We start from the raw sequence: 52,467 nt of genomic DNA, 5'->3' as shown, positions 1-52,467 counted from the left end.
GACCCAGGTGCAGGACCTTTAAAGTGGTTTGATTCTAAACAGTTTGTCAAAGGATTTGCTTACCACTGCCCTTTGGGTTTTCTTTACTTTTGCTTATTTTGGGGGCATTTAGACAATATTGCCACAACTGAGTACATCTTGGAGGTTGAGTAACACTCTATTCAGTTTCAAATTCCTTCTGACTTTTTTCTCATCTCTAATTCAGAATTCTTGTAAAAATAATACATCATCAAGACAGGGATTGTATTTTACAGAGAACCTCTTCCACTGGTCTTAGGAGTAAACCAGAGTATACTTACATTGCTCCTAACAGCAAGAATAAAGGATGTCTATGGCCAATTCTGGATTTGAGGGAGCTGTGTGTTTTCAATATTTTATTAGCTATGTTTGATAGCACTGAATTAGTAATCCTCTGAATTAATAATGTAAGAACACCTGCTCTCTCTCACAGCCCTTCGTCGTGCTCACAAGAGAGAGCTCTTGTTACAGAGGGGTGTTAGCACCAATACAGAATTCTGCCATAACCGCCACCAACTCTCCCCAGGCTTTTGGTGAGGATTTGGCAGTATGGCAAAGAACACAAAGTCCAACTTGTCAAAAGATGAGACACTATTTAGTTCTGTGTCGGGACTTGAAAAGATCAATATCTGTTAACTGGAGGACTAAAATCTACTAAGAGGTTGAAATGTCTGTGCTGAAGAGCATTTCTACTAGAGAATACAAGGGTTAGCTGTAAATAAGCTCACGTGTGTGAAACTTGTGTAATGTGCTGCTTTCCTTGCGTTGTTTTTAAAAGTAGCTTTGACTATTAAGGTTCTCATAATTAGAAAATGGTACCCTTCCTGGAAATCGGGGGTAAGGCAAGAAGAAAGATGCCTGTCAGTCTCCTAATTGTACACTACTTTAGCATATGGACCAGAAGTCTCTGCTGGGCCACTTCACCATCACAAGCGTTGCCCATTTTGTCCTGTGGCTGTATGTTGCTTTTTTTTCATCCTCTGTTTCTTGTGTCTTCACCAGGTTCGTCTGTAAGATCCAAAAATAATGTGTCTAAGCTCCAAGGCTCATCTCGCAACAATTTACAGAGCTGTGGCAAAGTATGAGAGACTTCAGATGGTTTAAGATGATGTAAATTGCTGCTGCTGTGGAAAGGTGTGATCTACAGTTCCCCTCCAGCACGGGTACAGCAGTAGCCTTTGCATGGTAATACAGCAAGTGCGAGTCGTTCCTTGGGCTGAGAACTAACGGGGACAAAAATAAAACTTTGCTGCTGGCTCTCAGGTCACAGATGTACCGGTGCAGGCAGCAGGGAGAGAGGTTGGAAACTCAGGCCAAGAGATGGATCAGGGCTGGCCCTTTTGGTGACAGAATTGTTTTGAATGAGGTAGTAGTGAGTCCGCAGCATTAAAAAGAAAATACCTTTGTTCCTTGTTAAGACAGTGGACAAACTGTGTGGAGGCTTGGAGAAATCAGATCTCTCCATCTTTCATTTACTGAGTTTGTGGCAAAACTATTAATGTGTTGATATGTTAATTTAAAGTAATTGTATGACAGAGAATATTAAAGAGAATCTTTAATTATAATTTTGCAGTGCCACAGATAGGATAGGTAAGAATTTTTTTAGTTCTTCATGTCAGAGTCAATTTCTGTAAAAGTTATTTTCCACATTTTGTCTCCTGTGCAAGTTCAGTATTTGACTGCAAGCTTTTACTAGATGAAAAATAAATTAAGCTTTTCTTTTCACTGTACTGTATTGTTCATTTCTGTGTGCTGCTGAGTTGGTGCAACACAGCTATAGCAGTAATAATTAGTATTCAGTATTCTTGTTGGAACATGCTAATTCTGCAGGCTGAAACACTAGGAGTTTTAGAAAAACATAAAGTAGTCGCAGGCTCTGTTGGTAAATACAGCTAAAATTGAGAAGGTCATAATTGTACTTTATTATGGGAAAGATTATAGACCTGGCTTTTCTGATGGGAAAATTATATTGATGTGGTCTGCTTTCTTTTGGGAAAATAGTGTAGAAAATGCTAGAGACAGTGATTGCAGAATGGAAAATGTTACTGCTGTCTCAAAAGGCTGACATAAGGAGAACATATATTCTCCATAAAATTGGTTTAAACTGCTCAAAATAAGCTTTCTTGTGCGTAGCTCTTCAAACTAGACACTTGGTGAAGTAAAACTTTAAAATTAGGTTGTCGTTTATTGTGTCCTCAAAAATATCTGCACAGTAGACCTATATGGAGGCAGACAAAAGATTTTGCAAATCAAACTGCTTTCAAAATACTGGGGATTTTTTGTAATTGCAAGCAATTCTTCTTATTCCGGTAGCTAAGAAAATAGTGCATTTTTGAGTTGCAGGATATTCCAGGTGGGAAGGGACATCAGGAGGTCTCTAGTCCAAAACCCCACTCAAAGCAGGATCAGCTCTGAGAGCAGAGTAGAATTTCAGGATTTTACTTAGTTTACTCTTAATTTTTTTGCAAAATATCATCATATGCACCATATTTCTGGTATGTCAAATTGTCATGAAGCAGTAAGATCTTCCTCTGAAATAACTCTGCAAAAAGTATATCTGTCTTACCCAAAAGTGTGTCTCTTGTACCAAATACTTCTCTAATTTGCCTTTAAGACGTTAAACTTTTTTTTTTTTTTAAGGTACTAGTACTACTTTCTGGCACTGTGTGTGTAAACAATGCAGTCTTTTGTTGCTAGTATTTTATTTAAAAGAAGAAAACATCTGATAAAATACACTGACTGTCTTGAAAAGAGGGCTCTTTAAATAGTGATTGTGCTGCAGCTCACTGCATGCAGAAGTGGATTAAGAGAGTGCTCCTGCAAGGATGCTGACTTTTATTAGATCTTTTAAGGAGACAATGCTTTTCAACATAAGCTTCAGTCTCATGTGTTATATGTACATGACTGTCATCTTTTGTCTTAATTGAACTAACAATGCAGCGTGCTGCTGGGTGATTAAGAATGGTCTACAGCGCCTAAGTATTTCCATAGTCTTCCACACATTGATCAGGGTTTAATATACTGCTGTGCACACTTGCAAGGCCTGCTGTTCTTGCCCTAGTCAAAAGAGATCTCGCTTTCCAATTGTAAGAGCAGAATGAGCTTCAACATGAGTTAACATTTTTATTTGCATAGTTGCTTGGGAAAGTTTAGAGATCACTGGGGTAGGAGATAGTTCCTAAGAGTTCCAGCAAAGTTAGAGAGTGAAAACCAACTAGCTATATATAGAGATTTCTACATATGTAAGTACTTTCATTAGCATTCTGACTTTCTGTATGCTTACCCAGCACCATTCCTGCATACTAAATAAATAAATAAACCTGTTACACCATGTAAAAAATCCTTTATACTGGCACCATTTTTCTTATCTTAATACAGGAATACGTGTGTTGGTATTAATCATCTTTATAACTTCGTCTGCAATGAGGAGGCTGTACAACCTGAGTACATTGTATATTTGAAACAAAGCAAATTTAGTACATAGTAACCTTACACTAAAGGATTTGTCTGTCTTTGTTCATATAAGAAGTAGGTATTACAGTGTTTTTAATACAGCTTTTGTTGGGAAAATTAAGTGTTTATGGTGCTTCATCATCTGTGTATGTTCCTTTTAAGTACTGCCTAGTAAATATTTGTAAATCAATACCCAAACAAACAAGGCGTACATCCCAATACTTTATACTACATTCATGTAGTAGTGTTTGTTAAATCCTACAAAACTCTTCTTATGATATGAAGATTTGGACTTCTTACGCCGTAACCACAGTATTGATAACAAACCCGCATCTTTTTTTAAACGTGTGTATTTTTCTGCCTCCCTAGTAGTGCTTCCTATTAATTACAAAATTGAACTTTAAGCGCTCCTGGTAATACTGAAAAATCCGTATGCGTTCAGGAGTTGTTAGACTGTCCTCCCCTTGATTTGCATTAACAAAACTGGCTCTGTTCCAGTTTTTAAGATGTTAATTATGTCCCTGCTGATGTCATGGTCAGTAAGTGTATTTTTCCCCTTTCTTTCTTTTCTCACAGCAAGTTTATTATTTTGCTCTTTGGGAAAGCAGAGGAGGAAAAATAGGAAGTCTCTGTGTGAGTTCTTTGAGTAAAAAGATACAGAAGTTTACAAATCAAAAATAAATTATTACTTTTAGAGTATAATCAAACTTTAAATTCTGCAGGGATGTCACCTTCAGACAACTATGAACATACTTTATTTATGTGCAATATGTTTTCCCCAATATATTTTTACTTTTGAGGCTACAGATGTTAAGCGTCTTCTTTCCTTTCTTTGACAGGAAATTCTGGTGATTAAAGATCATGGCAACCATAGAGGAACTGGCCCATCAAATTATTGAACAGCAAATGGGAGAGGTACATAAATTTTGAGTCTTATTTAAGAGACATTTGAGTAATACAATTGTATAGACTAATACGTAAAAACCAAAATCACAAGAGAAAATAATTTTTAGTACACCGAAAGCTTCCGGAGACTCTCCCATGGAAGACTAGAAGAACTTATGATGTCTGTTTTAAAGTTATACTGCAAAGTCTTTTTTGCCAAAGTTTGCCCCACAGAAATGAAACTAAGGAAAATCTTAACATGTTTCCAGTAAGTGAGGAGCTGTTCAGCTTTGCTTTTTGGGCCTGTAGTGGTCTTCAGAGAGCCTTCAGAGGTTGTATAATGGCCTTGCTCACTTTCAGTTACAAAATTTACAATCAAGAGAATTGTCAGTACGTAGCTTTTACTTTTCAATTAAGCAATTGCTTCAGTTGACATTTTTGATTTTGCTAGGAAAGGTTTGCCATGCTCTTCACTGTAAAATATTTGTTGGTGTTTGGTGTAAATCAAAAGGAAGATTGAACTCTTGTTTCTGCTAACTTCTGGTTTTCATTTGCTGTAACCTGTGTGCAGAATCTGTGTACTGCAGCCAGAGAACTTCCAGAGACGCACAGATAGTTTGGGAGTGTGGATAAGAGCATACATACTTATCTAGAAGGTTTTATTATACCATAGTCTATTTAAAATTAGCACTGCTTTAAATTAGATAGCAATAACTTATTAATCTTAAATAAATGGTATATTTTAGCTTGAAATACCCACTCTTGGTTTCTTGTCTAGACATAGACTTACTTTTCGAGTAATTTTAGTTCCTCTCAGTCTTGATTTCAAATAGAAAGGGGGGGGGGGGGCCATGATGGTTAACTCTATGCTGTATAAATTCTTACAGCTTTTGTTGCAGCATCTGAGTGTTGCTAAGGCTATCTCAAAGGATATAAGTGATTTATGTGATGCACGGTGTTTTCTTTCTCTCACTTGTCTTTATAGGTGAAAATGTCATGTCTAGTGTAGTTTTGGTTTGGTAATAGAATTCCTTTGTGGAGGTCTAAATAGGGCTATATTTCCTTAATTTTTTTTTTTTTTTTTGAAAGTACAGGCTAATCAAAGCTAGCTCGAGTGCACATTCCACTCAGAAAAGAGGATGGTGTGATGATGGTGTTTGAGCGTTGTTTCACAATTTCATAATGTGATTCCATGAGACGCTGAGCTGACTTAATATCTCAGTGCCATGGGAGAGGGAAGGTCCTTTTTCTATTTCTCACCTCATTTAATTTCCACACTAACGGCAAGCTAACCCAGCCAAAACAAGTGGAAGGTTTTCTCCTGGATTAGTGCGTTGAGTAGGGTCTGAGAAGGCTCTAATGAGTACCAGAGGTAGCGTAAAGGAGGTGGCTGGTAGCCAGAGGAAGACAGCGGAGAAGACAGAGGGAGTGGAGGTGTGACACTGCAGACAGCTGTTGGCTGTTTCTGTTCAGGGTGAAACAGCAGCCTTACAGTTTTCATGGATATCATTCCGTCAGCAGTGTAGATTAGGGTTTGTCCTTGAGCGAGGTTTTACTGAGCCTGAGACCGTCACATCTTATTCGGCAGCAGTGCGGCTTAAGCATTCGCCAGTCCTCACCTAGCCGCTTACTCTCACGCTATGCTGGTCTTGCTCATGTAAGCTCTGTGTGTCAGTGTGTGGTTGACAAAACCGGAAAAAAAAATTACAGGATAGTGGAGGAAGGTCTTGTCTCTCCTAGTTGGGTTCAAAGCAAGGTCCAGCCCAACCTGGCACGTGGTTAGGACTGCAGAGCATCGCCCAGGACAGTGCAAGGTGGGCCTTCGTAAACCAAAATTACTGTCAAAGGTGTCTGAAAGTTGGAGTCAGCAAGGAATGTGGTCTTACAGGAGCCATCATGTAGTATATTACATTCCTACCTACGTGTGACCTACTGGCTGTCATTGCCTGGTGGTGTTCCTTTTCAATGTAAGCATGGAAAAGCATAGTTTAAGGTCTATGGGACTTCAGCAGTATTTTGGCTAGCATTTATAATTCTCTTGAATGTTGAAATAGTTTTAATTGAATTTACAAGAAAAATTTACATGAGAAGAACGTGAAAGGAAAAAGACAAGTATGCCCATTCTGAAGAGAATGGAAAGTGTTCCTGTGGCTCATGAAAATAATGGTCAAAAGTGTTCTGTGACGTAGGTTTTGATTTCTTTATCATTAATTCTTGTTCATGAAGGATTTTAAAACACAAAATTGTCCCAAAGAATTTTATGATTATATTTACAAAAGTGTTTTTGTTAAGTTAGGGCTTTTTTGCATAAAAGCAAACCTTATTAAAATAAAGAATTTATAGCCTTGCTTACGTGGATCATTGCACAATGTTTATCTCTTCTCAGATTCTGCCCCCTGCTAATCATTTTTTGCTGAGAGTGAGATAATTCATATTTCTACATCAAGATCACATTCCTTAATTCATGCAGGGAAGTTGTCTGCCAAGAGGCCTCAGCAATCTTCTTTCTCTAATCTGTGGTTGGGTGTGCTAAGTATATGGTGGTTTGCTTCCACAGGCCTGCCAGGTAACAGTACCAGAGGAAAACCGTGTATTTGTTGAAACAGAGTCTGTCATACACATACAAAATATAATTTTAAACAAATATTGAGGTTATTCTTACCAGTATTTTTTTTTAACTGCAATAAAAAAAACTTTCTGTATAGAAGTAAAACTGTCAAGCTGATGTTTTGTGGGGTTGAAGAGCAGTTTTATCTTACATGACATGTAGATGATGACATTTTAGGGAGCAAATGTAAACCAGTCATGGAATATGTAGATTATTTTGTAAAGCAAAGATAAATTCACATAAAACTCTGGTTGCCTGAAAATCACCACATGTACGTGTCATTTGAAAGGCTGATGCCGAATTTGAGTTCTTGAAAGTAACTCTTTCAAACTGTAAATGTTGCTGTATAATGAACACTTCTTTGTCCTTTATTTAAACAAAGAATTTGATGAATTGTTTGAATAGAGAAAGTATTCATACTCATGAAAAATCAGGTATTTTTAGAAAGCAGTGTTCAAAACTGGCTTGGGCAGTAGTTTGACAAGCATTTCTTTTGATGGTGCTGGCAGCTGAAGCGATCCCCCCAGCACCTAATCCCACTCTCTCATTTGCTCTGATGCGTCTGCTTCTGAGCATTGTGGCGATCTGGATTGAAGGTTTGATCTACGCTAAGAATCGCCTTCGTCTGTCTGTTCATCGGGCTGCTTTTGAACCTGCCTCCGTGTCCTCTTCCAGATCAGTGAATGACTAACCAACCAGTTTTACCTACCAAGCCGAAGGGATAGGAGCAAGTATGTTACAAGAGCTGAGACTGGTACTAAAAGTAAAACCTTTTTGGGAAGAATTTCAAAATCAGTTTAGGCTAATGGGAGCTGGTATTTCTGCTGTAAGGGCAAGTCTTGCCCACCGCTCCTTCCCCTTCTCGTACTCCCCTCCAGCTGCGTCTTCTTGCCTACTTGGTTCTGCTGGCACCAGCATTTACGTGGTGGTATGGTTGCAAAATTAGGAAGCTGATCCAGGAGGAACAAAAAAGCTCTCAACCTGTTATGAAACAATACCTTTACTGCAATATAGATATAGTCTATATTAATTCTTGAGGGGTAAGGGGGGACGATGCAGTTGAAGAGGAGCTTTTTTACAATGGTGTCACTTCTGGGAATTATTATTAATACAGAATTGCAAGATGTGGTTTTGAACTGCAGAAAGTTTGGGGCGTTGTACGGGAATTTAAGACAAAAATTTCAGTTTGAAGCTATCTGTAAACTCTGTGAAGACAAACTTCCTTTGTACTACAAAAGGTCTGGCCTTTCTGATCAAGCCTCTGCCAATAGCAGCTGTACTTCTTAATTTTATTGACAAGTAATGTAATGAATAATACCTTCCCGCATATACTTTTGACTATAGCATGTGAAGAATTTTTAAAATATTGATAATCATTAAAACACTTCCACAAATTGAGTCTGAGAGCATTCACTCAGAGATTTGCATTTAAGATACACTGTTTGCCAACTTCATGGATTTCATTAATTTTCTCTAACTTTCTTGATAGTTCCCCAGTATAGAATTCTGTTGTTTTGGTTTTGCTGCTTTAACAGAAAAAGAGAACAGAAAAGGCCAGTTGCTGTGTTTTCATGCCAAAAATTCCTTTGTCACTTTAAGTAAGCCATTAAGGTAAAAGTATATTAGTGTAGGTGAGGCACAGCTAGGATGAAAGGTATGGTGTCTCATGAACATCAACGGTAATAAATATTTGGTCCAGTTGACTTACACGGATGTGTCAACAATGCGTTGTTTTACTTAACGTGCTTCTAAATTTCAGATTGGAAGGTATTTCAAAATGGGTTTAAAACAATGAAACAAACAGAATATTCTAACTAGCAAAATTAGGCTATTAAATTAGATGACAAGTATTTGCTTTCCTTATTCAGTAAGCATGGCAGACTTTCCATAACCTCATGCAGAGAAATCGGAAGTTGGTTTCGTTCATTAAGGTCATGTATCCATCCTTAAGGTAGTATATCCACTGTCAATCCATTACATTTGTTTCTTCTTTCTAGATTACCCATTCCCAGGGAGCTGTTACAGAAACACTAATGGATGGGACAGCACAACGAATACAGATTGTCCCTGCAGATTCAGGCCTCTCTTTACCACAACGTATACAGGTATGCTTCGTCTGATATGTTTTAAAAGCAGAGATGAACTAGTTATTTCTGCCAGTTTGCACATATGGTTCTTTTTTATTTGCATCGTATTATTTGCTTGAATGTAAATGTTCAGCCCTGGATGGCAGAGACCATTTCTATACAAGCTAGAAAACGTCGTTGCAATGCTTCCCTTTCTTTTTTTTCTCCTAAGAATTTTAAGATTACAAACAATCATAACCACTCAGCAGAAAAAGATTTTTGCCAATATTGTAATGATACTGCTCTTTAAAAGCTAAGTAATTTTTAGATTTGGTAATTCAACTGAGTTGTTGGAACATTTCTACATTGTAGAGCGGGGAGGGAGGGAAATACTGCAAGTCATTGATACAAGTCATGAAAAAGTGCAAGGCAGCCTAACGTCTGAGAAGGATACTGGTTTTTGGTTGTCCCAACCGATGTTCTGTGTCTCAGTATGCTAATTCCTAGCCTGGCCAGGTAATAATCTCCAATTCAAGTGAGGTATGAAGTTTTGGCAATGTGGGTAGTTAAATCAACATAGATACACGTGTATGGAGATTAGGAGGATTTGGGGAATGGAATTTTATATTTTATCCCTTAAAAGTCAATGCAAGTCCTTACAAACATTTTATTTTTAAATTTCATCACAGAGAAAAATATCAACTGCAGAATAAATTTTAAATTTTAAAAATCTTCTCAGATATATGTTGTTGCATACAAAAACACTCATTTAAGTGAGCCATCTGCTAGTATAATCTTGGCTGCTTTTTCTTTTGCTAGCTTCACTCTTCAATATTTTCCACTCTTTTTTCCTGTTTCGGTGCATTTTGTTCAAGCTTTCAGCCTTCCGAGAGTCTTCGCAGCTGCCCGCCATACCTGATCTTTTGTTCTATTGCTCCCTACCTGTGCTCTAGTCATGGTACCAGTCTTATCTATCCAGTAGATCTTTATTCTTTCAGCTGCCTCTGCTCCTTTTCTACGCTTTGTGTACAGCTGTACCTTCCATTAACTAATTTATGTTAATCAATTTATGTTAATCAATTAACCACCATCTCTTTATCCTCTTGTTTTCATTGTCAATACCTGTATGCTCTAGTGTCCCTGTAGCGTGAAGCCATTTAATGTCATTTCAGCATCAGGGTCTGGATGTGGGAGGACGACGTAGAAACCCATGAGTCTTTATTGTTGAAGAGCAGGACAGTTCTGTTGGTTCAAAGCCAGTGGCAGACTTGTAACCCTTCTGTGTCAGCTTTTTTGTGGAGGGAGAGCTACTTTTCCTTAAGACACTGTAATTACTGCAACTACGATGAACATAGAAGAATTGTATTTCTAGGGACAGGGACCTTTATATAGTTTTTCATTGTCTCAGGTAGCTGGAAGATCACTTGTTTCTAACACAGCTACTTTGTCCCTTGTCTTTTTTCACCACACTCATTGATTCTTGCTTCAAAATGGACAGTAAGCACTTTTGGGGTGGTGGTTGTCTCCTGATACGTGTGGAACAACACCCTGTCGAGTGGCATCCTTCCTGCAACAGGCATCTACAAACACATCACCAGTATCAATAATAATAAATGAGATATGAGAGAGAACTTAGTCATGACAGATATCCTCAAAGCAGAATTTATGTGAGAGTAAAGTAGTTTGTAGGAACAAATACATCTCAGTGAAATGTTCAAAATAAATGTTAAATTGATTCATTTTGAGTTTGTGTCTTTGATCTATTTTTTCCTTTATTTTATTATTATTAAATGCACACAAATAATTACCTGAAATCTTGAAATACGAAATCCTCAGTAAAATGTTCTTTAAAACATGTTTCATTAGTCACTCCTTTTAGGGAATGCTTACATTTCTCTAGGATAAAAGTTGAACATCACATCTGTTGTTAAACAGATGGTTTGTTCAAAACCAGCTCTGTTATAAACAGGTGGATTAGTCCTCTGTCTTCAGAGACTTTTTTTTTTCCCCTAAAATAGGAACACAGAATTATTGAGGTATTTAATTTATTGAAATGATGTTCAAATTGAATTCAAAACTTATTAACGGACAAGGCTTAAAAGCAATAAAGGAAAATACTATCCTCCATTATCATCAGGGTGCTTAAATGAAATACATGGGGGGAAGTGTATCTTAAGAAGATAATTCTGAATTAATATTTTCCTGGTTTATAACATTATCCCTGTAGTGATACTGAGTTTCACATTATTAAGAAACATAATGTGTTGTCACTGAGCCCTGATGGATTCCGTTGAGAAGACAAGTGGTTTTCTTTTTCCCTCTGATTGTTTTTTTTCCTCTTATCTCAACATTTAGGTACTGCAAGTTGTTATACTTTGGTGATCTGCCCCACTTTTCAGAGTCTCGTTGCCATTTAGGTGGAGGTTTTGCAGGTATATGGCCGTAAGAGGTCAGCTGCAGACAGACTGGGCTAAATTGTTTAAACTGCTTTCTTTTATGCCTCTGTCAGTGGGCCAGTGCTTGACAGCTGCAGAACCCATTTGTGCAGATTGAATAGCTTTGTATGGATGTTAACGTAACACTATACCGACTGTATCATGTAGTGAAAACTACCTGGGCATCCTCCTAGAATTGCGGGAAGCCATTTGAAGAATTGGGACACTATTTGTTATATAGGAGGTGAACTGAATTGTGTGAAGTAGCAATGGTTCTTCTGCCTACTATCCTGCCATATTTATCTACAAATACATATGTGTTTTAAATTACAGAGCTGGACTACAATAGGAAGAAAGATAATTTAGCATATATATCCAAAAAATAGTTTCAACTTGAGTTCAAATTTGTATCTTCACTGTTTGGGACATGCTGGGTTTTGAGTTAGTTTTATACTATACTTTGTATAGTAAATCTAACGAGATCGAGTATATGCCCTTTTTGATGTACACATAGTTGCACTTTTAAGTTTTGATAGGGAGACAGATTTTAGGTAAGAGTGGCTTTCAAAGAGCAGGCCTGGAAATTCGAGAGAGAGCACAATATTCTGTGTTTGGCTTTTGTATATGTATGCACCCTGCTGAGGGTAACATGCAGTGGATCTCTCCTAATCCCAATAAAGTAAGTGTGTTTGGAGAGAAGGGGAAGGGAACATCGGCTGCTTTGAAAATAGCCAGAAATGACACCGGAGAAGGAAAGATTGTAAATGAAGAAAAACAGAATGGAAGGAGAAAGTTAAGCAAAGAAAGGAATTAAAAGGGCAAGGAAGTTTGACTTCTAAAGAATACAGAACCAACATAAGGAATTGAAAGGAGAAATAAGGGACTGCTGTAGTCATTTGTGGTGCCAAACTTACGGATATCTGAGAAAACTGAATGAAAAACCCTGTATTAATCATGTTGATAACTACTGTGGGGCTTTTGCGTTGTCTTCCCACCTTCCACCCCAAATCTCATGATAATTTACCTTCTTTTCTTACATCTTTAGCATCTGGAATTTTATCGTCTTACCTGGACTTCTTTCTTAAATAAGCTTTTAACAGTGTTTTGCAGAGAAAAAAAATTGAAATTTGATCCATTAAACTGTTAATAGCAAAAGGCCACCTGAAGGAAACTCATTCCTTTTCTATATTTTGAAACTCATAATTTCTGAATATTTGAAAGTGGCAATATTGATTTATAACTGCTGAAATTAGATACTCAATAATTTTTCTCTCTCGCCACTTACCTTTTTAAAATGTAAGCTATACACAGATTTTTGAAACAAATTTAAGTATATTGAACATTTAGAGAAAGTAATAAGCTAGTTGTGAAGTTGCAGTAGCAAAGCTGATAAAGGCTTGTGTGAAATTGTGCCTCATTCAGTTTCTTTGTGCCTCTGTTCTCCACCTAGAAAATATAATTAATATTGCTGCCCTAATTACGTGAAACTAGTTATGATAAGTGTTAGACTATGAAATAAATAATTTCATCATTAATAAGGACCCTATAAATGTTAGGGATGGATAGATGGACATAAGTGTTTGGTTATAGGTTAAAAAAAAATGAATAGGAGCTATTAAATTGATCTGTAATTCAAAAATAGTTTGCAGGAAACAGTCTTTGTAGGATGATTCTCCTTAGTCTCCAGAATAAACCAGGCAGGTTTCCGTACAAGCATTTTGATGGAGAAAGGCAGGAGGTGACTAAAAGTGAGATTTGTGATGGAAGATATATGGACTCTTGATTATTTTCTCTGAGGATTATAATCTTCTGACAAAGTTGGCAAAAAATGGTGTTTAGCGGAGGACTATTTATTAAAGTTCTGCTCTATTTGTGCTTGAAAACAGGGATAAAATGGAAAAAACAGTCCATAGGTCTGTTCTTGATTATGAAGTAAAACATGAAAACAAGTTTTTCCTTTAAAAAAAAAAGAAAAAATGCCAGGGAGAGAGATTCTGTTTGACTGATTTTATTTAGGAATATATATATATATATATAAAAAGCCCCTCCAAAAATGAAGCCTAAAATATATATACAGGTTCAACAAGATTATTGCTTTTCTTGCTCTTTGATGCTTACCTTCTTCACTTGGAAGTCGACCTTTGTGTTTTTATGAAGTTTTTTGTTAAGCAGCCGAACCTGGGAGGTGCTAAGCATTTCATGTGGTATGCAGCGAGTTCGAGTTAAGATTTCTCATCACCTAACAGGTCCCAGGGTTTGAGCTACAGACATACCTCGAATTCGGGATGCTAGAATTGTCAAGGGTTTCAGTAGTGGTGTAAAAGCACGGGCCAGTTGTAAAACTTGAGTATGAACTCAGGCTTTGCCTTCAAACACCCTCGATTGAAATGTGTTTTAAATACAGTGAAAATCCAAGGTTTAGCCTGAATTTACTTCACTCTTGTGTGACAGAGGGGAAGAAGATCCTGCTTCACAAATGTCAAAGGCAAAATTCCCGTTTTCTTCAAGTGCCCGGATTGGGCCCCAAAGGTGAACTTAAATTACCATAACAATTTGAGATAAATGTATTATTAGATTGTCACAGATCAGCAGACGGGCCAGAAGATTCAGATTGTTACAGCACTTGATCAGAGCTCAGCAGGCAAGCAGTTCATCTTAACAAATCATGATGGCTCTACCCCAAGCAAGGTGATCCTTGCCAGACAAGATTCCACTCCAGGAAAAGTTATCCTAGCAACTCCAGATGCTGCAGGTGTCAACCAACTGTTTTTTGCATCCCCTGATATATCTGCACAGCACATCCAGGTAGATAATCCACTTTATTTCATAATTTTGATTCAAATGGGCTAAGAAGAGATGTTGTATTTCCAAATATGTCTGTCTGGGTTCTCCTTTTTTGAGGTTTTATTTTTTTTTTATTGGTATACTTTTCCTTGCACTAGGACTGAGCATGGATACTTAGAAATCATGAAGAAAACTTTATTTTTTAAATTTATTGCTTTTAAAATTTGTACCCTGGCTCATGACATTAGAAAGAATACTGTTATTTTTTATTGTCATTTCTAGCTCTTGCCATACCAATAGTCCTTTATTTCCGCTTCATTGACTCTCCATCTGTTTTCACGTATTGTTGAAAAACATACTCTTTTTTCCATTATCTTTATCGCTTAACATTTCCTTCTGCTTGTTTTTCTTTTCATACGCTGTTGTAACTACTGTTCAGCTGTGTGAATTGTATCCCAAGGTGGTTTCTCAGAGACACTATTTAGTAGGGAAGTACATTACTCAGTGGGGTTAGGAAAATAACACTAAAGATTTTGCGTTTACTAGGGTGAGGTTGTAACTACCCAGGGTTGTAACTCCCTAAACTGGTCCCCAGCGCACCTTGCTCCCATGTACGTTGTATGCGGGGCTTCCTTAGTCCTTAGTCCTCACCCGCCAACTTCCAAGCGTTCTGCCCCGTATGGTCACCTGGGAAGGCTGGGATGGCACTGGTGTGCAGGACGTCAAGAACATGCACAGAAGACTTGGGAGATGCAAGCTCCTTCAGCATGAAGTAGGAGATTCCTGCACTCCAGCTAAAGCGTAGTTATTGGATGGTGTTTGTCCAAGCACATTTGTGCTGCTCTTAAAATACATGCGCGTGGTAGACCAGGCAGCATTAGGATAGCTACAGTCCATTTAGTCCAGTATCTTACCCTTAAAATGATGTCCAGAAACAGTCGCTTAAGGAAAAATAGTAAAAACTGGACAAGTAAATAATGATCCTTCTGCACATATCCTTTCATGTCCATCAGCTGATGATTTAGAGCAACCTCCTGCTTTGGAGATTGCAGTGAGACCATTCTATTTGACAGCTGCCACTAAAGTTTAACAGCCGCCTTTGTTATTTATATAGACCATGTATGCTTTGGTCTGTATAATATCCTATAGTATAATGGTATGTTGTTGATTTAGTTGATTTGATCTTCTGAGAGAAGTATTTACTTAGGTGTCTCTTGTGCTATAAGAAACAGCTATGAAGGATCCTGTTGTTTTTATAAATCACTATTATGTCATCTTTCAACTGGAAACCTCTGATCTTTTTAGTTTGTGCTCTTCTGGGCGCCAGTCCACTACTATGATTTGCTACCCACACCTTGTGTAAGCTTGAAACGTATCTCTGCATTGTATCTTAGATACGTATTTTTGAAACTCACAAATCTTTGCAAATGGACATCTTTGCTATGAATAGGGGAGCAGTAGCAAAAGCCAATCCTATTGAGAGGCATTTAAGCATGTTTAGTGGTTATCATACACTTCGTGTTTTAGATGAACCTCACCAAAAGTATAAACCAGTGGGATAAGATTTGAGGTAATCCATATAAAAAATTCTCATGAGACGAGAAGTGTGCCGTACGGGTTTAAAAGGCAAAATTCAGGAATAGAGGAAATCTGGACAAAAAAAATGGAAAGCTCTAGTTCTGATTGTACAGTTGGGGCACAAGAGGTTAGTTTGAGAGGCAACAGCATATTCTGTCACTTTAGTTAGATTGTTCTATTGCCAACTAGTAGGTATGGATAGAGATTTCTTTTTTCCACTTAAAGGTCGTGAAATACAGAGTACCATTCATTCATTGTTCAACTGCATCTGCTTTGAGATCTTTCATATTTTCTCCCCAAAATGATGTTTTCATCTGCAATTTCACCTTTTTTGTTGTTCTGTAGCCTTCACTTGAAATGCCCATTCATTTGCTCTGCAAAAAACCTCTCCTTTATCGCATCTTATCTTTACATTGACTCATTTGGCAAGGCCCTTTCTCCCATCATCTGTTTTCCCTTCAGTGGCTCTTCTTTGTCTTAACAATCAATTTTTATTCTTCACATTCAAGGTCAGTTGATGAGTTCTCTGAGTCTGGGATTTTTATCTCCTCATGGACCCAATCCTGTAGTCCTTCCTTATGTGGAACTTCCCATTTCAGAGCAGGTTTCATTTATGGAAGGACTTAGAATTTGTTTATATATATTTGATATAATATCATGAAAATACATAATGTTAATAATGGAAATTAGGAAGGAATGAAAAGTGAATATTCTTTAAACTCATCACTATTCTTTTTCTTACAAAGACATTATATTAAAAGAAAACTTAATCGATGAATCTCTGAGATGGTATTGTTAACAAAGGCTAACTAGAAAGAAGTATGCTTGTTAAACGTTCCCGTATATGTCGTCTATACTGTCTTCCAAACATTCTAGAAAAAGTGATGTCTTAATTTTCTCTGTAGAAGACAGGGTACTTGCAGTAAGTTATCTTTCTTTTTATCAGAGGTCCTGTTTTGAATATGCAAAGCAAGAATGAGAGAGTCTGACTTCCTGTTAGAAGCTAAAAACTCTTAGAACTTCTATAATTTCTTTTTAATGGGAAGAATAATTTTCTCTTTTCTGCTTTACATAATTGTCAAGATGATGTTTGGTTGTTACTCGTGATATGCGTGTTCCTTTTTTAAATGGCTTTTTTGCTGTGCTTGCTTTGTGTCGCAGTGGGATAGATTTTTTAAAGAGCAAATGGAAGGCTATAGCACCTACCCGGTAGTGCTGGGGTTCTACTATGATGTGCTTAACGAAGCTTTACAGGTACCAGAGATAAGTGAATGAGACAAGACAAGAATACTGTAACAATGTCAAACCAAACTGTGTACCACTCGATGGTTAATGGTAGTGTCCAGGGTACATTTTCTGTTGCTCCACCGTTTGAGTGTTCTAAAAAAGGAGTTAATAAACCTGAATGTAGATGCAGGATTTTTCTGTTCCATCTGTTCAGTGCTTCAGTCTCTTTTGTACTATGAACAAGTCATTAGGATATAAATACAAAAGTGAGCAAAAGGTAAGAGTGTGCAGGTGCTAAATGTTTTGCGAAACGTCAGTCCCTTTTGCAGAAGTAGTATTTAGATAAATGAAGTCTTGAATTCTTTTCAGGAGTATTACAAGTGAAACTTTTGTTCCATCCTGAAAAGGAGCACGGTGGCACAGCAGGTAGCTCCTTTGTGTCTATGAAGACTGTAAAATGTAGTCAAGAAAACCTTATTCTTTGTAGATTTGGTCCCCTCTCTTAGAGAAAAACTGCAAGCATGAAATATATTTTAATCTTTCTTGATGGTAAGAAAAAGAAAAATTAAATTCTTTCACACTTTTTTCCAGATTTTAACAGACAACTCCCCCAATGAACAGGGCCTAAATAAAGTGTTTGATCTGTGTGTTGTATGTGGAGACAAGGCATCAGGTATTTCCTTTTTTCTTTCTTTTTTTTTTTTTTTTTTAAGTTGGTACAATTTTATAAAAGCAGGTTAAAATTCTTTTGAAGCTATTTAACAGTTTGTGTGCATATACATCTCTCTCTCTCTCTCTCCATGCACAAACAGAAAGGATACGCTACTCTTTCAGTGGAGAATTACACTAAATGGTACTCTGGTGTCCATGGGCAGGATTTATTGTTGGTTTACATCATAAATTTAATGTTTTCTACCAGACAGTTTTTGCCTTTTTTTCTTAGGCTGATGCATTTTGTTTTTTATTATGAAAATTTGGCTGATAAAATTACTTAAGCAACAATGTTGAGAGTTTTTTTCTTCCTTAAAATAAGGTCATGTGGTGAGCTTTGTTATTGTTGACAGGTTCTCTTAAAATATATGAGAAACCTGTTCACTATTTTAAACGTGAAACCTGTAGGCAAGAAAGACTTTCAAGTATATGAAAAAAATGCTAATATGAGATTGATGCAGCACAGTTGGTTATTTGAAGAACCATTATTAAAATAGTAAAAACACATTATGGTTCCAGTAAAAAATAAGCTTAAGAACTGTATGTTCATATGTTGCCAAAGTAGAGTGCTAAGGTAAGAAAAGAAAAATGTTTAATGATATTAATGGGAGCACTGCACTGGAGAACTGTGTCTCCCACATTCCCCTTGCATGTGTGCCTGCCATCAGGTGTTCCAGATCTGTCAGGCTTGGAATTACTGAGAGGATCTCTTTTGTATTTAAAAAAATACAGAGAGAATTACAAGGGCTGTTCCTCAGCATGGTTTAGCTGAAAGCTCCTTTTTCTTTGCAGTTTCTTTGTTACAGAAGATAGTGGGGCGTAAGAGAGATGACCCATTTAACTTTGCTCTTCACTGACTTAGCTAAAATAAGTCTAAGTAGGGGAATGGTTGCTTCCTTAGAAGATTCTTATGGTTTGTGAGTGAAGTCTGTAGGATGGACCTCCAGTAATATCAAAACATGATAGTTGCAGTTAAATGCTCCTTTTGGGAAGTGATGGGAATAAAGTGTATAAAATGAGGGGGCCGGGGGAGGAAGTAGTTAATGTTAGGATATCATCATGGGAGGTGGTAGGATGGGGAGCAAACTTCCTAGACAATAAAACCAATTACAATTTTTCTACTATGGCAAAGTTTAGCATTAAAAATCTAGTTCCTGGAGCTCTAGATACACGTCAGACTTCACCCATCTCAAAGGAAATTTCTGCCAAACAAAGATACAGCAGAGATCAGGTTGGTGTGCTCCAAGGGGCAAGACTCCTCTGGCTTCCCAGCACAGGGTTGGAGATCCCAGGAGGTATTCCTCCTCTCCTGGCCCAGGGATCTCGAGCAGTGGCAGTGGAATTGGGGCGAATGACCTCTTTTGCAGGTTCTGGGGAGCTTCCCGTGTGAGCAGCAGTGTCCATCCTGCAAACTGCTTTGCAGACACCTCCAAGCTGGAGTCCCAGGAAGCTACATCAGAAGAGCAGGTGAAGAAGCAGCCTTGCAGGATGGATGTTAAGTATTCACAGTCCAGCTGCTGTTAAAATGTTTCACTTAGTCATACTCCTTTCATATATATGATGCTCTAAAAATTTCACATTTAAATAATGTGGTAATGTGGTTGTGATAAAGGAATCTGGAAAACCTATCAGAATTTCTAGACGCTTCAGGCAGACAAGACTGATGTATCTAAAAAAGAGTTTGTGAGGAGTGAGGAAAGAATCTAAAAACGCATTTTCCCAAAAATTAGTTCATATTTCAGATTTATTTCTGTAATGTGCCCTACTTAGTTCAAAGAGCAGCCTTAGTGCCTCTGCAGTATGTATTTTGAGTGTTTGTCAGTGATCTTAGGTTTTAGAATTTTTTATTTTTTTTTGCTTCAGGATCATAGAATTAGAATGGTTGGAATTGCCAAGACTCCCTTAATTAAAACCAGTATGTTTTAGTAATATTTGTATTTTGTGCTATAGCAGAATCAAACCAATTTACTTCTGAAAGATAATTCTTAAACTTGACTTTTTTGTGTAGTATATCCTAGTAATTTTTAGATGTTAGTATTATATATTAGAAAATTCACAGAAGAACTGATTTTTTTTAAAAAAAAAACAACGTATTTAGCTATTTTAGAGTATTCTTTCATTGAAGTTTTACTGAAGGAACCAAGGATGTACCGTTACCCTGTTAGGAAAATGAAAGGTGAAAGTAAAGCTTTGAAGTGATTCCCTACTGCTGTCAAAGGCCATGCTTGTGCTTTCCATGGTTCCATTAGAGTTAATGCATACGATTTCAACAGCTGAATTTGTAATGAGCAATAACAGGGCTTGACTGTAGGGACATTTAAAAAAAATTGCTAAAGAATGTATAAATTAAAGGAGTTTCTTCTATGTTCTTGCTAACCTGGTTTTTTAGCTTTTTTTAACACAGCTGTCAACAGATTCAGCAAGAATTTAATAAGCAAGTTGTCTATTTCTGTCCCATTTAAGTGCTTTGAACTAGAAGAATGGTTCACTTGCTTTTTTATGTTGTATAGCCACGATATATTTTAAGATCTGTAACCCACAGGGCAAAAAAGTGTTCTTTTTCTGGGTAAAATAGCAAATACTTTGGTTTTGATAAATATAAACTCTAAATAAAATAATATTACAGTGCAAAATTACTGTCGTGATTTATGTTGTTCTGTAACTAGGGCGTCACTATGGAGCAGTAACTTGTGAGGGGTGCAAAGGATTCTTTAAAAGGAGTATACGGAAGAATTTAGTTTATTCGTGCCGGGGAACAAAAGACTGTGTCATTAACAAACACCACCGGAATCGATGTCAGTACTGTAGGCTGCAGAGATGCATCGCGTTTGGGATGAAACAAGATTGTAAGTCTGAATAAGTGTAAATTATTTTAGCTGGCAGCTATGTTAAAGTTTGTGTTACGAAAGAGATGCTTTGTATTAACACAAATTGTTATCTTGATTTTATATTCTTAAATTGTTGTGTCTTTTTCCTTTAAGGAATTGTACAAATTTGGTGTATCAGAAGTCTGAAACGTTTTCAAGCATACCTATTGCTTGACCAACTTCATAAGCACATTGCATGTGGTAAAAGTGAACGAATTGTGTTCCTAGATGGCTAATGTCAAGCATGTCTCTATCTTTGGTTTTTATATGTGCAGTTCAATTTTTCTATGTGTAAATTCAGCTACTGAACGTTTTGAATCCTTCTACCTTCTTGTTGCTTTTTCCACAGCTAAGATTACTGGCAATTGCTGTGCACTTTTGGCAAAGCTTTGCAGAGACAGTTATTCACAAGGCAGAGATCCGTAGTGCCCTGTGTTCAGTTCTTACCGATTCCTGCGGCTTTCAAGTTCCTTTTTAGATTTCCGTACATTGGATGTAGTGATATTGCAATACCACAGCGCTATCAGAATACTAAATGTGCAGAAAATCAAGGAATACACGAATTCTTCAGCCCCAGTTCTGCCACGCTGTTGCTATACGCGCAGTGTTAGTCTTGTCCTCGCTCTCTGCCATCCAGCTCTGTTTTGCTGACCCTCTTGAACCTCTGTGGACGTGCCCCTCCTTACAGCCCTGCTTCTGTCAGCAGAAACCAGTAACACTTTTCCAGCACAGAGGGAATGAAATCAGAAAGGGAGGAAAGGCTGGAGTGGTGAAAGTGGATCTTTACCCCTTTACCTTCTAGTTCAACTTGGCGGTACTTTGTCCCTCCACAGAAGACTTTTTAAGTGGAAAAAAAGCGCTGGGGTTGAGGGTCAGAAGGCAGGAGGAGGATCTCTGGGTGGTGGTGGAATACCGAGCGGAGGATAGGATTGTTTTGGGGTAAGAAGTCTCATTCCTCAGTGGAGTAGGGAGAGGAAAGACAACTCGGCACCGTCTTGTGCTGGAGCTCCCTCCATGGGGTTATTCGTCCCTTGAAGAAGCCCTTTCTCAGCAAACTCGGATCCAGCTAGCAAGCACAGGGTTAGCAAAGGAAGGTAAAAGACTTTTGCCTCCACCTCCCACCCTTCCAAAGCACCATTTGTGGCTTACGGACTAACTTTAATGGCATTGTCCGTACTTGATGATATTATGACATTTGGGTTTATGATACTTACCAATGTAAAAATTCAAATAGCATCACAGTCTGCTACTAACTTGAAAGCTTTTTAATTTTTCTGTTTAGCTACGCATTTTCCAAAACTGTGTAATTGAAGAAAAAAAACAGGTTTTTTCCTGTTTACCTTTGTGTTTTAAAATAATGAACATTCAGGATTTTCTTTGTAGGTTTAAACAGTTTCTTTGTGCAGTACAACAGTAAAGAGGCTCTGCTAGCCAGTAGCCGGTGCTTATCAGGCTGGTGAACTGATGCATATTTTAAATTATGTATAGGCCTGGTTTGTGACTCTCAGGATCTTATTCCAATCTATAAAATGACTTTCACCACTTTAAAATTGTGGAAGAACAACTTACTGCATATGTTAAAAACATTTGTACTTTGTAAATACCTTTTATTAATTAAGTTTTACAGTAACAATGTTATGTTGCTTTTCCAGAAATTAAATTTTCCTTTTAAACTTTTAAAATCAAACTGTAAACTGGTTTCTTTTGGCTTTATTCCGTAGAGCTAGAGAGTTCCCCATAGGGTATAATACTGAAGTTTCATTTTAATGTTCTCTAACCATTCAAGGGAAGATGATGTGTCTGTAGGCTAAAGCCCAGATTCAGTCCACTCAGTTACACTGAGCTATTAAAATTAAAAATCTGCTTCTTCTCTGAAGTCGGTGGTTGTGGGTCGGGATGTCGCCCAGATCGTAAATGGTCTGAACTGAAGTTTGTGAACATCCTTTTCCCACTGTATTGTCCGAAGTCCTAACCTGAGGAGCTTCTTTAAGTGCAGCAAGTTATGTGGGTTCAACCCAGCCCCTCAATCCACGGAGAAGGGTACCATGGGTCCTTTCTGAATGAACTGAGAGTGTGGGGTAGTGAAAGGGAGAGAAGGAGAAGCCGTAAGCCTCCACTTAAAGGTCCAAATTAAAAATAAAGTATAAGGGGATTTCTCCCTTAATTGTAACTTGAAAAATGCAGTGTCTCTATGTTTGGTCTCAAACTTTGACTGCTACATCATTTCATTAAGAACAAACCAAATCAGTGTGTTGTTTTTTACCCAAGTTGTTAGCTTATTGGTTATGGGATTTTTATTTTTTTTTTCAGAATCATTATTAAAATTGCAGATTAAAGAAAGAGAAGAAAAAAAAGGATTATTTCTTAGTCTGTAATTTGGGATGTGACTTAATAGTTGTATATTGTTTTGTTAGCTGTGCAGTGTGAGAGGAAACCTATTGAAGTGTCAAGAGAAAAATCTTCAAACTGTGCAGCTTCTACAGAAAAGATCTACATTCGGAAAGATCTCCGTAGTCCATTAGCTGCAACTCCAACTTTTGTAACAGATAATGAAACAGCACGGTAGGTAAATTCCACTCAGAAGCAGCTGTCTCTGTTTCCTGCAACAAGAAAATTTAAAAATTAATGAAAATTAAAACGTGTGCTGTTTTGTGTCAGATCAACAGGTCTGCTGGAATCAGGAATGTTTGTTAACATTCATCAGTCTGCAATAAAAAGTGAGCCTGCTGTGCTGATGACTCCAGATAAGGTATATGATGATATGACTGATATATCGAGTTGACTGCTGTAATTGTGTATGTAGGGAAGGAAGGGTGTTCTGGTTTGTTTTACTTCTGTTTTGTTAAATTCATTTTTAAAACACTCCCTTTACAATATTAGCCAGTGTTGCAAATGCCTTCTCTTCACAAGAATGAATGCTTTTAGCTTTGCCTAGTAAAAATGCTAAAAAACTCTACAAAGTAAATGCTTTCCTCCATGTTTTTAGAGAGCTTGAAGGGCTGCATTATTTTTCTGTGTATTGGGTGATCCTGACACTTGGATATTTCTTTTGCACCAATAAAGCCAGGTGTTTGCAAAACCTCTGATGGCTTTATCACAGTGCATTTTATAAATACTGTTAGGTTTTTTTTTTTCCCCTGAATTGCTAATTTTTTTTTGCAAATCTAATCCGAGCTATCTCAGCAACAATCTTATTTCTGAGCTGGTTTTCCTTTGTTTCCATTTTGCTACACTTACTGATCCACTAAAGCCATGTGGTAACTTCCCTATATATACACAGTAGGAAGCTTTTGTATTTTTCTAGCTGATACTAAATTACCTCATAGTGTTCTCATGCATTTTACCTCACTCTGTCTGCAAAGGGCCCCATCAAAAGTTGTTTATTCCATTTCATTTTCTGGCTCTGGCTGTAGAGTATGACAACACAAGCTAAATGACATGTAGCATGCTAGTGTTAGGGGCAGCATACTTGTCTGTAATCATGCACTTTCCTTACAAATTTTTTTTTATGGGGCAGGGTGGGGAAACATGTCCTAGTGCTTCTCTGAATTGCCAGTCAGTACTGAATCACCTTGTTCCCTTGCAGTTAAATACAGACATAAAAACCAGAAAGGCTGCAGCAGAATTCTTTTTCTGCTTGCTTTTAAAGGTGACTTTTTATCCATTCCTTCTTTTCAAACATTCTCCTACCCTATTACTACTGACTCATTTACACGAGGAAGGAAGGAAGGTGCTAAAAATACAGTCTGGTGCAGTCTTACAGTCCTAGTGACTGACTAGTGAGTGGAGATGATAAATGCTCTTTCTGCACTTGCTTACCCTCTGTAGCATTCTTTCTGAAAGACATAGATAGCTATTACTTGTAAAAGTAAATGTCTAAATATTTCATATTTTAGAAGCAGTGCAGTGTCTAATTGCTGTGTTATGATGAAAACAATAATTTTCTTACAGGTCTATTCACATGCTCAATTCTTCATTTATGTAAAAGTTAGAATCTTCTTTTGCAAGTTATCTGCTGCCAATATGAGAGAATTAAAAGCTCTACTTTTCCCTTAGGTTGAAGCATGTCAGGGAGATTTAAGTACACTGGCAAACGTGGTGACTTCATTAGCAAATCTCAGTAAATGCAAAGACATGTCACAAAGCAGTACAGAGCTATCTATGATTGAGAGTTTAAGTAATGGAGATGCCTCATTATCTGAACTCCAGCAAGAAGAACAAGCTAGTAGTGATGTTACAAGGTAAGGCATGTTAAACTTGAAAATATTGTTCTTTTCGAAAAGATCTCTGTCAATTCAGACCATTAATTAAATCACTGCAGTGTAAGAAATTTATCTGCATTAAAAATAGTAATAATAACAGCCTAAGCTTATGTAGAACATAAATCTTGTAAGATTCTTCCAAGTGAAATCAGAAGGAAGTTCCGTTTGAGAAATAAGTACTTTCAGTTGTTTGTACTTGAAATGAATTTCAGTGTAAATGTTACGGCTGATTTCTTTACCTTTTGGTTGGCCTTGATCTTGTACTATAGACTTAGTACTTTCTGTCATCCTGGAAAACTGTTTCTTAGAGGTCTCATCTGTGTAAGTAGTTTAATGCCTGTAACTGTTAATTGCCTTAAAACCTTGAAAAGCATTTTCTTTCTACACAGAAGTCACAGAGTTCTCACCATCAATACAAATACTTTCATTGAATATTTTACAAACTTGTCTCTTGCACTGGTTTTGACTGAGCATACGTGTGAGATACTCTGTGTAGCACATACTTAGTTATTCCGTCAATAACAATCGTGTTCTTCCTTGGTTGTCATCTCATGCAAGCTTCTGACAGCTGTCCCAGCAATATTCCTTTACGCACCATCTACATTGTACGTGCTGTTTTGAAAACGCATATGTGGAGTAAATCCATCAAGGAAAAAAAAACATTAGTATAGAGTGAAGTAGTTTGTATGAACTGAAATACAGGATTGCCTCTATGGTCTCTAGTGCTTTGTATAATTGCAAGCAGAACGCTTTTTTTCTGCTCTTTTCTTTATATGCTGCTTAGAAAGTCAGTGTGACTTTATGTAGGTGCCAATTTGGGCCTTTGCTGTGTCCTCCTAGGTAAAGAACATAAGCATGTGCCGTGTAAATAGTATTGTTGTACGTGCTGATAAACTTCATTCACTGCTATGGCTGTTCAAAAAAAATGTAGTGATTTTTCATTTCTTTATTTCCTGGCACTTTCAGATGCTTGCTTTTGCCAACTTCAGTGTTTCTGTTCAGTTTTAAAAATCTATCCATGAAAAGGCGTCATCAAATTCTCTCAGCCAGAGAGCCTGAAGGAGCGCAGGCTCGGCTCGGTGAGACTCTTGCCCGGGTAACCTGATAGATGTCCGGGGGGGAGGTTCAAGTTAAATGCTCCTGTGAAAGGGAGGTTGGTACCCAAGCAGAAACTAAAATTTTTATCTAAATCTTTCCATTTCCTTGCCAGACCATATGCCAGCTATATCTCACAGACATAGATGTTTACTGAAGAAAAGGAGTTTAAGGGATTTCAGGAAGCAAGTTTATCCGTCCGTGTTTTTCATGAATTTTATTATATTCCGTTGTTTGCAGCTACCGTAGTTAAGCTTGCACTTTTTCTGACACAAATTTAGCATACAACTGGGCTGCTAGCATTCTGCTGCTTTTATGCTGTCATGTTATACACCTCATCCTCTAATGGCTTCATTATCTATGTCCATTTTTTACAGTTTATCAGCAGCCCTGTATATCTGTTAGTGACTGTGCCCGATGAGAAGAGAACCAAAGTTGTTTCTAGCAAAGGATGTCAATACCACGTATTTTAACGTTGATTACGCCTTTTTTTACTCACCTCGTGGGCTAGGTTTTCGTCGCTTCCAGGCATGCTTTGTTCTAGGTTCTCTTTTCCTTGGTGTTTTACCTTGCAATCATTGCTCATGTTGGGGCTTCGTGCATGAAAAGGACCCGCAACGCTGAGCGGTGAGGAAGCAAAGCTTCTGCTGACTTCTGCTGGCTTTACTGCTGCCGGTTTATGAGATAGGAGGGAGAAGATTTCTTTGAAAGCAAGCACTCAAGAATAAGTTGGAAACAAAAGTATCACGGGCAGACATGGTTAACCAGTGTACCTGCCCACCCTATTTAAAAAGGTCTCTTCAGCCTGTACTAGAATAAATACAGGATCGTGGCAGATGCATATGACATTTACCTGTTGGGGAATTGAGAAAACTTGTTCCTCTCTTACATTTCTGTCTCCGCTACATGAAGAGCCCTGCAGACATTCTGTTTTTCCTAAGAAGCAGCTGTCACTGAGCTGCTGGGTTTGCCTAAGGCTGCCACGAGTGAGCCACGCAGGGCCTGAAACTCAGATCTCCTAGCAGGAGTCCAATAACATACCTTCTAGAGCTTACCCATGAAGGCATTCCCTTTGTGCCTGTTTTCCATATACTGGAGACAAAAAGCAGCCCAGCCACATCTGTGTAGTCCACTTGTGCGTGCCTCCGTCACCCTCATGCATACAGCTCAAGCTATACAGGCCAGTGTCGGACCAGAAACCAGTGCATTTACCATCCCAAGCCTGGGGCAGGGTCAGCAGCTCTTTTATTGTGCTGTTGCGTTGGGTTGTAAATGGTTATGTCAAACGTAGTAAACGTAGATTTTTTTAGGGTGTTAATGAGTTTGGACAGCTAGGGAAAAGAACAGGCAAAGTTCTACTCTAGACTTCGGCATTAAATCAGTCATTTTAGATTCTGTCTCTGTAAATTGAGAATCAGCTTTACATACAAGCTGATAATCAGGTTTTGTGAAGTTTTCAGTCCTCAGTCCCTAAGTTTGTCATGCAACACTATACAAACGATACCCCCTCAGGATATGTCATCTGTCTGCAGGCAGTCATCAAGTCTGTATATTTTTGATTGAAGATACATCGGTTGTGGTTCTCAGGTGTATTTGTGAATAGGAAAACAACAAATTTGTTATCAAGCAGCAAAATGATGAGTATTGTATCTGTGCTTGTCCTGAGATCTCCCCCGTAACGTTTGTGCGTGTGACAAGTCACTGCCCCACATCAAAGGGTGCTAAGGATGGTACTGAAAGCATGAGAGTGCTTTCTCTTACATATTTCAAAACAGTCTTTTCAAATTAAGTTGAATAACATAACCACAACTCAGTACTTGTTAAAAAAAAAAAAAAAAAGCTTATTCATAGCAGCAAAAATCTGTAACATTTATAGGGGCATTAAGTCGCTTTAACAGCAGTCTGATGATCATGTCCTCAAAACGCTCCTGCCAGCATTCTCGGTAAACATCACTAAAGAGATCTTGAAAGGCAAACTGTGATTTAGCAGCACAATCAATATGTCAAAACTGTGAATCGGCTGGCAACCAGTGTGAACAGGATCTGCTGCTAATTTTTGTTTCACAGCCACTGTAACTCGGAGTTTTTAGGGATTTTGTTTGATGGAGCATTGGGAAAAGCAGGCTACTGACTTTTATTTTCCAAAGCTGGTTCTTTGAGACAGACATCTAAACACAGGTTTCAGACATGTGCTGGTTCCTCCTAAATTGAAAGTTTCTAAAATGAGATTTTTGTTTGTTTGTTTTGTTATGATCTTCCAGGGCATTTGATACTCTTGCAAAAGCATTAAATCCAGGCGAGAGTGCGGCGTGCCAGAACTCCGACAACATTGAAGCCAACGTACAGCTGATCGGTGGAGAAACAAGCATGAATATCGTTGAAATAGAGGGGCCGCTACTCAGTGAGGCACATGTAGCATTCAGGGTACTTAATATTTTTTTACCGTCGACTATTTGTAACCATTTTAACGTAGTAATACAAAATAATGAGCTGATTAAATCTTGCGTTGAATTTCTTAGAAGAGCAACTCTTTGTTCAGGTATTGGCATTCATTTCTGATGAATGCAGCGCTTTTGTTCGCCGGTTAACTATTTGTTTGAGAAAATATTCAGCTCTCTTCAGTGGTGTAGCTGCACTGTTTAGTTTATAGCTTCTTACCTTAGTAATACTAGGTCATCCATGCAGAAGGATTTACATGGGTAAGTGTTGCACGCAGCATCCACATTCCCACTTGTTAACAGGTGGATCTGATGCAATCCACAACTGGATTTTGAGACTCTTACAGGCATTTGTCAGTATGGGATTAATTTACTTTAATCATTAAGGGGAGAAAACGGTTTCTTTGTTACTGAACCATACACTTTCTGGCTTTATTTCTCATTTTACCAGCCTGCAGAAATTCTTCTATCCATTGTTTTCATCTTATTATTCATGGACAAATCAAAAAGTTTGCTCATCTGAAAACTTCTTCAGTACCAGGCATTTTATTAAACTTTGCCCCTCTCATCAACACGTTTTGATCACTCAAATGAACATCTCTCATTTGATGTCAGGTTTTTTTTTTAAATTGCCTTAGCCAAACCATTATATTAAGAAGTATTAATTTCTGAAGATAAAACTGCAACACTATAATTAGCAGTTTGGGGTCAAATCCCGCTTTCTTCACATATGCAGGTAACGCCACAGATTTTAGTCGTGTACAATGAGAAAGGTAGAGCTGGTCCTTTCTGATGTATATTGATTGTGGTTTTATGACTTGGGAGCAGCTGTGTATTAGGTATTTTACTCACATCAAAAGATTTTTGATGTATTTATTTGTAAAATATTAATTCAAAGTATAGGAAAAGATGTTTTGTGAAACAAAATTCACACACACAGAGTGTCCCTAGGAATTGTGGTAACTCCTCTAATTTTTCAGGCTACTTATTCCACTCCTTTGGGCAAAGCTTTAGAAAGTAATGATGCCTCTGTGTTTGTCTTGTTCATGTATTTATCTATATATAAATGTAAGCAACTTCAGTCTAACTACAGTGATTCTTCTAAAACTTGTATTCTTTGAGAATGTCTCAACTTTTGAGTTTTATTTCGGATTTTCCATCTCCAGGTGACCCAGACATGAATATTTATCTGAGATAAAGATTCAAAATTTTTGCCTTTTTTGTTGCTTTGTAGTTGCTATAGGCTGTAACAGTGTGGCTAATAATGAAAAAGGCAGCCATTCCCTTTTATTTCAGGATTAGAAAACAATTTTACTTTTTCACTTAAAAGAGACTGTAAGACTGATCTTTTTATTACCAGGTTTTCTTTTTAAGAAAGTAAAATAACTGACTTGCACTTTTTTTTTCCCTTTTTTTTTTCTTGGTTGCCAGCTCACCATGCCTTCTCCTATGCCTGATTATCTCAACGTTCACTATATCTGCGAGTCTGCCTCCAGGTTGCTTTTCTTGTCCATGCACTGGGCACGTTCCATTCCATCTTTCCAAGCTTTAGGGTAAGTGTTCAGTTACTCTATTCACTCAAGTTGTGAATATGTACTTTTTAATTTTTTATTTTCACTGTCTTCTTCAGGGACATTTTAAAATACAAATCTACTTATTAAAACTGTTTTATAGATCTTCATCATGAAGGTAAATTTTCTGAATCAAAACTACTCCTAACTTCAGTCCAATTCAGGTACTTTGGTTGGGTTTGGAAGAAAAAAGGAGTAGATTTATAACAATCAAATGCCTGCACACTGCTACTTCTTTAATAAATTTTTAGTAAATAGGCCTGCCTATCATTTTTTTAATAGCTACATCCCAAACTATGCTTATCAGGCAGTCACCAGAAAGAAGCTCCTCTCTGGATCCCCAAATACTGTTATCTTTATAGGTGAATTAGTAGTAATAATTTTGCCTTTAATAACCTATATGAAGAAAATGGTTAACTAGATTCAGCAAGCATTCAGGTTGAAGCTGTTTAATTTCAGGGGGGTTTCCAAAAACAAACGATTGCTGTAACCAGAAGGTAATTCTTCTTGTTCTTGTTACAGTTTGTACAACAACCTGCTTTTCCAGCAGAATTCAGTGTATCATTTAAAATTCTTAAGCTAAATGTAGTGGTCCATTGCCAGCCATCATGGGAAAACATCTCAAAGCAGCATGGGGAAAAGTGATTTATGTTATTTTCAGAAGTAATTTTATGAAGACACATCAAACAAATTAAAGATGCTGTATCAGCTCTGACACAAACGGAGTATAAATCACGTTTGTGTGTTCTCATCTACAGTGTTTTGCTTTAATTCAGTATAAAATAGTGAATGACTGTAGCAGAAAGAGAATTCCTTTTTAAAGGGAGGGGTTGTCCCCTTTTCCAGGGAGGCTGTTTAAAGCAGGATGATCTGTGATTACTATTTGTGTTCACTCAGATGTTTAAGCCAAATGATTCTGCATTCTTTAAGGAAGGCTACTATATTGTGTGTAATTGAAACCTATGTTTTGGAGAAGGAAAAAGTAAAATTCTCTAAAGTTAATAGTAAGGGTAAAAAATTAGGTAAATATGATGTTTTATTTTAGTAGAAATTATTGCCCTGCAGAATTTCAAAATACGTAGCTAATTAACATAGTACATTATATCATTATAAATTTCTAAAAGGTTTTTGTAACAGAGAGACACTGTGAATTAGTGTTATAACAACAAACGGGAATTGCTTTTTTAAAATAAAATGTTGTACAGAAGACCCGTCTCTCTCAAAAGATTTAACAAGAAATGCTTACAGAAAAATTGCGTTTTTTTTCCTTAATATGTTACTTCCCAATATATTTTTCTGTTTGAATAAAAAAAAAAGGAGTAGGCTGTCTTAATAGTGTTAATATTCACCTGTGCTAGCATTTACAGTTCCAGTCAAGATTGTAGGCAACAGTATATTTAAACACCATTTAACATAAATACAGAGTTTTCCTTTTGAAGAGCTTAAAAAACTTTTTTTCAAGTGCAGATTTATTTGAAATTAATGCAGCTTTTTTAGTTTGAGCATATTATGTACTATAATTTTGACTTTTAGAATGATGACTCATTTCAGTTTTAAAATGAAGAGAAATTCATGGTACCAGTAATCGAGAGGAGCTGACGAGCCAAAACAAAATCATAGTAATGGTTTGGTAAGGAAGGCAGATAATTGTGTCCAGGTGGTTCCCTCCTCAGGCAATGCTTTCCTTAGTGCGGCAAGGTAGTTGGCTTTGGCATACTGATGTAGTTAACGATGCCAAATCGTTGCTTACTTCATCCTCCTGCACGAGGGTCTGGGTAGGCAAGAGAGATTCCTACCGAAACCTTCATCAAGCTGGTTACAGCCTCTTAGGTTTTTGAGGCTGCTTAAGTTTGATCAGCTGGTTCTGGTCTAAGTTTGATCAGCCATAAAGGTGCTCTAGATCATGCATTTATCTACACACATACTAGCTGAGGATGCGGTACGCCCTGTTTTCACTATTCCTCAGCATAGTCCCTTTGACAGGAGGTGAATGGGGATGTAACACGTATGTGTAGAAGCTGCATGTACAGTGTCATGTCTACCATAACAAGAACTTGATCACAGTAAAAAATATTGCCCTAGGTAAGCTCTCTGTAATCCAGTGCAGGACAAGTCTACGTTAATCTGTCATATGGCATATTAGTCTCGCAGTAAATCATCAGAAATGCTCTTGAAGATTACATCAACGTTCTTGCAACAATCCATTCCATTCTGGTTTTGTAGTTGAAATCCTAGCTTTAATATGCTTTTCTTCTTTGAAAGGTCTTGTGCTTCTTTGAAATTTCCATTATTTATATTTACTGGCTAAAACTGTGAACCGTGGTACCTGAATTTGACTCCTCACTGGTAGGATTTCCTTTTTAAGGTACTGAGCTCTTGTTAAGCTCTACGAGTTAGAGATGCTTGGTGAAACTGAGAATAGGTTACTAATACTGAAGTGCCTGAATATGGATTGATAGAACTAATTTTAAGCTTCAGCATTTGACAAAAAATATGAAACTTAATTTAAGGACTAATTCTTACAGCAAAGAAGTGAACCGTGGTACCTGAATTTGACTCCTCACTGGTAGGATTTCCTTTTTAAGGTACTGAGCTCTTGTTAAGCTCTACGAGTTAGAGATGCTTGGTGAAACTGAGAATTGGGTTACTAATACGGAAGTGCCTGAATATGGATTGATATACCTAATTTTAAGCTTCAGCATTTGAAAAAAAATATTGACTGCACATGAAACTTAATTTAAGGACTATTTCTTACAGCAAAGAAATCCTCATGACTTCTATTTATACCTTGAAGTCTGATTTCAAACCTTATTCCAAACATGAGGAGGATACAGAAAATAGCAGTCAGGAAGCTCAGGAACTTGATCTCACATGTTCCATTTCACATGTATTTTTAATTAAAAAATTATACCAGCCTGCCAGATTTCAAGTAAAAAAAAAAAAAGACCTTTGAGTCTATTGTACATCCACAATACAGGAACAATGCAAACTTTTTTGGTCCATGCATGTAAAGGTTACTAAAAAATTAGTGTAAATCGTAAGAAAATTAGCATGATGGAATACACCTAGATAGTTGCCATTTACTGTAACTTCAGCTTGCTTTTGTGACAGAAATGTATCTCCTTTTAGATCACTGAAAAAAAATTACTCCTTCACAAAAGTCACTCTAAAACAGGTATTTTAATCCTAGCATGCAAACAAAAATATTTTTGATGCAGGGCTTCATTTTGGTACTGGTTGCAATGGCTGAATTAGGTGAATGTTTTATGAAGTGTTCTTCAAATGAAAAAACCTCTGTGAATGCAAGTGGCTGCTTTTATTAAGTGGAATTATTGTATTTTTTTAATAGACAGGATAACAGCATATCATTAGTAAAAGCCTGCTGGAACGAACTTTTTACGCTTGGTCTTGCACAGTGTTCGCAAGTTATGAATGTGGCAACTATATTAACTGCATTTGTTAATCACCTTCATGGCAGTTTACAGCAAGGTAAGGCATATACTGTGCGCATTGCCAGACTTGGGGAATTACTTAATGTGTTTCAAGTTTTGAATTGCGCAGAAGCTTTTTACTTGTCCTTCAGCTGTTAATGAAAATTTACTGTTGTAGAATTTCATGGTTAGTATTGAAACAAAATAATACTAGAAAATACAGTGCACAAGATGGAATTTTGTAGCGATTTTGCAAAAGTCAGCTATGCTAATACTTACCCCCAAAATAAAATAAATAAATAAAATTACCCATCTGTCTAATAGAGGTTAGCATTTCCTGGGGTTGTTTTTATTGTGTGTCTATGTAATGTCTAATAGTGTTCTGCTGTTCTGTTAATATCCTTAGCCCAAATTAGGAGTACTTCAGGCAGCATCGACGTTAAGAACACAAGTGTATTGGGAATATGATTCCTCTGTATCGAGGGTGGCAAGTAAAGAGTGACCCACCTGCCCTTGCTGTTCATAGCTGTGAAACAAAGCAGCCGAATGCCAACTGGGTGATACGTTTTCTTTACAGAACTTGGCTTGTTGACTTCTGTATACTAGTTTTAGACTCCATGCAAGTCTTCAACAGATCTTCACCAAGTAGTCTTTGTTCCTTATTAATCCTCCGTCCTGCATCTTTTGCATATTTTTTGTTCAAATGAAAGAGAAGTCAGTTGGCCGCCTCTTTCATTTACTCTGCAGTGAAGGAAATGTTCTTTTGAGTGGTAGGGGAGGCTTTTAGCTAATCTTTGTGTGCTCATGAACACTGACGAGGTTGTCAGCACCAAAAGATAACCAATCGAAAATAGTATAGTCTTCATCTGTTCATACTCAACATAGTTTTAATAAGGTAGATGCACATACAAAAATCATAGCATTTTCAGGTTTAACTAGATTTTGGGTTTTTTTTGCTGTTGTGTGTATGAAAATTCACCGTTGTTAATGCTATGCAAAACCAGATTGGTAAGCTGTAGAAAGACAGCCCACCAGACTATGGATTTTTCCTCTCCTTTTATGATGAGAGAATTAAAGAATTATTTCTGAGAAGTTTTCATGATTTAAAACTATCCACAAGGTCCTGCTATAAATAATAATAGTTTATAATTAAAGCAAATCAATTAAACCACTAAATGTACTGGATCAGCTAAAGATACTAACAAATCTGTGAATGTCTTTAGGAGGGATATAAATGGAATTTGGGAACTCACTTTGGTCAATATAATTTTTAAGAATATTCACGAAAAAGGATATTGTCATAATTAATCATGGGTTTATCATTACTGCCAATATATTTTTTGTCATTTAATTTGGGAATTCAGTTTGAATGACAAATCAGAAATCTATAACCCAATGTCTTCCAGTATGCAGTATGCCAGCTGCAGCATCTCCAAGAGATAACAAGTTTGGGGGGCCCAGGGACCCCTAGTTTGATGGATTGGGGAGGGAAGGGGATTTTCAGGCTACTTAGCTGTTGCTGACCCAAGGGGAACAGCTCTGCACCGACCACATTCCCCTAGGTGTATAGTACACCTTCTTTTTCAGCAGTGGCTTGGTGTTTGACTAAAATAACCCACGAAACGGGGCGTTAACCTACCTCATGGCACCTGACCCTTAGATGTAGAGCCCAGCTCTGCAGTAGCAGTGTCTTCACTTACAAGTAGTCTTTCCCTTCCTAGATCATTTCAAGCTCTAGTCCACCCCTGATTACTGGAAGCTTTAGTGGCAGGAAGAGACCGAATTGTACAACGTGAGAGGAAAAAAAGGATTGTTATAGTCCATAATTGTTGGTGTCAAGATTATTCAGACCTAGTATGTGAGTTTATAGATGGCGTATATTTCCCACTGTTTGAATCTAATAAAATCATTCTTTTTAAAAATCCAGTATGACCACATTTTTTGCATGTGTGTTGACTTGAGGGTTTTATATTGACGTGTGTGTTGACTTAGATAAGCTGCCAACAGACAGAGGAAAGCTAGTAATGGAGCATATCTTCAAATTGCAAGAGTTCTGTAACAGCATGGTTAAGCTCTGCCTGGATGGATATGAATACGCGTATTTGAAAGCAATCGTCCTCTTCAGTCCTGGTATGTAACTATTCCAATGTAAAACTTTAATCTGTGCTGGTTTTTGCCATATAACTTCTGCCTGTTTCATTATAGGCAGTTACTATCACCTGTAGAATTACTGCCTCACTTGTTGTGGGATCTTGGAAGGTGTGTCATGAGGACTGTGGGAAGAGGAGGGTCAGTCTTTTAATAGTTGAATTCCGCTTTGGAGACTTATGTTTTACTCTTGTCTCTGCCATTGATTTTTTTTTTTTAATTATTATTTATTTATATATTGCTTTTAATTCTGTGCCCCCTTTCTGGGGTACTTTTTCTGAGGACCTGCAGTTTAATTTTCAGAAGTGTTGCTCCTGCACATCCAGCTGAGATGGATTGAAATTGGGTTTTCATTGTATGAAAGACTATCTCTCTGGACATCAGTTCTCACATGCAAAAGTACAGAAACATATCACCTCACTTCACATAGGTATTTTGAAAATAAATATTACATATGGCTTTTCTGGTGAATGAACGCCACAAACATTCCGTTATATTATTATTTCTGTCTTCTGAACAGTATTTGCCTAAGGTACTCCAAGTAACGTTAATGGACATGCATTAGACAGTGAAGATAAAATAATGATTATTTTTTCCTTGTGGGAGATTAGTCTACAATATGGAGCAAGAAGCATCGTCTGGTTATGACAGGTAGTGACTGGTCAGTTACATTATGTGACACACATGCCTGGACTGTAGAAAATTACAAAATTAATTTTCTTTATTTGAAAATTGTAGAAATAACTTTTCACTAAAGGCATTCAGATATTCTATCAGGGTACTGCAGGTCTTAGATTCATTGTCAGAATTTAGAGATTTAATATAAAACCAAAACCAAATCTTTTGAGAAAGAGAAATGTATAAACCTCAAGTACTTTCTGTGTCTCCAGGAATTTGTCACTGTCACATTGAGAAAGCAAATCTTCCATCACTCCGTTTTGCATTAGAAAGTTTTAAAAGCATCAACAGTTTCCTTAACCCTCGTTGTTCTGCCTTTTTTAGATGCTGATGTCCCACAGAAAAAATCAAAGCAAATTCTAAAAAGCTGTCTGAATCTTAGTGACCTGCCCCCCGTCAGTAGTGTAGGATATGGAAGAGAACCGGGTATTTGGTTCGGCTCAGTTCTGTAGATTTATTAGATCTGAGAAGAACTTTCTTTTTCTGTTTAGATGCAGTTCACCCTTTCATAGAAAAATCAGTTGAGATGAGGAAAGGATTGCGAGGTTTTTGCTTTGCAGTTTCACTCATATTTACACAATCTTTTCTATATGTAGCATCTGCAAGGAGTATCCTCGTCCAAGTGCACAACAAAACCCTGCGTGTCTTCCAGTGCTTTTCTTTCTTTTTAAATTTTTTTTTAAAATATTGCATTAATGGAAGACTTCTGAGATGAAAGATGATGTTGCAAATAAGAGGCAGTATAAGTAGTGTCAGAACCCTCCAGGAAAGACGATAAATTCCCAGAGGATATTCCAGTGATAGTCTTCTATTGTGGATCACTAAGGAAAATCACATCCCGAGTGTTTTTGCTATAGAACATAATCCTGCTGCCAGTCCTTATGACTAGGAGAATCTTGCGTGGTTTTATGTGTTTGCTTCTACAGTCCACTGAAGCACAGGAACGATTTCAGTTTTCTGATAAGCAGTAGCCACCGTGAGTTTAATTGCAATATTAAGAGCACTTGAAAATGTTTGCAATTTTTCTTTTCCGCTGATGACTGAAGAGTTACCTGGCCGCCTTAGCATTATTTCAGAAGAGGCAGAGACTTTCTTTAAGTGGAGGGTGGGAGAGTGTTTGCTTGTTTAATTTTAGTAACTAATGCTTGCAGGAGATGTAATTCTCCTTTAGGTGTTCCTTACCCCAAAAGAGTCCTTTCATGGCGTTCCCATACTCGGAACTGGTACAGGTTGCTCCAGGAAAGAAACTAGATGATGGAAGAATACCTCAAGCCCACTTTTCTAGCATAATGTCCACTAGGATTTATGACAGACTCTGTTGGCCTGTCTGAAGAAATCAGTCCTTTTAGAGAAATATTTTCTGGTGTCTAAGAACCTTAGACTTGCAAAGCAATATTTACTTATTTGTTAGTTTGAAGTTAATTTGTTTCCTTCCAGTTAGATTTGACAACACAAAAGGTAGAAGGAAAAATATCCTGGGGAAACAGACTATATCCAGTCACATGATTGAGATGAACTGTCTTCAGCTCACGTGCTTTCAGGATCACATTCCTAATGATGCATAGCTGCTTTAATGGCAATGTATTGTCAATATTCTTGATCCTCTGAGCTGTATAACAAAATGTTCGTGTGCTTAGAAGTATACGAACAGTACCTTGAACAGAAGGGATGTTCTGGCAATGATTCGCAGGCCAGAAATTACAATTTCAGGGATTTTACTGCTTTGCTACAGGATGGGGCTGCGCTGCCCATGCAGCAGAGTCCTAAAGTGAGAACATCATCTTGAGCAGGCCCTGCTGATTTGCTGTCTTCCACAGCTGGAGACTGGAAGATTACCGAAAATCTTCTGTGCCAAGCCAGCTGTTTGACTGTCACAAGAAGACTTTGCATTTTTATAAATGGCTGCTAGGGTGCTAGCAGCGATCTTTGAACTACTGTTTTTGGCAGCTGACTTCTAGCTGTGTTTCTGACATTGCTTTAAAAGCAGCGTCATGAAGCAATGCATATTGCATGTCACGACAACTCTTCAAAATGTGTCGCCTCAAACTTACTAACCTCTTGTCCTCTGCATAAATTTGAAATCATGCTTTCAGAGTGACTGAATTACTATATAGGACAAAATATTCCTCTGTGAAATGATGTGCTGAGGGTATCCAGTGTATCACGTAACTGCTAAATTACTCTGAAAGCTTCGATATCTGCAGAGCTAGACCAAAACCTCCTGGTTTTGTGGACAGAAGGCCATATATTTGGAGAGGAGGAGTGACTGTTAGAAATAATCTTTTATCTGACATTATTTGGCAGCTCATTTATGATCCCATTTCTGAAAAATAAAATCTACATGATTTGTCATGCTACTGTGACAGTAAAATATTTACATTAAGATAGATGGATAATAAAAATTACGGATCATATAAAGTGTTTAGAATTACCGGATAATAATTTCCAAGAGTGACTTGGCAGTTAGGTTAATAGTCTTTCATGTTAGCAAGACTTAGATTTCAAGTGTTTAAATCACTGCTAAAAATTATGTTTAGCACATTTGAAAATTTTGCACCAAACAGTTGAAAAAGAATGATCTGCTGCGTATCTTCTGCAGCTTTTAGGAAACAAATGGTTCGTAGCCTTTTCTTCTGCTTTTTCCACTGATCTTAATTTTATCCTTCACTTCCCACCCAAATGCTATTTGTGCCTACAATATTCCAATAAATGCCAGTGTATTGAAACAATGCTGTTCTACCGCTACACAAAGAACAGAGCTGTGGCATCAAGATTGATGTAAACATTGCAAGCACTGCATTTATTTGAACTCTTCAAAATGTCTAGTTGTATTTAGTAAAAACTAAGTAAAGCCTAAACATAGGGAAAAGAAATACAAGGAGTTAAAGCAGTGTCCTCCACTAAAACTGTGAAGTTGCTACAGCTACGAAATAATGATTTCAGTATGCTTACAATTAGATAATGTGTACGGATTTTAGTGCATCATGTCTAGAACAGGTATAACAATGTAGAGTGTGTTTTTTCAGATCACCCAGGTCTAGAAAACGTGGTACAGATTGAGAAATTTCAAGAAAAGGCTTACATGGAGTTCCAAGACTATGTAACGAAAGCATATCCCGATGATACTTACAGGTCTGTAAACTTAGATGCTTACTTGATTGATCCTGTTTTCAGAACATCAGTGATACTGATTTGTGCAGTATTTCTTGTAATAAATACGTACATTTTCTTCTTGCCTTCTTAAAGAAATTACCTTTAGAGCACTTCAAATATTATGCAAGTACTCATACGTATTATGAGTGTTACTTACCTACTTATTATTTATTTCCACAGTGAAATATTGGAAATAAATATTTTTAATGTTTTCATTTTGAGTTGTGCCTACTTGAAATATTTCCTTATTTAGTCGTAAGTCTAAGCATTGTACAGTCCATGTAATTGCCAGGCATATTCACATTTTTTGTACTGTTGAAGACATGACTGAACATAAATTGAATACTCTACTGGTTGAAATATTTAAGCCTTTTATGAACTAGATACAGCAAATTTTGACCAGTATTCTCCCTTGTTAATTTTTTTCTCTTCTCTTACTGATAACATGATTGTGAATAACACCAAAATCTGTGACCACAAGTAACGCTTTTTACCAAACGTGTTTTCCAGACTGTCTAGACTTCTTCTCCGATTGCCTGCTCTTAGGCTGATGAGTGCTGCCATCACTGAAGAGTTATTCTTTGCAGGACTAATTGGAAACGTTCAGATTGATAGCATCATCCCATACATTCTGCGAATGGAGACAGCGGACTACAACTCTCAGATAATTGGTCATGCCGTATAAAAGTAGCAGTCAAGGATTCTGTACCATGGCAGTCATGGTAATGTAAATGCATACCCTGTCTCCAAGAGATGGCAATAAGCCTTCCCACGCACCTTTCCAAAGAAGGCTAATATTCCTCCTTTCCAGTACACTTGGGAAACGTGGTGGAGTGTCTTAAGGAATAGAGCATCGCTTCCTGTTTTTCATCTGATCTTCAAGGACTTGTAAATTAACTTGATATCTGAAGAAAGTCAAGAATTGTCCATCCTATTTTTGTAGATAGATGAACTTGGAATATTTGTTTATGAAGTCCAGGCTTGTGAAGAAACTGAAGAAGCTTTGACTGAACTAAGGTATCTCAACTTAGTTTGATGTTTTGGACAAATAAATTAACTTTCCTCTCTGAGTTGTGTTCTCGGTGTTTTGCTGCTAGTTCTTTCTCACTGATCAAATGGAAAACACATGATCAAACATCCTGAAAAGGCCAGTGTTTCCATGGAAACAAGACCGTTACAACCAAACTTAGTTTCTCCTGTTGTTTTGAAGAGAGATTTGTTTCTTGTTGAATGAAACCCTGGACACCAGTACAAGTGCAGGGAAAGTAGAAGTTCACATTTTAGAATATTCTGATGATATGTTGATACAGTTGACCAAAAGTGATGCAGCAAAGGGTCCACAGTGACTGGTGTGGATGCAGAGGAATACTGTGTTGTAGTATTACATCTTGGTAGACGTCAACTGTTTTATACTATGAAAAACTGACAGAGCAGTGTATACTGCAGGTATTCAAAGACAGCGTCCTGTTTTTTCTGGTCTCAGAAGTGAAAGCTTTTTCACACTACCCCTCCCTCTTTCATACTCAGTGCACAATGATGAAGGCATTCTATATGCCTCTTAACTTTTGTTCATGTCTTTATTTTTTTATTACTGTTAGCCTTTGGCTATGTAGTTCTCTTTTCCAACCAGTCTCTCATGATTATTTTTTGGATTTGACAAACTCAAATTTAGTGCTCCTCCCTATGGGAGCATGGTCTCTGCTGCTTTTCCTTTCCTTATTAGAAACGGGTCTAGATACTTCCTATATGTTGCCTGACTCGTACTCTGTAGCTCTATCTAAGGATGGGTTTAAATGTTTTTCTGTCTTGAGGCATGTGCCTCACTGGCAAGTAACACTGACATATGGTTGCTTCTTGCCTCCTTTTGCAACAGGAAGTTATATATCCCCAGCACATTTAATACCTGTTGCTTAACATGAGAGAAGTATCCCAGTAGAAGTGGTGGTCTACCTCTGACGCTAGCATTTAGGATTATCTAAACCTTGGATTAAGGCCGAGGTCGATTCATCATGAACCTTCTCTTTCTCTGGCAGTGTTGGGTGAGGAAGAGCCTTACCCAATCAAGAAGCACATGGTTGCACCAGAAATTGCTTAGCCAAAAGATCAGCTTGAATGGGGGCCTCTGCCCACTCTGCAGTAGCAGCCCCAAGGCCACCCTAACACCAAGAGATGACTAGATGAACCTTGGGTGAGTTGTGTAGCTTTTCTCAGCACCCCAGGATCTCAACCAGCCAAGAAGAATCAGAGAGCTGCCTCTGACACTGAATTTCTATGTTCTTTTTAATTCCACTAACTGAGCTGCTTGGATCTTCCTCCACCCAAGCTCTGTAATCTGAGGCTGTACTACAGGATCGGTCATACCCGATACCACAGACCCAAGCACTCAGTGCTGAGGAGCCCTGATGGGTTGGAGCCGTCGCCCTGCTCTGCCTCGGCACTTGCTGGAGGATGGCCTTCAGTGTTGGAGCTAGCCGTGGCAGCTCAGCTCTTCCCACGTTTCTCCCTTTCAAAGGGCGGGGGATTTAAGCTCTTCATCTGCGTTCCTGGAGAGCAGTATGAGGACCACTCCTCTGCGTCTCAGGAGGTATGCATCTCCTCAGCAGGGTTTATGGAAATAGGAAAGACAGTTGCTGCCAATATGCTGTGCTTGTTGTCTCCCCAGGGGTTAGAGGCCCATCTTGCTCTCTGTAGGACCAAGTTGCAGATGGGAGATCTATCATTCTTCAGTTCAGCTCTCCTTAGAAATTCTGACCCTGCTTTCTAGCCCTGTCCTATCCCTCACCCACTTCTCACCCTAACAGGCATGGGAGATTTACAGGCCTCTGTGTTAGACCTTCTAAGGAAGCTGACAGCATGCTACTCCTGAATATTTTGGAGGTGGTTTCCCAGGCATTCCAGTACTCTTGGAAGAGTTTTAATCCAATATTCCCCAAATTCACGTAACCCAGATAACAGTAAGATGGAAGTAAAAGCTTGTTTTCCTTCTAAATGCAAATCTCTCTCACATCCTTGCAGAAATCTTTTACTCTGTAGCCTCAGGTGTGATTTGGAGTTCTTTGTTTACAGCTGGCCAAAAGATTCAGCTGATGCAGACTCTCGCATGGTACCATCCAGCTTCAGAAACAGCTGAGAAAACACTGATGTTTCTACACACGTAGCCATTGCATCCCTCAGCTCATCCATCTTTATCGGAGAGCAGTCCAGGTTTGAAGAGCCCTTGAAGGATGATCCAGTCCAACCTTCCATGGGAAAGGGAACCTAGATGAGATTATCTAGTACCCCGTCCAATCGCATCTTGAAAACCTCCAGTGATGGGGACTCCGCCACATCCCTGGGGAGGTCATTGCAGTGATTGATTCTTCTCAGCGTAAAAAATGTCTTTCTTATATCGAGATCTCCCAAGACCTTTCAAAGATGATAGATGGTGGGCTTGCACCAACATCAGCCACTTCTCTTAACACCCTAGGGTGGATTTCCTCTGGGCCTGTGGATTTATGTGGGTCGAGCCCTTGCAAGAGGCTACAGACCAGCCCTTCCTCCACTACTGGTGGGTCACCACACACGTTGTAGCTGCTTGATCCTGTGCTCTGCCGTCCAGCTGTGCTGGTAAAGACAGAGGCAAAGAAGATACTGAGAACTTCTGCCTTGTCAGCATGATTAGTGAGTACTTTCCCTGCCCTGTTAGGCAGTGGGTCTGTGTCTTCCCCGTGCTTCTGCTTACTGCTATCTGAAGAACCCTTTTCTTCTTGTTCTTGACATCTTTGGCCAATTTCAGTTCTAGCAGAGCCTTGACCTTCCTGACCGCATCTCTGCAAGCCCTAGCAAGGTTCTTGTGGTCCTTGATGGGTATTTGCCACCTTTCCATAGTTGGCATGCTTCTTTTTTGCCTGCTTGCTTGCTTGCTTGCTTGCTTTCTTTGTCAGAGCACTGTTTTGGAGGAGATGGCTTCAGAACCTTATTTTCTCTGGATTTCTGTTCCTGCTTCCTCTTTGTGCCCTAGTCTGTTTGAATGCAAGTTAGCCTACTTCAGTAACGTGTGGACTGCCATTACCACTGACTGCTGGGCCAAGACTACTTTCTTAGGGTGTGTTAACTCAAAAGCACAAGAACCTTGGTCATGTTTCACATCGGGTTGTTTAAATTCAGGTGTTCGAAACATGTCCTTGCTGTTCTTTTTGGTGTCCATCACCTCTGCTGGACAGCAGAAGATCCAAATCCTGATGGCTGACTTTTTCCCCTCCCACACCTTTTACTGTTCTTTTCCTGGCAAATCCCTTGGACTTCATCTGGGATTTCTGCAAGATCAGCAAATCAGGAAATTCAGCCACCCATGTTTTTGTCTTTAAATGCTGTATTTTGAGGTCTGAGATTTCCCTTCGCATGTTGGGTAGCAAGAGAATATTGTCATCTTATTTGCATGGGACAGAGACTTTCAGATTATCTTTAATCTAGTTTTCTTGACCAGCTGAGAAATCAAAACAGGATAAGCATCTTCAAACTAGGTAACGGCGCGTATTACCTCTCTTGAGCAGTATGGTTGAGTCACCATCAGTAATCCAGATGTACTCTATTAGTTCTCAGACCACGTTTCAGGCTTTGCTCAATAATATCTCTGCTTTATATCTTTGCAAACTGGACAACTAGTTCAAGAAATCTTCAACCAAAGAACCAAGAAGCCACCTTTTTCTGCAAATGCTGGAACACTTAATTATCTGTGGTGTGGCCATCTATATGGATATGCACGTAAAGAAAAGTTGCTTATCTCAAAGAGATTCTAGCAACTTCTGTGTTGTCCATATGTGTGATAACCATATACCCTTGCTGGGTGTGGCTGACAGAATGTTATGACTCTGTGCTTGCTGTGAAGTCAAGGAAAAGGGAGAGATACGAGTACACACCCACAGTATTGTGAGGGCCAAAAACCCCCTATTTTATGATCTCAGATACCTCTGATGTTTGGACCTCTCTAGAGCAAATGTGCATACACACAACGCACTGCAAAGAGCTCTGGCTACTGGTAAGTAACTTTTTTTTCCCCAAAAAAGTTTTCTTAGATTTTTTTGTCATAAATTTTCAGCATCAGTTCAGTATTGATTTAAAGGTAGGGTGCAGCTGGTCTATGCTGCCTGGCATATAATCTGTCTTGTCTTCATGATGATCTAGAAGCTGGATCCCGTACTGCAGGTTGTTGCTTCAGTGTTATTTGCTTTGCTCATCAAGATAATTCATCATCATTCGTGAACTATAAATTCATGCTTTTGATAGGAATGAGGCGTAACTGGGTTTTCTCAGGAATGGGAGCTTTAAAACAGGTAAATTAATACAGGGATGAACGTGTTTTTTCCTTATTTCTGGATGTTAACCATTGCAGTCATCTGAGAAGAATGCAACGGCTCATGGAAAAGCTGAACAGTGAAGTTCTGGTTTTGTTGTTTTGGGTTTTTAAGATAACTGCTGCTCAGTTAATGGAGCGTATTACATTACCTTCAACTCAGGCCCTTAGTGTTTGTAACAGCTATTTTTTATGATGCCATGATCCCACATTACCAACTGTGTGATTTATTGTCATTTATAGTCTTGTGAATGAATGTTCTTTGCTACTGAATGAAAGCCTGGCTAATATTACTGATCTCTTTCATGTTGTTCAGTAACATTGTTAATCAGCTAACAAAAACATGAATATTGAAGTGCACTCCACCATGGGTGTTAAATTCTCTCATTATTTTTGTGACCTCTTCCTTTCACCTTTAATTTATTTTTCAACTTTTTGATCTTCAGCAGTCTGACAGTCTTCATACCCAATCAGGATTTAACCAAACTGTGGCATTTACAGGCCAAAAAATAAGAAGTCTCTTTGCCAATGAAAGGACAAGTTCTCTTTCAACAGCTTTAAAATTTTCAATGTTAAGACCAAGAAAAATCATTTTAATATAAATCACATGAAAGGAAAAACAATTTTATACATTTTAGAATCCTGTCATTGAAAGATGGGAGCAATGTTACACATCATAAGCTTACTAGTTCAAACATTTTTCATGACAGTTTATGTTGTACATGGGTTTAGGTTGCTTGTTTCATACTGGTAAAGTTCCTGGTACAAATAATTGTTATATTTTAAACTTTTTTCAAAAGTACATTCATTGCAATACCTTCTGCGGTTACAGACTTACCTGTCCGTACGTTTATTCTCTTTATGTGATCTTCAGTGTCAGTGAAAGTCAGTCTGTTCCTTTTGAAACCGGCCTGTTCATTTTGTTCAGTCTTTGCGGTTTGCTAGTACATCGGTTTCAGTGTAAGCATTACAATGTCACTGTAGTTGTCTTGCGGTTGTATAAAAAAAAAAATCACTGTAAATGTCTTGAAACCTGGCTAAATCAGTAAATTCTATTTTGGGTGTATTTTTTAAAATAAATTGTAACTTTCTTTTATAGAAAACAATTGCAATAACCTGTTACTTTGTTAGTGTTTTTTATGGATTGACTTACAGACCTAAACCAGTGTATTTGATTACAAAGAGTTTGTGGATCTTTCACACTTTTATTACACAATGTAGTACTGTCAGTTATATTGAGTCTCTGGGATTTGTGATAGCTGCAATAGCCTGCTGTTTGCTAATCTTTGTTGCTATTAACCCTTTGTTTCCCTGCTTACTTTCTGGCCTATGAATTTGAAATCGTAGTAATTTATTGTCAAATTGTTGCTTTTTAAAACACTACATAGAAATATGTATGTATTGTAATGAACCCTGATCACAGATCTTCATGTCATATAATGCAATAATGTGTATTTGGAAATGATTATTTGATTCAGTATGGATCAGTTTTAGGTTGGAAGTTAGAGTATGGTTGAACACAGTTTTTTTCTCCTGAAAGAAATAGACTTCAGATGTTCAGGTTTAATTATCTCAGTTTTGAATATTACTGGATCAATAATGAATTTATTCATGCTTAAAACTGTTAAATTATCACAAGTTTTGGTCTATTCCAGAATTGATTTCTCAATGATAATTGAAAAAGTTTAATTTTTTTAGTCTTTGTCTTCTATTATAAATGAATGTGGCATTTGCATGAATGCACAGACAACCCAGAACAGTATCCCAAATGAGAAATGAGCTACCATTCTTTCCATGTTTAAATTCTGAAATGTTTGAATCATGATGTAAATTAATTACCCACTGAAACACTGCTGATGTTTGTAGGATGCACTGGTAAAAGATAACGTTTGGATGAGTTTACTAATTGCGAGAGCTGGAAATAAGCATTTAGAGTCTCTTCCCCATCAAAACTTACTCCAGGCTCTCTCTTTCCTCTGTTTAGAAACTTACCTTTCTCAGTCCTTAGAACCACAGAATGGTTTGGGTTGGAAGGGACCTTAAAGCCCACCCAGTTCCAACCCCCTGCCCTGGGCAGGGACACCTCCCACCAGACCAGGCTGCTCACAGCCCCATCCAACCTGGCCTTGAACACTCCCAGGGATGGGGCAGCCACAGCTTCTCTGGGCAACCTCTGCCACTGCCTCACCGCCCTCACCGGGAAGAATTTCTTCATCCCATCTCATCTAAATCTTCCCTCTTCCAGTTTAAAGCCATTGCCTACCACCCCATGCTCCTGTAAAAAGTCCCTCCCCAGCTTTCTTGTCGGCCCCTTTAGGTACTGGAAGGCTGCTCTAAGGTCTGCCCGGAGCCTTCTCTTCTCCGGGCTGAACAACCCCAACTCTCTCAGCCTGTCCTCACAGCAGAGGGGCTCCAGCCCTCGGATCATCTCCGTGGCCTCCTCTGGACCTGCTCTAAATTCTACAGAGCCCTGTTCCCCAGACTGCTAATCAATTGCTCGCTCTTTCTCACCCCAGCAACTTTCACAGCCTTTTGGTCACCTCCAAAGGGAAGAGGAAGAGGTCTCTAGAAAAAAGTACTGTTCTGGTGATTAGCAAAAACTTATCTGGGAACTCTCCAACTTTGTTACCCCGTGGCATCTCCCTTTTTCCCCTCAACACACACCCCTAGCACCCAGTCTTGCCTTTCTTCCTCATACCTCTATCGAATAACCCCAAAAACATTGGTACTTCATCATATGAATCCATCTCTCATGAGCTCCTCTATTTTTCTTCGTATGCATACAAAGCCTTGCATTACTACACACTGGTGTAGCCACCTCAAGTCCTCCTTTACCCCCGAGCTCTCTAGAGTAAAGCCCTACCCCTCGCTCTGATATACAACGGCTAATACAGAACACCATTTTCTCCTACATGAATCTTTTATTGGAAGAAGTCAGGGTTGTGCATTTTGGCTTGAGTGTAGGAACCAAGTGCGTCCTCTAAGTCACTGCGTTGGAGATGACAGCAAGTCATTTGGACTGCTTGAGTATCCCCCGAGTATCAACGTCTGGATGCTTAAGGTTTTTGTGGCTGTTGATCCGGGCTGAACTAACACATCTCCTGGTTATTTTTTTAGTACCTGGATCTCATAGTAATGCTTGCTCTAATCTGTTTTCAAGTTAACTGTGCTTGGATTAGGGGCAGGTGGGTGGGGTGCTAATAAGGAGAGAAGAGTATCTGTGGCTTGTGTGGAGTGGTAGGGGAGAAGGGGGATAGCACAGAAGCGATGTTCTGGGGATGCTCTTACCTAAACTGCGGTGGAGTTGCCTGCAAGAGCAGAGAAACTAGAGGGAGCCGCTCCACCGTGGGTTCTTCTGAATTAATACAGCGCATTTCACGCAGCACAACTATCCACTGGATGTCCAGAGGACCCAACGGCCATGCTCTGAACCTCCTAAGGCTGGTAATACCAACTTCCCAAAACAGAAAGTTGCTTGGCAAGAGACTTTTGAGCAGCTGACCCGGTGGCTTTGGTCCTACAGATTCCTGGTGCTCTACAGACCTGCAGTTCAACCCCTTCCAAGAGGGTGTTCATGAGGCGTCTAAGCTCCTTTACAACAGCTCCAATTCTACTTCATCTAAGCACCTTACTAGGGAGCAAACTGAACAGCCACATACTTTGGCTCATGAAGGCTAGCTGAGGAACAACTAACTGTAACATGAGGTTTTCATTCACCCTGTAACCAGTGGAATTTCACCACTGGGAAATGCAAGATGAAGGTAGAGTTACTGCTGGAGACATAACCCGAAGAGTTCCCATGTTCTAAAAGTGCCGCTAAATTTATTATTCTGGGCTTTTTGAGTGTTGTAATGTTGTCACAGAGGTATATACATATTTGAATGGTTTTGAAAATCATAAAATATGTACATTTTTTAGTAACATTACACTTTATCATAGAATCATTTAGGTTGGAAAAGACCTTTAAGATCATCAAGTCCAACCATAGAATTATTTATGGCAATTCTATATTTTTCTGTTGTGAAAGCAGTGGATATACTGAATATACTGAAATTGGCTTAGTCAAACCACCTGTTTTGGTCATTTAGTCAGATCTAAAGAGTAGCACAGAAGAACCTGTCCAGGCTGTGAATTTACCTTTTAAAGCAATTGAACCCAAGTGACAAAAACTTTTTCATTGTGCTTTTGGGAAATAATATGGATTATAGGACTGGCTAAAAAAATCCGTTACTGAAAGCATTAGAGATTGCATTGTTTAGACTAGAGGGAGAGAAACTATGGCTAGAGGCTGGACTTGAGTATTATGGAACTGAATAAAGCTCTTTAAAGAAAACCTAAAATATATAGGATTCAGTGAGACTGTTGTGTGCTATCAAAGTCAAGGGAAGCTGCACGTCATCCTTTGAGTCATTCAGGAAATGGATTTTTTTATCTTTAAAAATATGTTCTTGTTTGTTACACTCCAAATCTCTATTAGAAAAGCAGCAACTAACGCATGTTCAGACTTGAGAGGGATTTTTTTAGGCCTGAAAGAGAGTTCTGTCAGTAATTCTGTGCCATTTACTTGGACCACAGCAGAAAAACAAGGCAGCATTAAATGTGTTTAGCGAGAGTTTTTGAGGCAGCGAGGTTCAGTGTACTAGCTTTTGGGGAACAAAAGCAACATCTAACAGAGTCGTAAATTTTAAAAACTGGGAATTAAAAATTTCTTATGGGTCCATGAGTTTTGTAAGTTACTTAAGTGATGAGACAGCATTTCAATGCTGTCTCCCAAAGATGCCCCAATAAATTCTTAGGAAGATGCTATAATTGCATTTGCACACCACTGTATTCGACCGTGACATTTGCACTGAGTTCAGGGAGAATTCTGAGCAAGGTACCAAGATTCTTTTTCATGCTCAGTGACCAAACACGTTAACAAAAGCAGTTTAAGGAGATGTAATAGGACTTGAGCAGTTATGAGCTAATGAAATTCTCGGTGGAGATCTCACTTGACTCAGTTAATGGAGAAAAATAGTACAAAGAAAAAACAAAATGTAATTTGAAGATGCTGTAAAATGTTCCTGCTACTAAGAATGTATTTCCACAAAATCTTCCGTAGGATCAAAGTCACATTAAGAAGTTATCTCCTCTTCCAGCCTTGTGTCACAATGTCCTGTCCTCCACAGTGGTCTCAGTCTAAGAACCATGGTGCCATGTGGATCAGTGAAGTGATCCAGATCATTTTAACCCTTGGGAAAAAAAAAATAACCAGTGTTATTTCAGTGCCAGCAGAGAAAATGCTCCTGGTATTATACACTCAGTCAATGAAAATGATCCCAGTTACATGAATCAGGAATAGGCTTAGAAATTGGTTCAAGAGGTGAACCCATCCAATGCTTCAAAAGTTGGCTGACCTAATTTAAACTACATTTCTTTCATATTTTGCACTCCATCTTCAGTAGTTTGTATCAAAATAATGGGGTTTGTGTATGAAGCTACAGACAACAAAATGAGTGAATTCTGACTTTAAATGTTCCTCCCTGATTTTCTGCCTGCTAATGTACAATTATGTCAGCATATTTAAAGAGATTTGATAAATTTTCTAAGAGTTTTGATTGTGAAAATGCAAATAACCTGCCAGAAGTGTACTGAAGTCTGAGACTTACCACGAAACAGACGCTATGGTTTGAGGACAGAGCACTGAATCAGCAGGGCTTCTGTTTTGTGTTTGAACACAAAATCACTTGTATTGAAATTAAAAAATTTCGAATGGGAAACTTAGACCACCAGATTTTATGTTGAACAGGGTACTCTATTTCCACACTGTGAACTTGGCTGACAGACTTTTTTTCCCAGTCTCATTTTCTTTCCAGGTTTTACACCACCTACTTCATTTTTCACTTCAGCTCCTGCTCTGTCCCTTCCAAAATCCCCAGTTCTGGCGGTGTCACCGCCCGGCAGCTTGGCCTCTCTGTGCTGACAGCCCGGCTCCGCTGATCGGCCAGTGCCGGTTGCAGCACCGACAATGTGTTTACCGGGTGCTTTTCCAAGTCCTGCCTGCTCTGACAAGGTACCGTGGATCTATTTTTGGCTGGCCTGTGTAGCCCTAGCCCTGTGAAGGTCAGTGAAGTAGTTTCTGCACCTTGCCAGAGCAGCCTTGCAGCGACAGCAGTGAAGTACCCACAATGTCCACAGCAGGGCAAACAGAAATATTTCTTCCTGCTGGTGAAGAACCAGGAGAAAGCAGTGGGACAAGACGGAGACGGCGGGGCGGAGAGGTGGATGAGATGAGAGAGACATGTTCCTCAGCGGCCTGCCAGAGTTGGAGAAAAGCCAGGGAGAAGAAAGACTCTTAAGCTCTTCTCTGACCATCACCCACAGTCTGCATGGGGTGAGGTGTCACCTCCTCCATCTCCTAATTTTCGATCTAGGCAATCCTGGACTCCTCACTGCCAGTCTTGGTAACCCATTCCTCATCGCAGATCTTGTGACTTGTGTGAAATAAGGGATAGACACTAGACATGTCTATTAAAAAGGTTTTTTTTTTTTCCCTATCCTGAAGTTGTCTGTTGCTGATCTTCACATGTGAGCCGTAGATAAATGCTTTTTTTATGCATCTAGACTATGCAAATGCAGATTGGAAGCCCAAATCTCTGTCTTCATCACAAAACATCCTTCAGCGACCTTAACAAAGGCCAGGAGACGGATCTTACTGCTGGATATGTTTCTGGATAGTTGCTCTGTTATCACAAAGAAAGCAAACCACATGCTAGCTGCACTGGGAAAAGCATGGTCTGCCAGTCCTGGGAAATGATCATCCCCTTGGCTGGTGAGGCAGTACCTGGGATACCAGCGTCCTGTTCAAGCGGGATGTTGAGATCCTGCTCCAGCAGAAGGTTGTGGCAACAGCCAACAGCCAGAGACATGTGCATTTGTAAAGATGGGTCTTGAGGGAGTTCTGCACCTACAGCCTGGTCAAGAGGTGGTCAGGGGCGTCTGATTGCAGCCTACAACTGTTTGCAGGAGAGTTAACAAGGATGACGGAGCTGTATTCCTCATTGGAGTTGTGAGAAGTGCTATTGTGGTTTTGCTTAAGCCAGAACAGGTGGTCGAAAAGAATGTAAGTTTCCAGGTACCCAAGTATGGGGACGGAGACAGGGTAATGTGTATGCGGGTATAGGGTTGAGTTGTTTTGGCTGACACCACTTATCTTAGCCATGATTAGTCTCTACCTGGTTGTCACCTTCCTGCCCTTCTATGGAACAAAGAGAGGATTACCCGTCAACTTGGGTTTGCAATACAACCAAAACAACAGAGCGCAGGCGCTGGAATAAGGAGTTCAACTGAGAGGAAGACTTTGAGCCTTCACCCCACAACCCCCAAAGAAGACCCCTAGAGAACAGTGCGCAGACGCAAGTGGGAGGGTATAGGTGTAAGTAACTTGGGGGAAATAATTTGAATACGTATAAGACTTCTGAGAAATGGCATGAATATGAATAACTGTCCTAAATAAATATGTGGAAGTGAGACCAACCGGTGTGCATGCAGGAGGATCACGGAGGTGATCTCCCGTGCACCCAATGCTGAAATAAAGCTTTGCTTCACAGACTTTGTCCTCTTAAAAACTACATAGGTGAATGTTTCCACAGGAGGGGATGGCTGAGCAGGAGGGGATAGCTGAGGAGCTGCTTGCGAGGCCGAGGCAGGATGAGGAGCGTGATAAATAATATTGTAGTTTTGCTTAA

General features: G+C 38.5%; 1 protein-coding gene across 3 annotated transcripts; it reads left to right on the top strand.

Moving 5' to 3' along the window:
• Positions 1-1,016: 1,016 nt before the first annotated feature.
• Positions 1,017-40,477, top strand: NR2C1 (nuclear receptor subfamily 2, group C, member 1). 3 transcript variants are annotated; one of them, XM_009702365.1, is made up of 14 exons: positions 1,017-1,203; positions 4,311-4,386; positions 8,962-9,069; positions 17,646-17,727; positions 20,432-20,611; positions 23,047-23,194; positions 23,291-23,381; positions 24,689-24,873; positions 28,251-28,413; positions 29,859-29,980; positions 33,348-33,487; positions 35,422-35,559; positions 39,282-39,387; positions 39,919-40,477. In XM_009702365.1, the coding sequence occupies exons 2-14, from the start codon at positions 4,333-4,335 to the stop codon at positions 40,091-40,093; spliced, it is 1,692 nt and encodes a 563-aa protein (XP_009700667.1). In that variant the 5' UTR covers positions 1,017-1,203; positions 4,311-4,332; the 3' UTR covers positions 40,094-40,477. The 3 variants fall into 3 exon arrangements, with proteins under 3 accessions (XP_009700667.1, XP_009700665.1, XP_009700666.1); XM_009702363.1 differs by lacking the exon at positions 1,017-1,203 and adding an exon at positions 14,040-14,270 and having other exon boundaries at positions 4,333-4,386; positions 39,919-40,475; XM_009702364.1 differs by lacking the exons at positions 1,017-1,203; positions 8,962-9,069 and adding an exon at positions 14,040-14,270 and having other exon boundaries at positions 4,333-4,386; positions 39,919-40,475.
• Positions 40,478-52,467: the final 11,990 nt, after the last annotated feature.

The sequence above is a fragment of the Cariama cristata genome, unplaced genomic scaffold (genome assembly GCF_000690535.1).
Source record: "Cariama cristata isolate BGI_N322 unplaced genomic scaffold, ASM69053v1 scaffold5246, whole genome shotgun sequence".
Taxonomy (NCBI): domain Eukaryota; kingdom Metazoa; phylum Chordata; class Aves; order Cariamiformes; family Cariamidae; genus Cariama; species Cariama cristata.
This window is presented reverse-complemented; position numbering and strand designations above follow the sequence as displayed.

Coding starts and splice junctions, on each gene's coding strand:
- NR2C1 (XM_009702363.1), top strand. CDS start 4,333: ATGGCAACCATAGAGGAACTGGCCCATCAAATTATTGAACAGCAAATG. Junction 4,387..8,961: donor TTGAACAGCAAATGGGAGAG/GTACATAAATTT, acceptor TCTTCTTTCTAG/ATTACCCATTCCCAGGGAGC. Junction 28,414..29,858: donor AGGCACATGTAGCATTCAGG/GTACTTAATATT, acceptor CTTGGTTGCCAG/CTCACCATGCCTTCTCCTAT.